This window comes from Carya illinoinensis, chromosome 4, assembly GCF_018687715.1.
Source record: "Carya illinoinensis cultivar Pawnee chromosome 4, C.illinoinensisPawnee_v1, whole genome shotgun sequence".
NCBI classification, from domain to species: Eukaryota; Viridiplantae; Streptophyta; class Magnoliopsida; order Fagales; family Juglandaceae; genus Carya; species Carya illinoinensis.
Window position 1 is genome coordinate 9796389 of NC_056755.1, and position 65548 is coordinate 9861936.

Sequence of the window (65548 nt, forward strand, 5' to 3'; positions counted from 1 at the left end):
CTTGGATAATGAAATGAAATAATAAATTTGTTAATATATCTTCTATATATATAAAATGTGTATAAAATGGAATTTGTTATTTTAGACGGAAAATCTTGTTTTCCCGTTAGTTTTGTTGCTCCCGTTAAATAGCAGTTAAGCCACCATTTTTATGACCATTTATGTTGTCCGTTTCAAATCCATTATATAGTAATTTAGAATCTTGAAGGAAAACAGTGCCAAATTATAATTATTTCCGTTAGTGACCAAATGTGTTGTCTGTTTAAATTCCATTAATATAATAACTGAATTTTTTGAAGAAAAATAGTGCCAAATTAATTAGGCAGGAATACTATTGTCTTTTCCTATGAATTATAATGACAAAACATTATAATAAGTTACAATTTTGAAAAACTAGAGTCTCATTTCTTCTTATTTTTCCCCTTCTGCACACGAGTTTTCCCCTTCTGTACGTGTGCCAGCTATTGCTTTGGAATGGAAGCTGCAACCAGAGAGAAAATATAAGTTAAAAATCTGTGGAGGCACATTTTAATCAAATGTAATAGAAATTTATAATTAAGTTTTTATAATATACAGTATAACTTATAATTTGTAATAAGTTATATTTTATGTCCATGTGTGTAGGCAGGGAGAAATTAGTAAATTTCAATCACTTAATGAGGCAGCCGAATGGCCAAATAGTGCAGCAGTCATATTCAAAGTTTGAATACCAATAGACATTTCGTAGGAACCCAGCAGCCATTGAAAGGGGTTTAAAAAACCCTTCTATTACTTTCAGTGCAATGGTGCTAACATTTGAAAAGTGACTGATCCCTTCTATTACTTTCAGTGCATTGGTGCTACGGTTTCCTTGGTTTCAAGGGAGATTGAAAAGTGAGTAACTTTCTTTTGTGTGTTTATAATAGAAGTTTATCCATGCATTACATATGTTTTTTCATATTTCTAAGAAATGAACTAACCGATACCATGAAATCATGGAATTCATAAAACTTATTAAAAATCCTATCACAAAACTGAGTTCAGAAAACTTATCCACGCTCACTCTCTCTATCAAATCAGGTGCGGTGAAATAGTGCAGTTGTGCAAAGGTTTGAAAGTACATTAAAAAGGTCAGTTTTACTGCCTTTTCTGTGTTTATATTATATATAATCTATCTATGCATTACATCAATCTGTAAGTTTTATGCTACTAGATTACTGCCTTTTAATAATCTCTAAGTTTTATGATGTAATGAAACTGACCACTAAAACATCAATTCCAATGGGCAGACCACTAAAACATCAATTGCTTGGCAACAGGAAGGTAACAAAACTGTACATTACTACACAAGCTTGATTGAATGGAATAGATGCATCTGGCACAATTTGAATCCAATATTGTACAGAACCAGATGTAGAAAAAAAAGCATGCGTCTTTATAAAACTACATCAACAACTCAAATAATGGCAAATTTAATATATTTTTTTTCCTGCAAGTAGAAAGTGTAGATTTTTATGGGTTTATAGATCCAAACCTTGTAAAAGGCACCAAAGCCCTCCTCCTCAAGCATGGTCCTCGCCCTTGGGCTGCTGATCCCTAACCCAATTGAATCCTCACCTACACAAATCCAAACACAAACAAACAAACAAAATCACAAATCTATTAACACATTTAAACGTACTACACCACTGAAGAGAGGAAAAATTTCAGGTAAAAAGACCATTGAATCATAGATCTGAAACCCCGTAAGAGAATCCAATTTACAAACAAAAAGATCATAACTTTCTGATGGATGTTAGTAAAAATAGAGAATAAAAACATGGAAACTGATCTATACAGAAAAAAAAAAAAACATGGATTTTAAAAAAATATCAGTTAAAGTTAACGAAGGGCTTCACGGAAAAAAAAAAAAAAAAAAACCATCAAACGACCAAAAAAAATCATCTATTTTAAAAAAAATGAAATGAGAACCAAAAAACATCCAGTCGTTCGAACAAAAAATGTGAAAAAAAAAAACCCGAAGACAAAACTCAAAACATGCAAACCCATGTTTAACATAAGAAGCTCTAGGATCTAAAAAATAAAATGAAAACTAAAAGATCTAAATGAACACATATAGATCTGATGTTGTTTGCAAAAAAAAAAAAAAACAGAGAGCTTCTAAGCGGGAGAGAAAGAAAGGGGTGTAAAATAAGTTAAGGTTTATGACTTGCTTCTTAGCTCCTTCTCAAAATGAAAAAAAGAGGGCTGAAAATGGGTTTAGAGAAAGAAATAGAGTCTGCCATCGAGATCATTGAAATATAGAGAGAAAGAAAGAGATCTAGACGGAAGATGAAGCTGTTTGAGAGAGAGAGAGAGAAAGAGAGAGATCGAAAGAGAGGTGGGGAGAGAGAGGAAGGGAAATCAGAATTAGACAAGGAGAGAAGTTTTTATGGGCGTAAAACTGATTTGAAAAAAAATGGTGAAATCTCTATAGATCCGTAAAACAAAAAAAAAAAAAACAAGAAATGAAGAAGATCGGAAAATGAAATCTCTATAGATCCGTGAAGGAAAAATAGACAGAGATGCAATCATTGAAACTGTGAACATATGAGGGCGAGAGATGCTGAGTTGAGAGCAATGCAGAGAGAGCGTGAGAGAGAGAGGGAGAGAGTGAAAGTAAGAAGAAGATTCGAGATGTGGGTGAAATGAGAGAAGGAAAAAAGGAAAAAAAAATATTTCGGCTAAGCTGGGATAGGCTGTCTATAGGATGTGGATCAAAGCCTGAAAAGAGAGAGAGAGAGACGGGGGGACAAATGTGGACATGCACGTCATGTGGATAAATGTGCACCAGGAAAACATATACAAGTGGGTGGACCATTAAATTGATAGAAATATAAATAGAAAATATAACTTATTTACAAAAAGACAAAAATTTAAAGACCATGAAACCGCGTTGACATCATAACAATGAGTCTTTTTAAACTAAAATATAATAAATAAAAAATTATACAATAAAATATACCCTGTTCTTTGGCAACGTCAAGGAGGAAATTGCTAAGGGAAATAGTTTACTATCATCTAACGAGTGGATTGAGAAGTCGCAGTTGGAAGCCATAACGAGGAAAAGTAAGAAAGTAATAGAAGTTGTAGTTTAAATTTATTACGTTTGAGCAGGGGATCATACATATTGAAATTGATTTAAAATTGATATCTGATTTAATTTAAAATTTAATATTATTTAAATTAAAATTGATATATTTAACGCATTTAAAATGCTAGAACATATGTTAAACTGGACAATAATACTGAAAAGCTAGCTGCTACTATGTTTGGTGAAGTAGCAGAACAGACACTTGGTTGTTCAGCAGTTGAATTGATGGAACATGCTAGAGAGGTATTTTTTAAATTTTTCTTCAAAAGTTGAGTTTTCTTATAATGAGTTAATTACAAAAATAAAAAAATTGGGTTTTTTTTATTAATTATGTAAATCTATTTAAAATTTATTTTGTAGGAAAATCAACCATATGTTTAAAGCGTTACAGAGAAATTATAAAAAAAAATTTGGAAGATTCAAGTTTATGTAGATCCAGGGAAACTGAAGGAGAAAAAATATAGGCAGTTTAATGTCTTCTCTATTGAAGCGGTACAAGATGAAAAAAATACTGGATCGTCATCTTAGAATCAAAATTATTTCAAACAGCTTTTATAAAACTATAAGTTATGTTTATTTATAAGGCCATGTTATAGATTCTATTAATGCTCTTTTTTTTAATATATCACAACGTTTAATTATTTATCAATTACATAAACATTACATCATTAGTTATTTAATTAACCAAAAATATTATATCTTTATTAATAAAAAATTAATTCTTAACCAAAAAAATTAAATATAAACTAAGCAAACGTGCATTGCACTTTAATTTTTTAATTAGTTAGTTAATACCCTCTCGCTGAACTCATTCTCAACACATGTCAATGAAGCTGGTGTTTATAATTTTTTAAGAAATAAATTATTTAATCATCTAATTAGAATAAAAATTTTATTATTGGGATTAACTATATGTACGAAACAAATTGCTTTAATATGTAATTAAAGAGTATATAATTCTATATATCTAATAAAAATAAATAAGTAAAATATATGATTTGGGCTGTTGATCTAGCAAGCTCCCTCATGATCTAAATATTACTTTTGGTTGTGTTGGTTATCAAACCATTTGATGATCGTTTAATTTTGTTAGATTTTTGTTTTCTTTTGAGGTGGTTAAAGTATAGCTAGCTAGCTAACTTTGAAGGGTGTGGAGAACTGTGTCAGATGATGAAAGCTAGCAATAAAAGCAATAATAGAAGAGATAGGAGAGAAAAATAGATCAAGATGATGGGATCGAGGATGGAATCCATACGTGTACATTTACTTGCTTGCTTTTTTGGTTGGCAACTCCTTTTCTTTCTTTCGTTCTTTCTTTCTTTAATTTATCTAGGAGCTATAGCTAGCTAGCTCTGATCTCTTTCTTTTCATTATATATCGTGGTGTGCGTGCTTGTTGGGGGGAATACTTTTAAAGATATTGATGTTAGATAGACTCGGACACGGCGTGATCGATGAACTGTTCCATCACTTCCCACTCCCTTTTTAATTGGTCAATATCCTATAATTAATATGGTTGCAAGTGACGCCGTTGATGGTCGTGGCCATGGAATGAGGGGCATTTAGATAGAATTTGTTAAGATCCATATATCAGATATTAGCAAAATCCGTAAGCGATGAAAAGATGAGCGCGCACCGATGCAGAGGAATCAAAGAGCTGGGAGACGGGAGAAAATAGTGGTTTTGGCAGTGGTTCTTACTAGGAATTTTTTGACAAAATCTATACCGAATTGACCCAAACTACCCCAAAGATGCATGATCCCAATTGGGAAATACAAGAATAAATAAAAATAAACTTCAAACAACGAATAAATTAATTTGAACTAATAATAATATTAAATTAATGTTAGATATAGTTAAATATTGTGAAAATATTGTGTGATTATTCTTAAACATTTTTTGTATGTGATATTAAAATATGCTTTTGTTAGATTCCAATTTCATTGTATTTTATCATTTGATTATTTATTTAATTGAGTGTAGGAAATAATTGTTATTTATTTGGTTCATGCTGCTTATGTAGAACTGTATATAACAGTTGAAACAATCATTTCCTTCATTAATATCTACTGAATGATTGATGCACATCTAGCTTTATTATTATTGTTATTATTATTATTATTATTATTATTTAACTAAGTTCATATATATCCATTGATGACACACTAATATATAAATCCAAACACTTAATTTATATAAATTGAAAGATACAAAATTTGAAAAGATAGTAATTAAAAATTTTAAAATTGTGTAAATTTAAATGATCTAGGTATAATAAAAAAACTAATTGATTCAAATCATATGCGCCATTAATTGATTTATTTTCTCAAGACTCAAATCATCCCTTTTTCTCTAAAAATTAACGATAAAAAACTAAAAATTCATAACATCAAAATAAAAAATCAGTAGAGAAATATTTTAAAATAATTAGTAGAGAAATAGTTGATAAATACTTAGAATAGGGAATTGAGTTTGACAAATAGCTTCTAAAATATTTTTTGTATGTGATATTGAAATATGCTTTTGTTAGATTCAAATTTCAAAATATTTTATCATTTGATTATTTATTTAATTGAGCGTAGGAAATAATTGTTATTTATTTCTTTCATCTTGTTTGTGTAGAACAATATCCAACGGTTGAAACAATCACTTCCTTCATTAACATAATGAGAAGTGGTAAGATTCTGTAAATATTTTTTTTTTAAAAATTTACAAACAAAAATATAAATTTATGTAAAATTTAAGTTTGTAAAATATTTTTTGAAGATCATGGAAAAGAACCTGCAAAAAGAATCTTGTATAGAGATTTACCAGAAGAGAAAAAGGAAGAGATCCGTAGAAAACAAAGAGAAAGATATGCTAAACAAAAAGCATTCAAAAGGAACTCGATTCGTATAAATGATTTCGATACATCTATTGGTGATCAAACGACTACGTCGATATATTCAAACAATGATATCCAATATATAGACAACATTGAAGACTTTAGTCTTGTTCAAAGAGTATCAAAGAGAAAGCGAAATTCTGATGTTCATATTGATATCGTTGAAGAGGATTCGTCTCGTCAAGTATGTGTTATTCCTGATGTTGAAGTCTGTGTCATTAATTCAGAGACAAATTCATCCATAAACAATGTCTCCGAATCTTCTAATCAACTCTTTATCCAGCAGGTTCTCCTCTAATCATTTTTCGATATTTCTTATTCAACCATCATTCTATTCTTTTCCTCTGAGATTTTGAAATATATTATACAAATAGGATCCACATGTTGTTCAAGAGGAGTCGAGCTACGATACAAATATGCTGACACCTTGTAGGGGTAAGAAACAAATATAAAATCAGTTGGTTCTTTTAATTCAGTCATTGAATCTTGCTACTGTACCAGTAATGTCCTTACTCAAATAATTTAAATAATATTACGAGCTTGTGTATGTTGCCTTATTTTCATTTTTTAACCAAATAGGTCAGTCGCATCACGGTTCTGTCAGATTTAGACAATTGTTGAAGGTAGTGCCATTTGAAGCATATTCTCTGCCATTAGTCCCCAGCTGCATACATTGTAAAGCAAAGCGATTCCACCATGAAACAACTGGCTTTTGCTGTGCTGATGGAACAATTTCTTTAGCCACAAATGATGTTCCTGATCAGCTTTATGCATTGTTTACCTCCAACACAGATGAATCAACACATTTTAAGACATACATTCGAACTTATAATAACAAGTTCGCTTTTACATCCTTTGGAGTGAAGTTTGATAAAGATCTTTGCAGGAGAAATAGAGGAATCTATACTTTCAGAACTCAATGATAGATCTATCACTATATCAACGATTTGGTTCATTCAAATCGTCGTCCTTCTTATCTCCAGTTGTATTTCTATGATACAGAACATGAATTAGAAAATCGCATTTCTGATTCAAATAGAATGGATCCATCAATTGTCACTCAACTCATTGATATTCTTCGCATCAATCCGTATTCTATTTTTTTCCGCTCTCTTGGTGATTTGCCAGATTTGGAAAATCAAATAATTCATATAAGATTAGATGCTGGCCTAGATCAACGTGTATTCAATGCCCCCACATCTTCACAAGTTGCAGCAATATGGGTAGAAAATGATGATGAAGATCAACTAAGAGGACGTGACATTTTTGTCTTTAACCATTCTGGTGGAAGTCATATAGTTCAGTACTATTTTGGGTGTTATGATCCATTGCAATATCCGTTGTTATTTCCATTTGGCGATGTTGGTTGGCATCAAGGGATTGAAAAGATTAGTAGAGGAAGGAGATCTACATACAACGAAACAAACGGATCAATAAATCCTCAACAATCAGTGACTGCAGAAGAATTACTTGCAAGAGAACAACGAGGTTAGATTGCAGTATTAATATTCAAAAATTTCATTTAGTATGTACTTCTAACTTAGTAACGTTTCATTCACATTCAACTTTTGTAGCGTCAAACAGAAAAACGAAGGATCCAGTTGTTTCATGCCGTGAATATTATTGCTATAAATTACAAATCAGAGAAAATGTCAGATCAATTTTGTTACTTTCTGGTCGACTATTGCAACAATTTGTAGTAGATATGTATGTTAAGATCGAGACGTCAAGATTAGACTATTTTAGGAAAAAGCAACAACATATTCGATCAGAGTTATATCAAGGTATTGTTGATACAATTACGCTTGGGGAAACAAACGCTTCTAATGTTGGAAAACGGATTATACTGCCTTCATCATTTATTGGAGGTCCAAGAGACATGAGAAAAAGATATATGGAAGCAATGGCTTTAGTTCAGCGTTACGGCAAACCAGACATTTTCTTAACAATGATGTGCAATCCAAATTGGAAAGAAATTACAAATGAACTACATCTGCATGAGGAGAGTCAGAATCGACCTGATTTGGTTGCTTGAGTCTTTCGTGCAAAACTAGAAGAATTAAAGGATCAATTATTCAAGAGGAAAATATTTGGTCAAGTCTCAGCATATGTCTACGTTATTGAGCATCAAAAGAGAGGTCTTCCACATGCGCATTTTTTAATTATCTTACAGAAGGATTGGAAGGTTTATGCGCCTGAATCTTTTGACGAGATCGTATCAGCAGAGATACCTAATAAAAATACAAACTTGCACTTGCATAACACTGTTGTAAAGCATATGATGCATGGGCCATGTGGAGTGTTGAACCCAACAAATGTTTGCATGAAGAAAAATGGTTGTTGCAAAAGTAATTATCCAAAAAATTACGCATCTGCTACAACTGTTGGAAATGATTGCTTCCCAATATATAGGCGTTCAAAAAATGGAGTAACTGTCAAAGTCAGAGGCCAAAATTTAGATAATCGTTGGGTTGTTCCATATAATCCATATCTGCTTGCAACATTTGACTGTCACATTAATGTCGAGATTTGTTCTACGATAAAAGCAGTCAAATATCTTTATAAATACATTTATAAAGGACATGATCGTGTTGCTTTCAACTTGATTTCTGAACAAAACAATCAACAAGTTGATGAAATCCAACAATTCCAATCGGCCCGATGGATTGCTCTCCCCGAAGCTATGTGGAGGATATATGACTTTATTATTAATGAGATGTACCCAGCAGTGTATAGTTTACATTTACATCTGGAGGATCAACACCCAGTGACTTTCCGAGCAAATGATGATATAATCAATGTTGTCAACTTAGATCGTTCTATAAAATCGATCTTAACAGAATTTTTTGCATTAAATCGAGTAGACGAGAATGCAAAGAGATTACTGTATAAAGAATTTCCAGAATATTATGTTTGGAACCAACAAAACAAAGATTGGACTCCTCGGAAAAAGAAAACTGTTATAGGCCGTATTGTTACAGCAAATCCATTTGAAGGCGAAAGGTATTATCTGCGGATATTGCTAAACCATGTAAGAGGACCTTTGTCGTTTGACGATCTCAGGACAGTTGATGGTGTTGTGGCTCCAACATTTCGTGAGGCAGCAACAATGCATGGGTTGCTACAGAGAGACAGTAGCTTAGAAGATTGCTTACAGGAAGCATCTTTATATCAAGTGCCATCCAGTTTGAGACGGTTATTTGCAACAATATTGGTTTATTGTAATCCAACCAATCCGAGGGAGCTTTGGGAACGTTTTGAGCAAGATATGTCAGCTGATTTCAAACCAACAGAAGATTCTATATCAAATGTAAGAACCCAAGTATTGAGGTCAATCTCTTTTACAATTGAATCAATGGGAAAAGACATTAGTTCCTACCATCTTCTTGATGACGACATTTGCTTTGATGAAGAAGAATTTCAATCTAGAGAAATCGATGATGAATTGGCTGTTGAAATTCTAGAAGAAGATATTGCTGCATCACAATTTCTTAACAGTGAACAACAACATGTCTATAACGCAGTGCTGGAAAAAGTATTTGCAAACCAAAATGCTGCATTCTTTGTAGATGGCCCAGGTGGGACAGGGAAAACATTCCTGTACAGAGCACTTCTCGCAACAGTACGATCAAGAAAATTAGTAGCACTTGCAACTGCTTCATCAGGCGTTGCTGCATCTATTCTTCCGGGAGGTCGAACAGCACACTCACGTTTTAAGCTTCCACTTGATACTGACGAAAGAAACACGTGCTGTGTCAGCAAACAAAGTGCACTGGCAAACCTACTACGTGCAGCAAAATTAATAATTTGGGACGAGGCTCCAATGAAAAGAAAACAACACATAGAAGCATTGGATAAGATGCTACGAGACATCAATGATTCAGATGTAACATTCGGTGCAAAGGTTGTTGTTTTCGGTGGAGATTTTCGACAGGTTTTACCCGTGGTTCGTAAAGGAACAAGACAACAACAGGTTAATTCCAGTTTGGTTTATTCCTATTTATGGCCTACATTGACCAAGTTCCGATTAACTGAAAATATGCGAGCAAGACTTGATCCAGTTTTTTCAGATTATGTGTTAGAAGTTGGAAACGGAATGCCACCAAACACAGTTGATGAAACCATAAGGATTCCAAATAGGATGCTTATTCCCTATTATGATGACAGCACTTCTTTAGATCATTTGATAGAAGATGTTTTCCACAATATTCATGAATATTCAATGAATATTTCAACTATGATGAATCGGGCAATATTAACACCGAAGAACAGTTATGTTGACGAAATAAATGCATTGTTGATTCATAGGCTCCCAGGTGAAATTCAGCGATATTACAGTTTTGATGAGACAATAGATGCATCTGAACAATCAGTTATGGAAGATTTCTTGAATACTCTAACCCCAAACGGACTTCCGCCTCATGAATGATTACTCAAGAAAAACTGTCCCATCATGTTGCTTAGAAACATTAATCCTTCAGAAGGCCTATGCAACGGAACCCGTTTGATTTGTCGGGCTTTTGATCAAAATGTCATAGATGCAGAAATTGCAGTTGGACACCATATCGGAAAAAGAGTGTTCATTCCAAGGATACCATTCTTACCAAATGTTGATGAAAATAGTGGTTTTCCATTCAAACGAACTCAATTTCCTATAAGATTGAGTTTCGCAATGACTATAAATAAGTCACAAGGACAGACATTAGATTGTGTTGGGATTTATTTACCTCAGCCAGTTTTTTCACATGGTCAATTATATGTGGCTTTATCGAGGGCAAAGACATCATCTGCAGTGAGGATTCTAATACGACCAGTATCCACTGAACAACGTGAAAAGAACTGCACAAAAAATATTGTGTTTACAGAATTACTTACATTATCATGTTTGAATTAATGTTATACAGGTAACTAGATTTAATTGTATAGTTTCGATTTATTGTGTATTATAATATTCTTCTCTATATGTCTAATATTCAGTCATTTATTTAAATGTCTTCGTCATTTATTTTACTAATTTATGAATTTAAATTAAGATCTGTTATACTTATACATCTGATATTTTTGTATATGAAAAGGGAAAAAATGTGGACGGTGTATACATCAATAAAGGATATCACTCCGAAAACAAAAAACTGGAAGATTAAGATGATCGTTGCGGAAAAGTCACCTAAACGAATAAGCCAACGTACAGCAGTGAAGTATCAAAATTTGATATTAATTGATAAAGAGGTATGATATTTGTTAGCATATACATTAAATTTATTTATTTATCTTTTTACGACATTTTTTGTTTAAAAAAATACAAAAATTATTTAAAATAATTAGTATAGTAAATTAATCCTCATAATTCTATATAATATACTACTAATCACAATTATTTTTATTATTGGTTCAGGGAAATCGAGTGCAGGCGACAATGTTTGGAACTGATATTGACCCCCGGGAGAACACTTTAAAAATTTTACAGTCCTATTATATCATCGATGCATATGTCAAACCAGTAGATCCAAAATACAAAATTGGAGAATATCAATATCAATGGACCCTGAACTCAAAAACAATAATAGAAGATGTTCCACAGAACGAAGAGCAAATAGATGCACCAAAATATGAGATCGTCCCATTCAAGGACTTGGAGGCTTATAGAGGGTCGATTGGAGAAATAGGTAATTTAATTTATATTTTATTATAAATTAATTATCAATAAATTAACATTTCATATTCAAATATTTAGATATTTTAGCTGTCGCAATTAAAATTAAGCCAACTAAAGAGATAACGACAGCATCTGGACCAACAACGATCTAGGAGATATATGTTATTGATGAAAGGTAAAAAATTCTTATAACTTCTCATCTCTTTTATAATTGAATTCCAATATTAATTTAGGAATATTTTATTAACTCTTTTAATTATTTCAATTTTGTAGCTTGAACCCCATATGTTTGACTATGTGGGGTTGATTTGTCCAAGACGAATGTAAGAAAATATCAGATATTATTGAAGATAAGCCGATAATACTTGGAACAAAAATATCCGTTGGATCATATAACGGTATTTATAATAATAAAACAACTTAGATATTTTTCCATATCGTATATACTAGCACTAATATTGATGTCAATTTCATCAAAGGATTGTCTATATCATCACGCCCATCAAGTACCTTTATAATCAATCCCCTTCTTCCTGAGGCAGCTGCAATGAAGCAATGGTAATTCTTGAAAATTAACAATTGCAAATTAATGCATTTTTATTAGAGTTATTTATGTGATTTATGTAATTTACATGTATATTTCATTTCCTTACATTATTATTCATTTCTGAATTTTAAGGGCGGAGAATAACGATTTGATAATTAGAAGTATTATTGCAAGATCCTTGACCTACCCATCTGCACCACTGTCATCTGTTGGTATTCGGGAAATTGTGAAGAATTGTGATATTGCAGGGTTGATTAAGGGTTTACAACCCATGGCGGTAAATATTATTTTATTAGTAATAATTTAAAATATTTACACAAATATTCATTCTAAAAATTGATTATAATTTAATGCAGAAAGCAAAATTCTGGATAAAGGCGAAGGTAAATGTTATTGACTTCACCCAAGTTTTTTATTACATATCATGCATTGGCTGTAATAAAGGAACTGGATATAAATACAATGAAACCTTCGTTTGTATGTATTGCAAAAACCAAGGGGTCTGCAAACCACGGTACGAATCTTACAATTTTAATTTAAAATTGATGTCTGATTTAATTCATAATTTAACACTATTCAAATTGAAATTAATATATTCAACGCATTTAAAGTGCTAGGGCATATGTTGAACTGGATGATAACACTGGAAAGCTAGCTGCTACTATGTTTGGTGAAGTAGCAGAACAGGCACTTGGTTGTTCAGCAGTTGAATTGATGGAACGTGCTGGAGAGGTATCTCTTTAATTTTCCTTCAAAAGTTGAGTTTTGTTATAATGAATTAATTAAAAAAAATTGGTTTTTTTAATTAATTATGTAAAACTATTCAAAATTTATTTTGTAGGAAAATCGACCGTATGTTAAATGCATTGCGGAGAAATTATCAAAAAAAATTTGGAAGATTCAAGTCTACGCAGATCTAGAGAAACTGAAGGAGAAAAAATATAGGCAATTTAATGTCATCTCTATTGAAGCGGTGGAAGATGAAGAAACTGCTGGATCGTCATGTTAGAATCAAAATAATCTCAAATAGCTTTCATAAAACTATGAGTGATGTTTATTTATAGGATCATGTTATAGATTCTATTAATGCTCTTCTTTTTTAATATATCACAATGTTTCATTATTTATCAATTATATAAACATTACATCATTAGTTATTTAATTAACCAAAAATATTACATCTTTAGTAATAAAAAAATAATTCTTAACCAAAAAAATTATATATAAACTAAGCAAACGTGCATTGCACGTTACTTTCACATAGTATAAGTAAAAAAAGAGAAAAATAGTAATTAAATTGATTGAATTATAAGTTTTATTAGAATTTAAAAAATGAGAGATAAAAAATTGAATAAAAATATTAGAGAAATGATATTTGCAGTTACAAATGGCCCAAGTATCGCATATTTTTTTTTAAAAAAGTGAAGAAACATAAAATCTACATGAAAAAAATTATTTTTTAATAATTAATCCCACTCTTTTTCAAGAGGAGTGCATGGCCCTTGCACAACCCATAACTATATATAGCATTATTTTAAGTATTATAAAGTTAAAATATCATTGAAATATAATTTTTTAATATTATTTTTATTTTAAGATTTGAAAAAGTTGAATTATTTTTGTATTTTATTTGAAAAAATTGTAATGATTAGGTAATAATTAGATGAAAAAATTAAAAATTGAAAAGCATTTGTATTTTAATGATGTTTAGAAATGAGATGCATGAGATAAGATGAGATGGGACCTATTCTGAAACAACCCTTAGGTGATGCTTGGAGAATGAGATGAAATGATAAATCTGTGAATAATACTGAAACAACATATAATTTTTTTAATATTAGATTTATTTTGGAATTTGAAAAAATTGAATTTTTTTTTTATATTTTATTTGAAAGTTTGAGAAAGTTATAAGGATTACTTTAAAAAAATTATAATAAAATACAAACACTTTCAAACTTATTATTACAACTTTTAAATAAAGACACTCTATGGTCATGATAGGAATGTTTGGTAATATTTGACCATAGAGTGCGTTTATTCAAATTTGTATAGCTAAAGAGATAAATGCAATATCTTGTTGGTCTCGATCACCTCATGACTACATGATTGCATGGTAGTGATGGCCATATATATATATATATATAGGACGTTGCTATGTCCACAGAAGATCTTCTGCCGATCAGTGCATTTCTCTTTTTTTCTTTTTTTTTAATTTTTCTTTTAACATTTTTTAAAACTATTTAAATATTTTTTAAAAATAAAAAAAATCACATATTCATTTAAAAACACTTACTTAATCACTAAGCAAAAAAAAAAATTCAAAAAAAAATTCAAAACAGTTTTCGGTAAAAAATTTCGGTAATCCCTTTCTGTGGGATTAGTGTTTTCCATATATATATATAATAGTTTCAACAAAATATCCAGTTCTTGACCGACCGTGGCAATAACTTGTGCTTAAATATAAATATTTACTAGTACTCCAGTATCATTAGCTATCGTTATAATTTTTTTAAAAAAAGAAAATAAACTCAAATGACCTTTTAAAATATATAATGAGTTTTGTTATATATATATAGTCACTTTTGCGTATTATTTACACATTTCAATGCTTATGTGATTAGCTAAAATAGTTATTTTATATTAAAAATAAATTAATTACATTAATGGAGTGTTTAAAAAGTACGTAAAGATGACTACACATATAATTTTTTATATAACAATATAATAAAATACTTAAATATTGCAACTAAAAATTTAACAGTAAGTCGAAAAATATATATCGATCCCAATCAAGTATATTGGATGGATGGCTAATGAAGCAACTCATAAGTTGGCTAGACATGCATGGCATCTTAAAAAGTGAATTATTGATCATGAAATTAATGCATGGCCGGGTACGTACTATAAAATAAAACTTGTTGATTCATAATCATTATTTAATGAAATTCATCTAAATCGTCTTTATCATCCATATATACCATTATATCATTCAGTCCCATGCATGCATATTGTCATCATCTTGGTATTAGTATCTTCATTTTCATGGCCGTCAGTGAAGCTGCAGTGGTACTTGACGTGATAATTCCAGCAAAAAATAATACAGAAAAGGTATAAATTCTGATGTTTGAAATGTTGAATGAAATTTAGCATTATATTAATCTTGATCATCAGTTATGTTAATAGATATTAAAATAAAAAACTTCATGTCGGTTGCATGCATGGCGTCCGATATAAATTAATATAGAATATAACGTACTCGACCTTTTCTTTTAAAAAAAAAAACAAATTCAAACCATCATCTTTGTAGTGAACAAGCTGCTCTGTCCACCGCTAATGGTAGTCACCCATTACCTCATGGGTGGTATGCCCGCAGCCCACCTGAACTGCATAGCCGCCAACATTGAGGGGGTGGATCACGGGCCTCCTTAAGGAGGTTGGGCGAACCCTTAGGCACACGTACACTATTACTATGACATCTGAGGTTAGAAGAGATGGAAAGAGTAATAAAGTGGGGAAGACAAGTAAGAGTGTCATGGCAACGCTTCTGAGAACTCATCCAATTTGGATCTCCTAATGATATATAGCCTCAGGAGTCACTTTCAAGAGTTGCTCTTTTGGGTGCCACCGGTTGATATATATGTATTTTTAATATAAGTAAGAATAATTTTATTAGAAGAATAATTTTATTAGAAACTAATGTATATACGAAGGTCATGTACACAGGTTGTATGCAAAAGAAAACACCACTCTACATTCTACGAATTAATAGAAAGTGACAAGAAAATCATGAGCAGATGTTCCATTGATCACTAAAGCAAAAAACTAAAGCTATAAGCAAAAAAGACTTCAGATTTGCTCCGAAGTATGCTCTTTATAATTAAAATACCACTTATTCTTTTACATCCAAATGCATCACATAAGGCATAAAGGAATCATCTTCTAAACTACATTCAGTTGAGAATAATTGTAAAACCTGTTCTAACATGTAAGAAAATCAACCACTCTTAAACACATCACTCAAGCCAAACCGACCCTACAAAAAATGTCATCTCACAAAGCTCTTGCCACCTCACAATACAAAAGTAAATTATCCACAATTTTTTTATGCTTGTTATACATGAAACACCAATCCATAACTATAATATCATACTTCTTTAAATTGTCCAACATCAAAATTTTTCCAAGAGAGGGAGTCCATATGAAAAAAGCAACTTTGAAAGGCATGCGAGACATCCAAATTATAAACTTTTAAGAAAAATGAGGACTGTTCTAAAAAGTCTACAATTTGTAATATAATTGAACAATGGATTTTTTACACCCCTTGGACTTCCACAACATCCTATTCACATCATTACTACCAAGCATCAAAGAGTAGAAAAAACTGAAGAAAGCTTAAACTTCATCAATTTCCTAATCCTAAACAGTTCTAGTGAAGCAAACATCCCACTAAAGAGAGCCATTGGAACAACAATCAATTAAGATACAGAAGCATACCGATCATAAGCCAACCAAAAAAAAAAAATGGTTTGAACGTAAGACCCTTGACAACTTCAAAATATAATAACACAATCCTTAATGCTTGAATCTAATCACAATCCGAATCATAGAAGATGAGAGTTGCATATACAAAAGAAGACGAGAATGTGTAATAGAGCCATTATTAGCATTACCAACCAATAAGCCTAAAAGAAATCCACCCCCCCCCCCCCCCCCACAACAAAAATCCAAAAATTAAACCCCCCCCCCCCCCAAAAAAAAGGAATGGCTCTGACCAACACCTCCATGATAATGGCGAAGAGGCCAGGCGAAAAATGATCCCCTGTTTCAATTAAAAAAAAATGAACTCTTTGATTTAATACCCTAAAGCGTGAATGTAAAATTTGAAGTATAAAAAGTTTAGTTTATACAACTGATCAAGATATGGTGCATGCGTAATTGCTACTAAGATAAGTCTCATTTATTTTCACAACTATTATTATCTTATCTAATTATTATAATTTTTTTAAATTTTCATACAAAATAAAATAAATAATTTAATTTTTATAAAATTTAATTCAAATTTTAATTTTTATCCACCTCGTCTCATCATAATATGGACAAAAGGAACAACACCAGGTGAAAATGTGTTCTTTGTTTTGTCATGTTTCATATTCCCTAATCGCGAGGGGACAGGTAAAATTACATTAACGACCAGAACCTTTTTGGTTCGTTGTACGAACAACATTAAATTCCAAATCTAGGGCTCCGAACCGTTCTCTCCCTTTCTCAGATGCACGCCAGCCACAGCTGAGACACTTATCTCAGATACATAAATTCAAAGAGATCAACTTCAAAGCTGTCAAGCCCGCCAGTTTCACTGTAAGCTAATGTGATCGGCTTTTTCTCCAACCTTCTCCCAAATATGTTATTTTAGCATTACGTTGAAGCTTCAATTTGCGTTTCATTCGATTCTTTGTGAGATTAGTATGCCCATTCCCTACAAGCTTTTGGGTTTTATTTTATGAATTTTTATTTATGTTTTGTTCTTCTGTATCAGATAAATTTCTGTTCTTTTCTTTTTCGATTAACTTATAGTTCGGCTGCTGAGAAAATATCGAAGAAACCTGAGCTTTAAGTTTCAAATCAACGGAAAACTAGAGTTGTGTCCAAAAGCATTAAAAAAATTGCACGATTTTTGTACTTTTTTCGTTCAGTTTTTCTTGGTAGCCAGTCAGGGGCTAATGCTTTTCTTATATAGTTCTGTTAGTGTCAAATTATTATTCTGTTTTCTTTACGACATCAAAATATGTTTAACAAGTTTGGTGATTTATCACAGTTATTGACTAAGATGACAGAGCCTTCAAAGGTTCTTCATGTTCGAAACGTGGGTTACGAGATAACTGAGGTACTCTCGCATTGCAAAGAAAGTTCTCTCTGCTTTTGTATTGTTTCTGTATCGTATTGTTTAGTTTCATTCGTCTATTTGTATCTTCTTTCGATTTTCCAGAATGATTTGCTTCAACTGGTTCAACCTTTTGGGGTTGTTACTAAATCAGTGATGCTTCGTGCAAAGAACCAGGTTATTACTTTTGGCTCTAATACTTCTTTGGGAAAAATTAATGCTTCAGTGGATATCTGCGTAGAAGGCTATGACAATGGAAAAACCTAATTTGTGTTAGTTTTATCTTATCATTTTAATACAGGCTCTTATCCAGATGCAGGATGTGGGATCCGCTGTCAATGTAATGCAATACTACGCAAATATTCAACCTAGTGTTCGGTAGAGTGTTTTCTGTCACAATTTCTATTTTTCTTGTATGCATACTGTGACAATAGGAGACTCCTTTTGGGGAGACCCCTTTGTCGGGTCACATGGTTGGGTGGCATGGGGATTAAACGTCAAAGTGTTTGTTATTTTTTTTTCTCATTTAATGTTATAGTGGAAAATTAAATGGGTGTTTGGTTATGTTAGGGGGAGAAATGTTTACATTCAGTTCTCTTCACATCAAGAACTGACTACAGTGGATCAGAACCCTCAAGGGCGCAACCAGGTTGGTGCTTAAATTTTGAATATCGTTCTATTTTTGTGGGTGCTCTTAGACCAATAATATTTTTCGCTGGCACATGTACTCATGCAGTAGCGAGACTTGCCTAGAAAGTCTAAATATAGACTTCTGTTTAAAGAATTATTTAATGATATAGATCTTCATCGATCTGTATGTCTTTACCTGTTTTTGTTGAGAGGATGATCAAATGCATGAGAAATTCCTTGAATGATTTTATGGACATATATACTTTGATACCATTCCATTAAAAATGGGTGTGGAAGCTGCACATAGATATATTTTTTGATAACCAAGAATGAAGTTTTATTGATTGGAAAGAGGCATAGCCCATATACACAACTTTTTCCTTTTAAATAAGACCCTGTTCATATGGTGCCTAATATTATAAAAAAAAAAGTAATGTTTTACATGCTTTATCAATATGTATGACTCTATATAAGTTTGAAATTGGAAACTAACTTCGTTATGAGTGAGCTCTCTATCTTGCTAGCTAATTGAATTGTTCTTCATAACCATCCATCTACTAAATCTGTTGCCTATTTGTTAAGATGTGAAACCACTCTAGAGGTATGTAGTAATTGATACATTGTTTGATTTACCATATATTTTTTATTACTAAGCTAGATGTCAACTCATAGCATCACATGGATCTGTTGTTTACCCGGGTAAATGAATGTTGCTTTTGCACTGTCTCTGGGTTCCTCGTCATCAAAAGATGTCAATACCTAGCAGGGGAGGGAGGGAGGGAAAATGATAGACGCCAAGCTTTCAAAGAAGAGGATGAAGTGGCTCAAGTTGGAGTTTAACCATATTGTAATATGTAACTATTTGTGTAAATATCTTACACTCAGATACTTGGCTCAATTAGTCTATGCCCTTTAGCCTGTATGACTTCATGTGAGAACCACTGGTACTTGCTCTGACAATTCTATTATTCAACCTACAACTTATATAGACAAATATGTGTTTCTGCATGTGTAATTTAGGTTGTAGGTGTTTCTCTTGCATATTACCAACATCATGTGTAGGTTAGATTATAGGTGTTTCCCTTGCATGTTACCGATGTCGCTATGTAATACCCACCTGCAATTTTAATAAAATTTTACCTGTAAAAAAGAAAGGTGTGTGGTGTGAATTTTTTATATAGAATGTTCTTTCGGTCAACTTTTTGTCCAAATGATCTTTCTAGATAATGGTTCATTGTTTCTTTTCTCCAAAAGACCACCTTCCTAGCTGTGGCAATTGTCTTGGAAACATATCCAAACATGCATAAACATATGAATTATAATATTATTTTGTTAATTTTGTAAATGCAAATCAGTAAGTAATAAAGTAACTTTTATCATCTCTTAGATCTTTTCAATTTCTATTTCTTGATATATTTAGCCCTCTCTCTCTCTTGTCTCTGCCGGTATATCACGAGGAACTTTCAGGATGCACCGCCTAATCGAATTCTCTTAGTCACTATTCATCACATGCTATATCCAATGACAGTGGAAGTGCTTCATCAAGTGTTTTCTCCTTATGGTTTTGTGGAGAAGATTGTCACATTTCAGAAGTCAGCTGGTCAGCTTCTTCAAGTCTTCTCTCTCTCTCTCTCTCTCTCTCTCTCTCTCTCTCTCTCTCTCTCTCTCTCTCTCTCTCTCTCTCTCTCATTGTATATATTTTTTGTGCTGTGGGGAAGATAGTGTTGATGTTTTGGATATAGAGTACTGGAACTTTAACACATTGACTGTATCAGCTTAGCATATTCTTGAAGATTTCTCTGACCTTATGCAAGGACTCATGACAGAAAAAGATCTTTCACAAATGTATTAAATACTGCTCCATTGGTCTGCAAATTTGTAGGTTTTCAAGCCCTTATCCAGTACCAGTCACACCAGAGTGCCCTTTCTGCAATTGATGCACTTCAGGTGAGTGGGCTGATGAGTGCTTGCTTTTCTTGAAAGTTGGTTTTGCCCTCCTCTCCCACCCCCCCGGATTGGTTGAGCAAGAGTTTATTCTGATTAAAGATTCTAAACTTGGGCAACTCCTTTGTAGGGACGAAATATATATGATGGCTGTTGTCAGCTGGATATTCAGTTTTCAAAGTAAGTGCTATCATTTTAACAATCTCTTTTCAGTTTTCTTTACAGTATTGAGTCTTATGTTTTTGTTTATTATAAAATCAGCCTTTCTGAGCTACAGGTGAACTACAATAATGAGCGCTCCAGGTGTGTGTAAAGCATCTTAGCTTCATTCTGCTTTGTATTAACCTCAAGCTGTCCTGGCTAATTAACATTTGTAGCTAAATTTTTCCTTGTTCTGATTTTATTCAATGTGCAGGGATTTCACAAACCCAGCTCTACCTTCAGAACAAAAGGGCAGATCCTCCCAAGTATATTCTTCTGTTGATATATTTGATAAAATAACTTGTAACATCATGATTGTTTTCACATTTTGGTTTCCACAACTTATCTCTTTATGTTTCTGATGATAGTCAGGGTATGGTGATGCGGGGGGCATGTATGGTCTTCAACCTCCTGCAACTAGGGCAGGTGCATTTTCGTGGTCCTTACTCTTTGTTTTGCCACCTATATATTATACAACTTTCAAATTACTGATAGATCTAATACATATTATCCGTTGCAGTAGCATTTCCACAGGTTTGTGTTGATCAAGCTTTTCTCTTGGCCTTTTCCAGGTTGTTCCGTTCATATCTGAGTGGTTTTACTAACTAATTGTTTTGTTTATGAGTACAAACGGTTACTATTTTAAGATGATAACCCTCTTTTTCCACAAGTTTGAGAGTTAAAAGATTAGTATATCATAGTAAGAAGTCGTATACATGACAAACTTGTAAAATGCCATTCCCAGTTTTATATTCATTATAGATATTTTATTTTTATTTTTTCTCATGAATTCTTAGAGGCAAGGTATGTGTAATTTCAGTATTTTGTTTTCAATGTTTTGGTCACCATTCCAATGCTCCGTCCGCCATGCATAAGTTGAACATAAGCTTGTATGTAAAAAATGTCAAACTCTCAGAGACTTGATATATTTTTTCATAAATTTAATTGTAGATATTTTGTCAAGGTTTTCAGAATATCATCGTAGGCACAGCGCCCATGCCTGTTTTTAATTACATTCAATTCCATACGAGACAAACGCACTCCCCCAGATGGCTTATTGATGCATGTTTGGGAATAAAGAAATTTTTAAAAACTTTTCAAAATTTTGTTAGCATCAATTGAAACATCTTTACACTAATACAACAACTATCAAAACATCTTGCCTCGACTTCCACGGCAAACAAAAACCTAAAACAACTTTCACAAAACTCAAAAAAACCTCTCACAAAAATTCTTTCCAAACATATTTCCAGTGGGCCCCACCACTTTTTCAATCCCCAATAAAATCATCTCTCAATAACTTTCTCAATCCAAACATATTTTTATTGGGTCTCAACTAAGAAAGCTCAAAATGGTTGTTGTTGAAATGTTTAAATTTTTGTCAACAAATTTTGAACGGACTTTGACTGGTCAACTCTGGCACACGAGTGCCCAGTAATATATAGATATAGGGACAAAAAAAATGTAGATAACCTCGCAGTTACCAATTCTAATACTTTTCTGATGACCACTTTCATTGTTTTTGCTGAACACCTTATAGATGTGATTCTATTCATTCACTTATAGTTATTTATCGATAAACCTTTTGCATTGTATCATTCTAGATGGGAGATGCTGCAGCCATCACAGCTGCCTTTAGTGGGAGCCTGCCTCCTGGAATAAGTGGCACAAATGACAGGTGCACTGTCTTGGTCTCTAACCTAAATCCTGATGTAAGTGATGTTACTTGCATTTGTTTCCCATCCATTCCTTCTTTTGTAGTTCATTAATGCTATGAAAACATTCCTTTTTCAGAAAATTGATGAGGATAAGTTGTTCAATTTATTTTCCCTTTATGGAAACATTGTGAGGATTAAGCTTCTCCGTAGTAAACCAGATCACGCCCTTATTCAAATGGGAGATGGATTCCAGGCAGAGTTGGCTGTGCACTTCTTGAAGGTTAGATTTATTTTTCCCATATGTTCATTGTAATCCAAAGCAGAATTTCAATTACAATCAAATTCAAAAAATCACAGTTTAGGTCCTGTTAGTTTGACCAACAAAATTTGATGATATGCCACATGAATTTCTTATGTGACAGCTGATATGGCAACAGCAGTCCACTTAAACATATAATCACATTTACTTAATTGTAGTTTTTCATATCTTGACATTTTTTTCAACCTAAAAATGTCAAGTACACATTTATTGATCGTGAAAATCTTTATGCTTTGCTGCCATTGCTGGCCCATCATCTATACATCTTATGTGAGTATGGTAAGTGTATAATTATGTTTTCAGCTATTTGGAATTACAATATCATTTATAAGATTTTAGATGCACCCTATTTTATATTGTTCGAGCTTTTATCAACCATATGTATACAAAGAAGAGATGTAGAAGTTGAGGAAAACTTGTAATAGGGTTTTTGGCTGGGCAAGTTGTATGCATATTTTCTCTCCGTACACACGTAACTTTTCACAGTGGTGAGGGTGTTTTCCGGTGTAGTTTTTTAGTAGTTTTCTTGGTGGTGCTATGGTAGCTTCACGTGAAGTAGTAGTTGAGTCCAAGTTGTTTACCCTCACTAAGGAAGGTAATAACCTACGTTTTTCAGAATATGGATGGAAGGAGAGGTATGATTTGCTGGTGGGTCGAAACACAACACTGTGGATAGTAAAAGTGTTGGAGGACTGCTTGAAGGGGGAAGGAAGGAGGTGTATTCAGTAATCAGAAAGGGTTATCATAGTTTTGTTGCTCAACGCTGCTCGAATAGGCGTGGGCGATATTTGTCGATTGCTGAATACGAAAAGGAAGGAAGAACCAGGTTGCTCTGTTTTCCAGAAGGTGAAGATGGATGGGGATGGAGGAAAGTGAAGAATCTGGCTATAGAGATGGTTCAGACAAGTGGAAATGGGCATGGAATAGGCAGAGGAGGGTAGAGAAATAGAGGGGAAAGGCCTTCAAAATTTCAAATACAGTGGCCAGAACCTTCAAGGAGGTCCTCACAACGGGACCGATGGCGCAGAGGGGGCCCGTCGGTGTTGCAAGCCACGTCGCTGGGGGGGGGGGGGGGGGGAGGACTTAGAGCCCCACGCCATTCCCGAAATGTAGAGTCTGGCAGGCTAGTTGGACAGGAGACGTGGGTGTCTAGTAAACGCCTGCTGGAGCTACAGGGGCAGTTGAGGAAGTTGTAGGAGGAGTTGGAGGAAGTCAGAAGGCATGTCGGGATGGTTAAGGAAAAAGGAAGGAGATGGGAGGATGAAAGGGAGAGGTCTGATACGGTAGCGTTTCAGAGTGAGGGGTTTAATGAAACCAATAAGGTCGGGCCTCACTTAGGGCTGGAGCCTTTACAAGATACGGGCCTGGGTCCCCGGAACCCAGTTCCTTCATTAACAAAAGGGAACAAGGCCTCCACGAGTGGAGGGCCTCATTTTGGGCCTGGGCCCCCTCAGCACAGGTCCTCTGCTGAAGACCCAGATCAGGGTCCACTGCCAGGTTTCCTCAACCCAGTATCCTGCGCTCCTCGTTTTGGGCCTGGGCCCCCTCAGCCCAGGTCCTTTGCTGAAGACCCAGATCCGGGTCCACTGTCGGGTTTCCTCAACCCGATATCCTGCGACTCCTCTGAGGATGCAGAGGCTTCACCGAGGCAGCTATCGGCCGTTATGGTCACGGCAATGACACAGAACTCACCGACAGTGATATCGGAGACCCTTGACGAGAGCCCGGCAGCCCAGAGTGAGAAGATGACGTCGCCGTGCCTAGCATCGAGCCAATGCTTACATCAGGACGGCTCTTTTCAAGCTCAGGAAGGACAGAGGAGCCTGATAGGGCTCAGAACCACTGTATTTGGGCTCGATGGAGGCTTCCATCACACATTTGGTGGCTGTGGAAGAAGAGGGGGAACATTTGGAGGACTTAGAGCTATCAGTGGAAGAAGAGTCTAAAGATCTCACCTTCCCAAATGGCTGTCGACAGTTAGGGCTGGATGACTTACCAGCAGAAGGAGATTTACTGGGCTTTCAGATCAGTAGGATGGAGGAACCGGTGCCTTTGAACTATTGATTACCAGCGCAACCAGAAATTTCAGATTGAGTCTTCCACAAGGTGAGGGAAATTCAAAAACTTGTGGGGATTAAATGTGAAGGTTATGAGGAGCAATTTATGGCTCTATTTACAGCAATCGAAGCGGGCCACAAACAAAAAATTAAAGGCGAAACGAAGAAGCATAGGGAGCTTAAAAGATTGAATTGGTCGATGAACACAGAGAGTGGTGCTAGTAGGGGAAGGGTGAAAGGGAAGGGGCTGTTTGTTCCTCAATGAAGCCTAAAATTGTGTCATGGAACGTCCGTAAATGAGGCAAATAAGCGTTTACGGGCTAGGAATCTGCTTCGGGAGTGGAAGGCGGATATTGTGTGCTTGCAAGAGACGAAGCTGAAGTTGATTGATAGGAAATTTGTGAGGAGCCTATGGAGGAATAGTCATGTGGATTGGTCTTTCTTGGCATCAAATGGGGCATCAGGAGGGGTCGTGGTAATGTGGGATTGACGGGTGGTAGAGAAAGTGAAGGATTGCATTGGGCAGTATTTGGTAGAATGCTCGTTTAAGTGTGTCTCCGATAATTTCTTATGGGCTTTTGCAGGTGTTTATGGCCCTAATCTAGATCCGGCAAGAAAACTTATGTGGGAGGAACTAGCAGGGATTCACTCCTGGTGGGGACTTCCATGGTGTATAGGGGGAAATTTCAACGTGGTAAGATTCCCAAGTGAAGTCTCGGGCACTAGAAGACTGAGACCAGCCATGGAGGATTTTTCGGAGTTTGTTTTTTATCTGAACTTGGTGGATTTGCCACTTGCTGGGGGCATCGCGACTTGGTCAAACAATCAGTCCTGGTCCAGATTGGATCGGTTCTTAATTTCTCCAGAATGGGGAAGTCACTTCCCGGATGTTTGGTAGAAACGATTGCCCCATATTGGCTCAGACCATTGGCCTATTCTAATCGACTGCGGAGGAGTTCATAATGGTTGTCGGCCGTTTAAATTTGAGAACATGTGGTTAAAATTGGAAGGGTTCGTGGAAAGGGTCAATCAGTGGTGGTCTTCTTATCAATTTCAAGGTACTCCTAGTTTCATTTTTGCAGGTAAATTGAAAGCCCTAAAAAGAGACCTAAAAGAATGGAACTTGGAGTCTTTTGGCAATGTTGGAGTAAACAGGAAAGCCAAGCTGTTGGAATTCCAGGAGATTGAGAGGCTAGAAGAGGTACAACCACTCACGCAGGAAGAACAAGACAGGAGATCAGAGTTGGTCACTGAGATTGAGAGGTTGATTCTGTTAGAAGAGATGTCCTGGCGGCAAAAGTCCAGGGCACTGTAGCTGCGGGAAGGAGATTGAAGCACAAGTTTCTTTCACAGAATTGCAAATTCTCATAGGAGAAATAATAATATTGAGAAGCTGATAGTGGGCGATGTGGAGTGCAGTGATGAGCAGGTACTCCACAACCATGTAGTTGATTTTTATGAGAACCTACTGACAGAGCAGGAGGGTTGGCGGCCTCCCCTAAATGGGATGGAATTTGACACTATTGGATCAAATGATGCTTCTCGCTTGGAAAGGGAGTTCGAGGAGTTGGAGGTTTTTGAGGTAGTAAGGAAGATGGCCAGGGATAAAGCTCCAGGACTGGACGGTTTCTCTATGGGCTTTTTTCAAGATCGTTGGGAAGTAATAAAGGAGGACCTTTTGAAGGTTTTTCAAGAGTTTTTCATGGCTGGAAAATTTGAGAAGAGTCTAAACACCACTTTTCTTGCACTGATACCCAAGAAGGTGGGGGCTATGGATTTAAAGGAGTTCCGACCTATCAGTCTAGTGAATGAGTTGTATAAGATAATTTCAAAAGTTCTTGCAAACAGACTGAGTGAGGTTATGGGGCAACTTATTACGAAACCCAGAATGCCTTTGTAAAAGGCAGACAAATCTTGGATGCAGTGCTAATTGCCAATGAATGCCTTGATAGTAGACTGAAGGACGGAAAGTCAAGGATCATGTGTAAACTAGACATGGAAAAGGCTTATGATCATGTGAACTGGGACTTCTTTTTACATTTGCTAAGGCGATGTGTTTTTGGGGAATGGTGGAGGGTATGGATACACTGGTGTATATCCACGGTAAAGTATTCTGTGTTGATAAATGGTGTTCCAGTTGGTTTCTTCTAGAGTTCACGTGGATTGCGACAAGGGGACCCATTGTCACCTTTACTGTTTGTGATAGTCATGGAGGCCCTAAGTAGGATGCTCTCGGTTTTGGTTGAAAATCGGCTCTTAAAAGGGTTCCAGATCGGTAATCCGGACAGGGATACTATTATCATTTCTCATCTACTATTTGCAGATGATACACTTATTTTGTGTGAAGCCAAGCAAAATCAGATGCAAGTGTTAAAGACTTTACCATTTTGCTTCGAGACCGTCTCTGGGCTAAAGGTGAATTTGGAAAAATCAGAGTTGGTGCCGATTGGGGAAGTCTCTAATATTCGCCACCTAGCGAGAATGATGGGATGTAAGATATCTTCATTCCCTATGACTTACTTGGGACTTCCTTTAGGGAGTGCCTCGAGACTGTTCGCGGTTTGGGATTCAGTAATCGAAAAAATAGAACGGAGATTGGCGGGGTGGAAGATGTTGTACTTGTCAAAAGGTGGAAGGATTACATTGATAAAGAGGACACTCTCTAACTTACCTACCTATTTCCTATCTCTTTTCCCAATTCCAGCAAGTGTGGCAACACGTATTGAGAAGCTCCAACACGATTTCTTATGGGCGGGCTTGGGGGAAGAGTTCAAGTTCCACTTGGTTAAGTAGGAGCAGGTGTGTCGTCCTTTATCAGGGGGAGGCTTAGGGGTTCGAAACCTAAGGACTTTCAATCGTGCGCTATTAGGCAAATGGATGTGGAGATTTGCCAAGGAACATGACTCTCTATGGAAATTGGTGGTTGAGAAGAAGTATGGTGGTCTATGGGAGGAGTGGTGTACTAGAGAAGTAAGGGGAGCTTATAGAGTGGGGTTATGGAAACATATAAGAAGAGGATGGTGGGTCTTTAACCGGCATGTTAAGCTTTGTATGGACACGGGATCAAGGATCAAATTCTGGAGCGATGTATGGTGTGCTAGTAGAGCTTTGAAAGACATGTACCCTCCCTTGTTCCAGTTGGCCAGAGATAAGGAAGCTTCAGTGGCAGACGTCATGGAGTTTAGAGGGGGGCCAGATTCTTTGGGACATTAATTTTAGTAGGGGCTGCACAACATTGGGAATTAAGTATTTTCGCAGAATTCTATAGCCTCTTATACTCTATAAGACCAAATAGCCAACAAGAGGATGTGTTGTGGTGGACTCTAACAGACAAAGGTAATTTTTCAGTTCGATCTTTCTATAAGGCCCTCACCAATGAGCCCACTTCTCTACGTCCTTGGGAGAAAAATCTGGAGAAATAAGGCTCCTCCTAAAGTATCATTCTTTCCCTGGAAAAGATAGTTACTACAGATAATCTGATGAAAAGGAGAATCATTATCGCCGACTGGTGTGGCATGCGCAGAAGAGGGGGAGAGTCGGTAGACCATCTCCTTTTACACTGTGATACGGTAAGGGTACTCTGGAATGAGGTATTCTCGCGACTGGATATGGCTTGGGTGATGCCTAAAACAGTGGAGGCGGCGCTGGCCAGCTGGTCAAATATAAGGGGCAGAAAACCAATCAAAGCTATCTAGAAGATGATCTCTCTATGCATTATGTGGTGTGTATGGTAGGAGCGAAATGAGAGGACCTTTGAGGACCAAGAAAGATCAGTGGAGAAGCTTAAACTGTTATTTTTTAGAACACTTTGTAGCTGGGCCATTGCTGTGGATTTTAATGGCATGGCCATGCATGATTTTCTTATCTCTAATGTGCCTACCTAGTTAGGGCGTTAAGAGTTGTAATACTGGTTTTGCCATTGATCAATACAATTTGTTTATTTATCAAAAAAAAAACAATGTCAAGTTTTCATCCATTCTATCCGATACCCTTGTTACACATACTTTTATACTTATTAAAAAAAAAGCAATGTCAAGTTGTTCACCATAGTTGTCCACGTGGTGTATGTCATAGCAATGAAAATTGTTTTCTTAATATTTCTTAAACATCTGGCTGGCAAGGGATCTGATTGTGACTTTTTATATTATTTGAGGACTTCATAGCTACTTTCTACTAAAACATAAAGGACAAATTCAGAAACTGTAGTTTTCCAAACCATTTGAACGGACAAGATTTGTAATATTATTTGTGAACATATTGAGCAGTATAATGTTCAAACTGCACCCAAAGCTAGGGCATTTCCTTTTTTTATTGGAACTTCTGTAACAGACATTGTTATCACCGACTATAGCCCCACTGATATAAAATATTGATTTTCTTTTCATCCCCTAGATTGAAATAGGTGTTTGTCCTTAATTGTTCCATCATGTCCACTTCTTTTTTAAGTTGAAAAATGATTATTTATTGGTCAATTGAAAGAATTTTCTTTGGGGATTTTTTGGGGAAAGTTTGCTCCCTATCTTGCACAAATGTTCACCTCTCCTTGATCAACCCAAAAGAATCCTTTTATTTGAAACTGGTGGCCTTCTGTTTATCTGTTTCTTTTCAAATGTTGATCAATGGCTTCTCGGAAAAGCACCATCCAATTTGTGTTAGGATTAACTCTTTAAGGTGATTATCCTTGTATTCTTTTATCATTGCAATTATGTTTGTTTTTTTCAAAAATTTGTTTAATGGTATTTACGTTTGATTATGGTGCTTTAAGGATATAAAGATAAAATCTTGCTTGATAGGTTACATTCCTGATAATTAAGGATTAAGTTGAGTTTTCTATTTTGACTTAGGGAGCATTGCTCTTTGGGAAACAGCTGGAGGTAAACTTCTCCAAGTATCCAAATATAACACCAGCCCCAGACACCCATGATTACTCCAATTCAAACCTTAACCGCTTTAACCGTAATGCTGCCAAAAACTACCGGTATTGCTGTTCACCAACCAAGATGATACACCTGTCCACCCTCCCTCAGGAAATTACGGATGATGACTTGGTGACACACCTGGAGGAGCATGGGACTATTGTTAACACCAAAATCTTTGAGGCAAATGGGAAGAAACAAGCCTTAGTTCTGTTTGAGACTGAAGAGGAAGCCGCCGAGGCACTTGTCTGCAAGCATGCCACCTCTATTGATGGATCAGTTATCCGAATCTCCTTCTCCCAATTGCAGTCTATCTAGGAATCCTGCATGAAAGCAAGAGGCAGCTTCCTTTGAGGACGGTTATGTACAATTCTATGGTCATACTGTTCTCTTTTTACCTTTCATTGCAACTGTAATGTAACCACTTGGGAAGGTTAGAATAATGTTTGTCCCTCCTTTTATTCTCTCCCATATTTTCCAAAATTTATATAATTTTATTGTTTTCTGTTCAACATTTATGTATTCATTTCTGGATTTGTTCTCTCTTTCCTCCTTTGTATTTGGGGAAAAGGGGTGATCTGGCAAGAGATTTCCTACTCTCCATTTGTGGGTAACTTGAAGATTGTTGAAATTTCCGTTTAAAACTTCTTTTACTTTGCTTAGCATGGGATTTTTATTTCCATTTCGTAGCATTGGGAGCTATACATTCTGTTCCAATGTTTTTCTATATTTTTCTTATTAGGAAATTTTATCCAAAAGAAAAAAAATCTATTTATCATCTTTTTGTACTATCATCGTATGATTCACCCACAAGTAAAACATAAACAAATAGTCTTCAATAATTAAAAATTAAAATAACATATAGAATGGTGGGGGCAATAGCATGTGATCAGGGGCAATAGCATGCCAGACCGGCTTGCCTATAGAAAGTTTTGTGCCATCGGCGGCAGACAATTTTTGTTGTTCACCAATGGCAATGGATGATATCAGCTGTCTTATAGATTTTTGGCCACTCAATGTGATGATAAATTATCAGGTATCTTATCAAAAAAAGTTTCATGGCATTAAAACTGTTTGAATACATGGTACGATTTTTAATGACAGAATTATGTAATAAGATAGGAGTACCACGTGTTCGTACCCCTAAACACAATGCATACTATTTAGAGGCCCGCCCAAAATTCAACACCCAAAACTAAATACACAAGGAAAGAAAAACAACAGCTAGATATCTAGAACTTAAAATTACAATAAAATGGCGAGTTGATGAACAGATTACATATCACCATCACTGGATAAAGATATAACTGTTATGGTACATCTGATGTAGTGTATATGAATAAAAAGGTATCATCTAAAAAATCCATCAACACATCAAAAAAGCACAAAAATTCTCTTGGAAATGCTGCTGCTTGTACGCCTTCATTCTCCACCTTTAAACATAGCTTCATATACATGGGGTTGCTGCAAAACAGTGTAAAGATTCTTTAAAATTCTAAACAATTTGGATGCAACTAATTAAACACTTAGAAAGTAGGGTAAAGACACATAAATGCAAAGTTAACTTTCACAATCCAGGGTCCATGTTTCTTTTTATTGACGAAGAATTCCTTAGATGGTGCAAACGCGCAACATGTCTTTTACCCGGTTAAACTCTGGACTTGTCTAACATCACACAGACCAGGTAAATCATCAGCTTTTTCACTGATGGGATGTGGCCATTAGAAACTGTTTGCACCCAAGGGTTCAAGCCTTAAACCTAAAGGGAGCATACCACCAAGACCAAGCCCCCGCCACTTGAGCCAAGCCTTAGGAGTTTGGAGGGGCCCTATTTCTCACAGCCTCCAGGGAAGCATTACCCTCAGGAAGAACCTCATATAATCAATAAAGCATCTTGTCGGTTGACCATTCAATTCTTCTACCAAAAACGAAATGGGAAGCAACTAATATTTACTCTCGGTACTAAAAACACTTGGTGTGGATATTGGCTCATATATATTCCAGCCGTTTTCCTTATTTAGATTTTATGTCTGTCTGCTTTCCTTCATCTGTCTAGCAAGGTGCTTCTCTTGTATACACATCTGAGGATTGACTTATCAAATAAAAAATATTTTCAATTTGCCTTAAGAAAGTTAACATTTAGCCTCGACCTACAGTGATGCATCAGACAATTTTGAATCAAATAAAAAATATTTTCAATTTGCCTTAAGAAAGTTAACATTTAGCCTCGACCTACAGTGATGCATCAGAGAATTTTGATACATTGTAGTAGCCAAATAAACAAACTAAACAACAAAATACATATGAAAATGGGGAACCAAACAGGACTGAGGGCTTGTGAGTATAGATAGATTACCATGAACAAGGCTGAAATCAACCTGCGAGCAAACCATCTCAAATGCATTGCACGTTGAGCAGCCATTGCAGCTTCCACAGTTTCAAACCGCAAATACACAAAGCCATCACTGTTTCTGTAAGCCACATAAAACAAGTTATATATGTGCGATTGAGTATGTATGTCTCTATCTCTCTCTGCAAATGTGTAAGCACGTGTGTGTGTGTGTGTGTGTGTACACACATGCATACAATATTATCTGGATGTATGGGTTACGTGTCCGTGTGGTTTACAAACTCACAGATAGGAATAGAACATTAGAATAAGTCAGCACTTAGATTTATAACATGTATAGAAGATGACAAATATTGGGTTTGGAAAAGTAGAACTCTGCAACCGACATTACTAATATATAAGGAACCCAACAAGTTTTTTATTGGTTACTAACACACTTCAGGGGGCTTGAATTTTGAATTCACCTACCACCCCATTCTTATGGGAATGGTAGTGTCACTTAGGCCTGAGGCCCTGAAAAATTGTAGCATTTAAACCTACATACACATGGATGCACGCGTATGAGGAATTTATGGTTCTCAAAAGTCTCAAAATAATATAAACAAAAATGTTACACTTATAATGGGTATGGGCATTACACATTCATATACTTACTTGTCTACATGAATATGCCTCACTCGGCCATATTTAGAGCATTCTTCTTCCACATCCTCTTTGATGTCCATATCAAAATCTGGTTCCATCTGCATAAAATAATATTCAAGGGCTGGTTTGATTACACAAAACCAAACTATCCCATCTCATCTCATATAATCTTTTTTTTTTTTTTTTTTATATCAAGGAACCTCTCCAAGGCAGGGCCCTTTGGACCCACACCTGCAAAGTAAATCCCGGTTCTATGGAAGTTTCCCTACATGGAACTGGTTAAATCGCTAACTTTTCATCAGGAGGTGTGGCCCCCAAAGGATTGTTTGCACCCAAATTCCCACACAAAATATAATAAATAATTCAATTTTTTCAAATCCCAAAACAAAACTAAAATTAAAAAATTATATTATAACAATATTTTATTCAACTTTCAACAAAACATCTCATATCATCTTATCTAAACTGTGTAACCAAAAATAAAATAATACTTTTTGTAAGATGGGCTGGAGAATAGAACAAGAAAACCACAGACCTCAGTTGCTGGATCAAACATATTCTTCAGCAGTAAGCACTCGCTGGGGGTTCCAACAGGTTCTGCAGCTGGGGTAGGGATAGCTTGCGCTGGAAGGGCTGACACAGAAACTGCAGTTTGCCCGTTGACTGGTAAACTTAGGGCTTGTGGATTTGGAGCTGACCCATTCAGCACAGGAGCTCCAAGAGAACCTGCAATACTGCAAAAAGTATTCAAATTAATTTATGATTAGGTTACATTCCATGAAATAAGGATAGATGAGATACAAACCTTGTGGCAATACCGGAGCGATCCAGCTTCTGCATGAGCAGTGCTCTTGATTGAGCATTCAAAGACTATGGAGAAAAAATTTGCATCAGCAAGGAACTCATTCTATAAAAATTTGACTCACCGATACCAGAGGCATTAAAGAAAAAAATTGAAGAGGCCCCCAGTTGGTGCTGGGGGAGAGAATCTCAGCTTTCTAATCATAACCCCCATCAACCTTCCAACAAATATATGCTTGTATGAAACAACACTTCAGTCAAGCTTCACCACAACCATAACATATTTAGTGGTGAGTTTGCTATAATGCCCCAGTGATTCTGCAGCTAAGCTGATTACAACAGACAAGACCACTGGCCACTACTACAAGGGAAATAATCTTGAAGATTTTCCCAAGTATATCGTGCAGCACACTTATAGTAAATCAGTTTTGTCCTAATCTAATAAACTAAACCACATGCCCAACTTTATGGAAAAACTAATGTCCAACATAATGACAACAATTTTACTCACCAAACCACCCCCATCATCATCATCAAAGTCTGCAGTTTTTGCTCCCGTATCTTGCGCTCCAACATGATCCGTAACAGACGAAACCTATATATACACAGACATGAGTCGCAGATACATTGACAATAATAGGTAGTTGTAGTCGAAGAAGTATATGCACAGATAACTAACAACAACAACAATGCAGCATGGTCGAGTTAATTTAACAGTATCTGCGTTAAAGCTTCATAAATACAGTCCTACCTTGATAGTTCGACCAGCGAGTTCCAATTTTCCATTCAAAGATTGAGCTGCCTTTGCATCTTCAAGCTTGGAAAACTGCAAAAGCATGAAGAACAAGTAACTACTCGATACCAATTTGTCAATCAAGAACACACTTAACATACAGTTAAGTAGGATTTATTACTGACTTGAACAAACCCAAAACCCTTGCATTGTCCAGTCTCAAGGTCAAGAGGCAGTTGCACAAGCTCCACAGGACCAAATGGTTCAAAAATCTGAATAGCATCATAAGCAATACGCATTTCATCACAATTAATAACAATGTAACATGAAATTAAGGAAAACGATTTATTTTTATCCAAGGCAAATTGAAGGAAAACCAATCAGAAGAAAAACATGTCAATGATAGAAAAATTAAACACAATTGCAGTACCGCTCTAAGTTGGCTTTCGGTCATATTGAAGTGTAAGTTGCCCACATACAGTTTTCTATCCACTGCCCCATATGGACCTGCAAGACCACCTGAACCCCCACCAGAAGCAGTAGATTGAACTAGGTTCTTTTCAGCCTCAGAAGGTTTAACCATAACAGGTTGTCCAAGAAGTAGTTGGCCAGAGAGAGCAATTGCCATTGGCACAGACATTGCATCATAGAATTCAATATACCTGCGGTATCACCGAGGCTTGCATAAGTTTTTCCAAACATATGAGACTAAAAAAATTGCCACCAAAACATACAAAGCTTATAGTTAAGAGAATTGGGAAACAAAAACTTTAGTGTAGAAAGCTCCAGCAGAGATTCTTTTGATGAATTTGATGGACTTGTAAACTAAAATGTCAGCTCATAACAGCAAAAATAAAGAAATAGAACAAAAATTACATGAAGGATCAGAAAACCATAACAGATGAGGAAAGAGGTCATCTCCCACATAACCCTAAGGGGGAGATGGATGGGAATGACAAGAACCACTCTTGTTCAATAACCATGAAAGTGCAGGTTAAGGGTTGAAAATCTAAAATAAAACCATTATAAGGGAAAGTATCAATTTAAGTTTAAACACCACCAATGAGCAATCAGTTATCAAGTAAATCCGAAACTGGTACAATATACCAGAACTAGAGCCAAGTCCAGAAAATATGCTTCCCCCCTCCTCTATTACCACAAAAGGAAAGGGGTGGAAGGGGAGAAACTTGCCAGGTTTAATTCTCATATATGGCTGTTGCCAAAAGTAAACTCTAACCAAATTAAGCCTCTTGGCCCTTTATGGTGGGGTGCACATCGGCATACAATGCATCTTAATATGGCTAGAAAATTTCAAAAGAACACAAAATATTAAAAAAGTCAGGTTCAAGTCATCTACCTTGAGTACACAGCATGAATGGATTAAACATGAGTGCATCCTCATCATTATTGCAATGCTAGTCCATTTAAGAATACCGTTGAACTTGATTATCATAAGCTGATATCCTAATAATTATTTTACAAGGTATGCATAAGAATATAATATTTTCCAACAAAAAAGGGTCATACCCAACTCCCTTGGACCGTCTTGAATTCCTGTCCATGATCAGGCGAACATCCCTCACCTGAAATGAGGAAAAAACTTTGAGGGAAAAGGGAGCCAAAGCAAATAGGAACACAATATAAATGAGCAAGGATAATGCGTGGAGGGAAAAACTAAATGACCACCCTGCACATCAAAACACCAACATCCGGGTGCTCACAAAATTGTCACATAACTCATATGTATGCTTTCACTCACCCCAAAGTATACAGAATGTTGAGACACAAGTAAGTCAATATACTACTCGTAACTGAAGGCAGAGGAGCATTTACTGCAACAGCAACCAAATGTATCTCAATAACATGCTACTTATCAAAAAAAAAAAAAAATGTATCTCAATAACATGCACTCATAATGTTTGAAGTAATGTCTCATGCAATAATAGTGTAACTATTCTCGCATAAGTAGCAAGAAATGAAAATCTGAAATTAAGACTTCCAACTAATGACAGAAAAAAAATATATCGTAAAGGGAAGTGCTCTTTTACATCCTAGATTTTGTCATCCTCAGCCACGCTAACTAGTGTGGCACATTTTAAGTGATTTAAGTGGTTAACATAAAAAGCCACTTGTACTGCACCACTACAACAAGTGTGACTGGGGATAAATAAATTTAGGATGAATAGTAACATTGCTCTATCATGAAAGAAATCTAGCAACTGTAATGGTCTGCAGAGTATGAAAAATCGAACTCCACCAACCTTGCCCGCTCTAGAGAAGAACTCATACGCATCCCTCTCAGTTGCCTTGAGAGGCATCTGCCACCATTAGATTCATATCAGCAAATCAAACAAACGAAACAGATTAAAAAAAAAAAAAAAATTTTTTGGTCTGATAGCATTTAAAGATGTAAAATACATAGTAACAGGTGTTCTACCTGGTATGCAAAGACAGTTCTCTGATCCCTTTCTGGATCAGCTTCTGGCTCCACTGCTTCTTTTTTATCTTTAAATCTCCTGCCAAAAATACAAGTTTCAGCAAAATGATAAAAATAAGGTAGACCAATCATAGAAGGAAAACAAATTGTTCCAAAAACATTTTGGAAAAAGATGCTTTTTTTTTTATATAGGTATTTGGAAAAAGATGCTGATAATAGTCAAACACACCCTTAGATTAAAGGATGCATTAGATCAAAATAGTTATTTTGCCCCTTTTTTCAGTATTGCGAGATATCCCAGGCATAACTTCCAAACAACAAAAATCAGACATTTTGGGGATTTATTTATCTCATCAGGTCAAGCACCCTTAGATGCTGATAATAGTCAAACACACCCTTTGATTAAAGGATGCATTAGATCAAAATAGTTATTTTGCCCCTTTTTTCAGTATTGCGAGATATGCTAGGCATAACTTCCAAACCACAAAAATCAGACATTTTGGGGATTTATCTATCTCATCAGGTCAAGCACCCACCCATCTTGCTGTCCTCGCCAAGTAAGGATACAGATTGAGAAGCAATTCTGCCAATGCAATATGAACATGAACCAAGAAATTCCTTTCTGCATGTAGCTAGATTGCATGGTAATGCATTTCATTATCTATACTTCATCATGATAAACTTTCAATACCCACTATACTATTTATGTTTCAACTGATCCATAAACTAGTAAACCTCCAATTCGATAACAATTATTGATGGCATGATTTTTTTTGTAAGTAGAATAAGTTTTATTAGGACAAGTAAATAAGCGTAGCCCAAGTACATAGGAAGTATATAAAAGAGAACACCTAGTTACAACTCAGGAGCTAGAAATGGATGAGAGAAAATCATACCTACTAAACCCATTGAATATAATAGCAGAAGCCCAATGGAATAAAGTATGGAAAAAGAAACATATGAGATATGCAAAGAGTTTTTACGGTTTTCAACCCAAATGCACCAAATGAGACAGAAATGGATTATTTTCCACACAACGGAAATTTGAGGGTTACCCTAAGGCCCCTCCAACAAGCAAGAAGACCCACCACCCTCCTAGGCATCACCCCCGCAAATCTGTTCCCGCTGAATACCCATCCCACAATGACTTTGCCACCTCACAGTGAAGATTTTCCGGAGAGAGGCAGTCCAACCAAAGAAAACAGCCTTGGAGGGCACCTTACCTCCTCATATGCATTTCCAAGGAAATGAATTATGATTCTAACCTACCAGAACCTTGTATGGATCATACAGTGAACTTCTTGTTCCCAGAGTGAATCCAGAGCATCCTGTCAACCTCAACAGAGCTCAAAGTGGCAGCAAGCTGAAAATTTGGAAGTGTGCAGCAAGATGACATGATATCATGAGACCACACGTACAGTCATAATACAATTTCACCTTGTACAGTGGCAAATTCTTTTTTTTTTTTTTAATTGGCACTAGATTTCCATAAACGAAGTCCTAACTAATCCCGAGGGTGTACAAGCCCTCGGCAAAAAGTTTCTTGCAAGTACACCTCGGGTAATTCAAAGGAAAATGTCCCGAGTCTGATGGCCCCTAGAAATTGTTTTCATCTAAGTGAGTCCAAACCTTAGACTAGGAGGAGGCATTCCACCAAGACCGAGGCCTTTACCACTTACGCCAACCCCAAATTCTAAATATTCAATTTACCCTCCAAAATAAAAAATAAAAATCGCTTTATATAATTCACTTGTTTGTTACATGGATGAATTTGATTTTTATTTTCAAACTCTTCTACATACAAAGCACTTGCTTCTGCAGCTAAAGGGGCAAATACCAACGAAAAAGTCCAAATGCAAGAATGGAGCAAGAAGTGCCTAGAGCTCCTAGTTTAGAATCTCTTTAGCTTTTCTCATTGCACTAACAATCGTGTTAACCATCCCTTGAGCAAGTGAAGTGACCAACGGGTACTGAGCAAGATGGATCTGACAAGGAATAAGTACTTCCACTCCATCCCTCCCTCAATCCCAAACTGACTCAATGCCATTGCACTCCTCTCTGTGTAGCCTCTATAATCTACATATTTCTGCCTTTCTGTAAAACCCCAAAGAAGGCCCAAACCACATGGCCTATAATTCAAAAGCACTAGTCAATGATACAATTGGAGCACTATTGGAACCATATAAAAAGCAAGAACTTCTCCTTCCCAAGTAATGTGGGATCTCATTCACCACCTATCATTATCCTTATCATATGGGGTATCACACTTTAACACCTCAAATTCTCCCTAACCTTCGCCTTAGTCTCTTGCAAAAAGGAAGTTCTTAAATACACACCTCCTTACCCTTCATATATTCTTTCTTTTAAACCCAAACAATCACTCAGTCGACTTCATGAATCCCAAGAACTACAAAAATAGAGGCCTTAAAAAGAAAAATAATCTTTTACAGCCTCTACATATTTCACTGCCTCAAACATCTCAAATCCTCCCTAAACCTTAGCCCCCATCTCTTTGCAAAAGTAAGCTCTTATTCATCTCCCAAACAGATATGTCTGAGGCCCTATATCATCCTCTTACAACCACGAATCATTACTCACTCAACATTGATATATCCCCCACGCCTTCATCACATCTATGGCGGAGAAGATTGACAGAGAAGAGATGAACAAATGCTAGTCGAAGGGGAGCTTAGGATGGGTCAGTATCCAAGATTGCTGTCTCCATGTTCACCCTCTTACCACTAGGCTACACCCTGATGGGTCATTGAACCATTCTTTCGGCATTTGACCTATATAATTTTGTTTCTAGTTTGGGTAAATTCTTATCCTAACTATATGATATGCCAATAATCATAGGAGTTACGATTACCAAATTTCATATACTTCTTTACAAGATACATAAAACTCTTCTTATCTTCTAAACATCTGTCGTCTTTTATTTTTCAGGAAACGACCAGTTAAAAACTAAAAGCCTTCATTTAGTTTCAAACTGCTATTTGTACAAGAAAAAAAAACACCATAACTACAATCCAAATACAAACAAACGATCTAAGTCGACTAGTCTACAAATTTGAGCACAAACTTCTATCTTCTCTCTTGAACCACCAACAAGAAGAACAGAGCTGAATCCAGAAGAAATCAAAAACGAAAAATGTAATACGTTTTAAAAGAAAAATAACCTGCTGTCTCTCATTTCTAGGTCTCTTTCCCTCTCTCGGTCGCGGTCCGATCGACTCCTGCTTCTCCGCGACCTTTCTCTCTCCTCTTTCTCCCTTCTTTCCCTTTCTTTCTCCCTCTCCCTCTCCTTCTCCTTCTCCTTCTCCCTCTCCTTCTCCTTTTCCCTCCTCTCTCTCTCCCTCTCCTTCTCCTTGTCCCTCTCCCTTCTCTCTCTCTCCTTGTCTTTCTCTCTACCACTCCGTTCTCGCTCTCGCTCGCGCTCGCGGTCCTTCTCTCTCTCCGAGTCTCTGTGATGCCGATCCTTATCTCGATGACTAGAACGCTCTCGGTCACGCCTGTCGCTGCCATTCTCATCGTCGGCTCTGGACCTCCTGGTCTTTCGGTCCTCCCCGTCGGGGAGAGCAGGATCCTCCTCGTCTACATCCCTCTTCCTGTAGGTCCTCTCGCTGCCTTCCTTGCTCCTATTCTTCCTCTTCGAGTCCCGGTCATCGTTCTCCTCCACCGTCTTCTCCAAGTACTCGTAAGCGTCGAAGTCCATGGGTTCCTCTCCTTCAAGACTTTCTCGAAACCCTAGATTAAATATTTGCAGGGGAAGTGATGGAATAGTTCGAATTTGTGCAGTGCAGCAATGGAGATTGGGGTTGTCTAGGGTTTTGGAAGGGCTTGGGCTGGGTGCTACTACTGCTACGGTTATCTATGATCTGGAGTTTGGAGTCTTTGGACTCGAGATGTGATTTTGTCAAAGAGATGCTGAACTTGTGGGGATATACCGCATTAGCTCATTGTGCGATGATCCCATCGTAAAATGAATGTCACTAGGATTAATTAATTACGCAAATATAACATTTTATGACAAAGTTTGGTGTTGCATGTCTTCGTATTTTAAAATTTATATTCTAAACTAAATTATGTCATATAAATATTTTATTAAGTATATACTAGATTAACTTGTAAATTACAAATTTACCATTAAAACAATTTAAAACAAAATGTAGAATCGAAATTTGGGACGAAATAGAATAAATATATATATAGAAGAAATATTTTAACCATAAACAGATTTAATAAAAGTAAACATATAAACTAACGTAACTTGATATAATATAATATATTATAAAATTATTTCTATTGTAAAATTTATCTAACACAATGTATGAAGTTATGTCAATTTATTTAGTAGCAGATTTAATAAAATTTAGCCAAAATTTGATTAAAAAATTCACTTTTATAAATTTAAATAATCGCTTTTCAACAATACAAAATAATAAACTTAACAAATCTATCATATTTTATTAAAATATTAATTTTGACCTTTTTATTTATTTTAAAAATTACAAAACGATACCAGAAGCAACTCCACGTAAATTTAAAGAAGCCTTAAAGGATTTGAAAATTAATTAAGTAATCTAACAAACTATAAGAAAAACCCTAGAAGAAACCACATTCATTAATGGAATACAAGGAAAATAAATATATAGGATCTATGGCCCAGCTAAGGTGGGCTTTCCATTTTCTAAGACTCATAACCCAAAAGCAAACTATTCAACACATCGTACTCTGTTCCTTGTCAAGGATTTCTCAGAAACCAAACGAAATAGAGTATTTCTCAGGAACGCGCAAAACGAATAGCACAAGAGAGGGAATTTTTTTATAGCAAAATAATATTTTAACCAGGAATTGTGACTTTAAATTTACTACTTGTTCTCCGCTTATTTATATCATCCTAACAAAATTCAAAGCTATGCATAAAACTCCGCACAATTCTTCTTTTAAAAAATAATCCATGTGATATGAGGTAATTTTTATTTCCATCAACATTAATCCAAAATGCGAGTCTAAAAAGTATTTTTCTGTACAAATTATATTTACTATTTCTTTTCAAATGAATTTGATTTTTAAGTAAAGTTCCAACCTATTTTTAGTTAATATAGGTTGACAAAAAATAAAATAAAAAAGGACTTCGTGGAGTCACACTCACACTTGCTCATCGACATCCTCTCCGAATTTGGGTAATCTGATCACAAATTAGTCCGCCTATGAGCAAGCGTTATGATGACTTTCAGTGAACCAAACAAATTTCCAAGACTGCTGTCAAACTGGAGAAAACCCCAAGAAAGACTCTTCGTTTCAAATCTCAAAATCATAGAACCATTTCACTTAGATTTGGCAAAACCATGATTGCATTTGCCGATGTCGTAGAATTAGCATTGCCATTGCTCTTTATGTTCGTCGTTTTATTAAAATCATACACGCTAAATCGATGTCCTCCACAGGATTTTGAGGATTTTAATAAATTTGGTTAATGCTGCTAATAATTATCACCTACACCTTGCTTGGTAAGATTAGGTTTAGATAATGAGTTGAGATGATGAGATAAATTGAGATGCAAATCGAATAAAATATTATTAAAAATTAGAATATTATTTTTTAATGTTATTATTTTGGGATATATAAAAAAATTAAATTATTTATTATATTTTCTATAGAAATTTGTAAAAATTATAATGATAAAATGAAATGAATTAAGATGAACTCCCAATTCAAACCAAGCCTAAATGCTCCTTTTCCATAGCTTCAGGCTACGTTAGATATTGAGCTAAGCTAAACTAAGTTTGTTATAAATAGTAATGAATTAAATTCGTAAAATGAGTTATATGAAACTCATTTAAAACAAATTTAGATGTGTTTAAATGTTAAAATAAATTTAGAGATATTTATGAAAAATTAAAAAAGATTGTAGATCAAACATATAAAAATATGTTAATTTGAAAAAAGTTGTACATCACACATATAAAAAGGTGTAAAGAGGTTTTGAGTTAAGATACGTTTAGTAATTTGAGAGTTGGGTATTTGAATGTTAGACTCAACTTAAAATTAAACTAAACTAAGTTATTCTCAGCTGAATCTAACAACCAAACTAGCCTGGACATCTTCAGGCTCCAGATACCAAACTCGATTCAAGTTCTGTTCCAGTTTTCTGTAATCAGGCAGGCTTCTCTTTTTGTAAACAGAACCGAATGCGATGATACTGGAAGGACCAGCAACTTTATTTGTGATTATCTAGACTGTCCCAGTTAAGTTCCAAGGAGTTGGAAACACATCACTATTACTTAAAAAATGTAAAATGCAACAAGTTATATTGTCGGGTTTTCCACACTCTCTTGGGGACCAAAGACATAATAGAACAGACAATATGATCAGGGTATACACATACACATTCCCTCCAGACGCCTAAAATGACTTTTTGCTACAACGTATGAACTCTGACCTAAAAGAAATACAAAACAAAGTGTGCATAATAAGGATTTATCCTGAAGCCTGCTGCTATAGAACCCAGGTAATGTCATCATTCTTGTCATCAAGCGATACTTTTTATGCTCACAAATAGTTTCGGGTTGTGAAGGTAATTACAATGTTACCAGGCATGCCTCTTTCTTCATTTCCATCAGGCCATTCTGTTCAGAGGGATTCTCTCATTCGGTCGAGCAACCCTTTCCAAAGGCGAAATTGTTTGCGGCATTGTCATACCCCCAGAAACAATGATCTCTGTAGCATTGCCCAAAAAGGTGAGAAAAGCAGATAAATATCTATACTGAAAGCTTAACAGAGAAAAGCTCAGCACTCATGTATCCCCTTTTGTTAACATTTGTATTTTTTAGTTCCGTGTAGGGAAACTTCTGAGGGTGCAGTGCACAGGACCTGGGTTTACTCTGCAAGAATGAGTCCAAAGAGCCCTGCCATGGAGAGCTTCCCCGTCCAAAAAAGAAACTATATGTATTTTTTATATTTAAGCCAGGCACTCCTTTCACAGAGCTGAATCCATTGAGATTTGAACACCCCCATCAATTAGATTTGGCCTGACAGACTACTCTACCATTACCCAGGCTTTTTGAGGTATCCAAGTGAGCTATCAAAATGGGACTATCATAGAAATTTGCCTTCAACAATAATGAAGAAAATGACCAAGATTTGTTGTCATCAAACACTAAACAGTGCAGTAAAACAGAAGACATACCTATGCCTTCTCGGATAGAAAGATTTGGTCTTATGATCTCATTGGTGTTGACTAGAAAAATATCACCAATGTATAGATGGTTTGTTGGAACAAAAACACTACATAACTCTTCGTCTTCGTTATCTCTCTGCAATAAAAACCAACCAACAAAAGAAAAGAGACATAATTCAAAAAACACTAAACAGCGAGACAATATGATTCGTGTAAATAGCCACAGGATCCCACAAAAATCATTAGAACTCTTTGATCAGACTATTTCTATAAAGGAATAGAAACATTCACATCAGCATGAGCTGTCATATGAACTTCTTTTTAATGTATCGTCAAGTGAACTTTACAGAAACAGCCTACATTGTTATAAAACAAAAACAATAACAATTTTTCTGAAGGTCACTCAAACATTAAGGTTACCATTTTCAAGAAAATATCTGTTTTTTTGGGACCAGTTTTGAAAGACAAAAGGGAACAGGAAGAGTACCTGAAGGGTGACACTTGATGTGATAAAACCAAAGGCATATTCCCCAACACGTGGGTGACGGATAATTGCTACCTCCTTAAAGGCTGTCGTATTTTGGTCTGTAGAAATGTCATCATGCCGATTTAAAGTACATAAATAGAATTGCCATGATTGGGCTAACAAAATTGATCAAAAATAAAATTTAGGGCCAGACAAGTAGCTTCTATAATACCGTTTAAACACCTGGTGGAAGGCACCATATGCAAAATGCATTTAAGTCACCAGTTGCATTACTAAGAAGAACAAAACAAACTGATCTCACCCCCCCCCCCCCCCCCCCCACCTTCCTCCTCTCTCTGAACTCCATAATTTTGAGCAATATGATATTATGAATGGAATTTTTATAATTGGTTACCTGGAGAAATTGCAGCACTAATTTGTTTGGAGGCTGAGTATATATGTCTAATGAAAGGCATTCGCTTTATGAACCATTCTCCAAGTGAGAAAAGAGTGCCACCAATCCAAGACGAAACAAAAACACCAACAAAGAATACAAAAAGTAAAGATGTAATAAAACCGAGTCCTGCATCAAAAACCAAGTGTCATGAGACACAATCAAAGATGTAGAACACAAAAGCATGTTGGAAGAATAATCGCCTAAAACATAATAACAAAATAAGACAGAATAAAAATTGGGGGAAGCAGAAAAATGCCATCATATCATGCACAAGATTTTACACCAACAAAATGAATATAAGGGAATCATACCCAAGAGTGAACATTATTTGAGACATGGTAAAGGCATTATGGGCACGTCCAGCCATCTACAATATAAATCAATATGATCCACATCATCATTGATCCTCTAATGCCCACAAGACCAATGTTACTAAACAACTTGGCATTCCAACCCAACCTTGTCACGTTCTAGACAACTTCAATCATCCCCCCCACACTAAATACTCAGTTCATAATCCATGAGACAAAACTACTTGCATTATTTTTTTTAGTGGCATTTAGCGTCCATGACAAAACCCAAATTAATCCCAAGGGTGCACAGATCTAAATTCCCCAGTCTGATGACCCCAGGAGTGTGAATGCAAAGTTTTAAACTTGGGACATCCGGTTTATACAACTTGCCTGAGGACCACTACGCCATCCCTTTGGGTTACTTACCAATAAAGATAAGAATAACTTGAACCTAGTTATCCAGCAGATAAAGCAATGTTGAGTAACTTAGCATGGTTTACAGTATCAACAATATTATAAGGCAGAAGTGGATCTATACTTGCTCCCCATACTATTCATAAGGCAGCATTCATCAAAAGAACTAATAGTCCATCCAAAACTTACCGAATATGTCAATGCCAAGCTGGGCATACATTGGACTGAAGAAACCATCAACAAATTGAATAAACCACCAAGTAATGAAAAATGTGACTGCAACTGGGAAAAGAACTACACTGCAGTTTCACAATTCAACATAAAATCATTATTGGAGATAAGAAACTGATAAGCAATAAGTGCATCAAGAGCAACAGTTGAATTTATTACCATCCAGTCATAAACTTCTTAGAGACCCAACTCTGAAGAACAAAACAGCAAGCCTGAACAAGTGAATGGAACAAGAAATTAGAAGCTAAAACATTTTAGGTTCTTTTTAAACCTATCCAAACAGGAACATGTAAATCCAAACATATTCGATTCAAAGAGTGCCAATATACTTAAGCAAGAGTACACGGTAAATGTTTAATATGCCAATATCCTAGTTGTAAAAGGACTCGATTCAGTACTGGTAATTTGTTATTCAATACCATAAATAGGACGATCCCAATAATCTTCTTAAACCATATAACCTACCTCCGGGATTGAGACAGATTTTGAGGCTAAATAGGCCGGAAATAAATAATTATTTATTAAAAAAAAAAAACTCAAACCCTTCCTTCTCTCAATAGCTTCCTATTAGCATTCCAATTTTTTTTTTTTTTTGAGAGAGAGAGAGCATCTGTCTCGCAAGCCCTAAGTGCGTGGTGGCGCAACCCAAACCATCGACAGCTCTGTTGGTAGTGTCGTTGACGGTGGCTGGCGACTCTTCTGGGAGTACTCTGGCGTCAAGATCTTCTCCGGTGATGGAAGAGAGTGTTCTCATCTCTCCACGTTGCCGGAAAATCAGTCTAGCTCCATCACCATCTCACACAGAATCTGCCGATCAACCACTCTTGAGCCACCAAGTTGTAGTTGGGCTCTGTTTTGCCGATAAATCACGCAGATCCCCTCTAGGTTCAAAGCGACATCACCCAGCATTGTATCCTTCTTCTTCAGCCGTGTACCTATCGGATCCGTATCCTTCTTCTTCAGATCTGAATCAAATCTGCGAATCCCCCACAAATCTGCACCGAAGGCTCGTGCTTGTATATTTTGCATAAACATTCGAGAGGAATGGAGCTAGGGAAGCCTATGCATATGAAATCGAAGGTTGGATTGAGATTTGTATGTGTCAATTGGTGCGCTTTTGGGCGGAATCAAAGGCTTTTGTGATTTCACCAAAAGCATGGAGGTTCTCAATAAAAAGTGTGTAGAAGCACATAAGGATTTGGAGGTCTGTAGCTATGGATCGTAGTGGTATAGCGTGGCTGGTGGCTACAATGGAAGCAGTGTTACAGGTAGAGAAAAATTTGGAATTCACAAAACACTTACACGAAGGAAACAGAGCCTTCATGGCTCAACAAGGCTCCAACATGCATGGTAGATATTTAAATGTTACCAAATATGGTGGAGGAGGTCGGCGGAGTGATGTAGTCATTCCGGAAGGGTATGATGGTTTGGGCTGGGAGAAATTTGCTGCCGAATTACACAAAGCCACTGCTTTGTTTTTCTCCATTCATGTTGATGGGTCAAGGAAGGAAAGCCAGAAGAGGACATCGGGTCATGAGAACATCAACTTGGAGTTGAAACAAAAAGATCCAAGCACAACCACGGTGGCAAGGCGATCATATGCCGCAACTCTGAAGACGGGTCATGCTTCAGTGACTCAGATCACGCAAGCTCAAATCCAGCAAAAGGAGTCTAACTCCTCTAAAAAAGAGGAGTAAGGAAGTATGGCTAAAAGAGACACACAGTACACTACAGGTGATGGAAACCCAACTTGTCGAGATGAAGGCAGCGGTAACTTTTTTTCTACAAAAATATACTTGCTATCAACTGGAGCCTAAAGCCAACAGGGATGTAAGAAATGAGCCCAAGATAGGCCCGAATCCTTTAAAATCAAATAAGGGAAAACGGATAATCGATTTCTTCCCAATCCCCATAACCAAATCTAGAAGTGTGACGGGCCAAAAGGAAAACCAGGTCATTCAGAGTGGGTTCTACATCGGATATCGCTAGGGGTGTAGCCGATCCGGTCCAATCCAGTTTTGTACAATTTTTGGAACCGAGCTGGTTATACCAGTTTTGCATATTCAAAAACCGATTTCACACCTATTACCTTCCTAAACCGGTACTTTCGGTTTTACCCGTTCCAGTCCGGTTTTCCAATTTTAGTATAATTATATTATTATAAGTTATAGTGATTTAATATAGTATTAGTATTAATATTTTTAATATAGTACTAGTATTAATATTAAATCACTAAGTACTAGTATAGTATAGTACTACTACAGTATTAATATTAATATAGTACTAGCATTAATATTATTCTAAAAAAGTGATTTAATATTAATAAATTATAGTGATTTAATATAGTATTATGATTAATATACATTAGTATACTAATGTATACCAATTAATTAAAGCGAAATGTAATTACTATACTAATTTTATTAGCATTACTAATGTATTATGTATTTATCAAAAGAATTCAAAGGAATATGTTGAGAATTATTAGGCCTAAAAATGTAATTAATATATATATTTTATATTAATAACATATGATCAAACAAATGTTCATGTTTAATATTATAATTTTATGTTATAAATTATAATATAAAATTATTTCATATATAATTATATATATATATAAATTATATATAATATTTTATATAATATTAAAATTTAATCATATATATAAACACGAACCGGTCCGGTCCTGAAAATCCTAGAACCAGAACTGGACCAATTCTATCCAGTTTGTGGAATCATGGAACCAGTTGGACCGGTTTTCCGGTTTAAACTTTCACCCCTAGGTATCGGCGTATAGACGGCTGAAATAGAATGCCCTCTGCCACAGGTGACACAAAAAAGGCACCCTTGGTCAGTGTTCTACCCAAAGAAACTATGGCACGCACGCCGGCTTTGAAGGAAAAGGGTGTAACGTCGAGGTCTAAGGGAGATGTAGGGTCCGTTGAAGTTGCAAAGAAAGGGTTGCCGGGGGGTTGGTGCACCTCCAATCAATGTTCTCGTCGACGAAACAATGGTACCCAAGCCAAAGGTGAAGGAACTTGATGTATTGTCGAGACTTGCCACCAGGCCCCAGTGGTGAACATGGCCTCACCAATCATGACGGAGAGAACCAATTTGTCGGTATCTACTCAAACAACATGTGACAGCAACAATGGAGCTGTTGAGGAGGTAATGGATTTGAAGGCAAATATGGGTTTGACGTTGGTGCCTTGCAAGGAGGAATGTTTAGAGCTTGGTGTACAGTTGGGAGCTGTGTTTGGGGAAGATGTTGCCCCTTGGTATCCCTTCCTCCAATAAACAATAGAGCTGGTTCATCATCGGATTGGGTTTTGTAAAAGGTTAATGAGATACAACAGTGTGTGGAGATTACATGTGGAGGATTTGACGCACTACTCACTCCAACTGAGGCGGGTCACTCGCTTGGAATAAAATCAAGATTTAAGAAGATAAATGAGTTAAGCGTCTTACTTGGGCAATCAACTACAACGCAAAGATAGTACAAGTCGAGGGAGGGCAAGAGTATGAAGCCTTACTCCGTCCTCATAGGATCATTTGGGTGGAGTATTAGTCTTATGGGGAACAAGGGGTTGGGGTAGTTACAGTACTTTGCTTTGCTTTGGGGAGTGTGTTCATTAGGGGCACTTTATTATGGGCTAGGTGTTTTTTCTTGTATATACCCAGTGTACTTGGTTACGCCTAGTGATATTATTACATTTTTACTTACAAAAAAAAGTATTCCAATTATTGGAAAAAGCCATTGAAGCCTTATTTTCACTTGATATTTATTATCATCGAGTTAAAAAGATATGATCCTGGCATGTTGCTATTGTATGGTGCAAGTACTTTGTACTTCATTGAGATTGAGATGGTCATTTTGCAATAAGGGAAGAGGATACAATTTTTTTTTTTTTTTGTTTTGGGGGGGGGGAACAAGCCATGAGAAATGACTATATATTTGGAGGCACTAGGGAGGTTCCCTCTCATTCATATGTGATATCTGTATCGGTGGTGGAACATTTCTTCCCTTAATAATGTGATTTCCTCTAGTTCCACTTAGCATTATTTTCAATCACCAAAACCTCTTGAAGAACTATGAATGATGTTTCTATCTTCACATCAGTAGACTCAACGCCACCTAGAAAAACTGTCATGTTCCAACAGAAACAAGTTCATATGCATGTTGTTGGTGAAACTTTTTCTTCCCCCCTTAAATTAGGGGATGTCCTCTAGTTCCACCTACTATATATCCTTTTATTAACAGCACCCCTTGAGATAACTGAGATGATGTTCCTATCCTGAGGAGCTTATTGCCACTAATAAGTGCTTTGTTCAAAGTCATATTCGCAAGCTGGTGAAATAATCGGCAATCATTAATCTACCCCACATTCATTTATAACGTCCAATTGGTCTCTCAGTTATTACAATAGGTCTATCACACAAGAGAGAATATAAAAAGCCTCGTCCCTATTGACAACAACAATAGTGATCAAGATAACGAAAAAGGGATTTTCAATGAACAGAAACGATTCTGTCACATGAACGAAGACCCATTCCAATCCAGAACCTTCAAAATAGAACATGATAGAACTTCTATAGCAGATCATTAACGACTCAATATCCTAAGAGTTTATGTTTAAATAGTAAATGAAAGCACATCTCGAATCTTATTACAATATAATATGGGTTTTTTCTATCATCAAGAATGATCATTCCATGAATATCATGGATCTTGCATACGCACAGGCACAGCCAACAAAAAACACATTTAAACATTAGAAAATATAGATATCGCACTTGAAGCCAAGTAACGTAAAGCTTTCGTAACCCTTTTTCTTTCTGGGACAAGTTTAGGGCCAAGTCTCTAACTATCATCCAATATTTCCTTACATTTACGGTACGAAAGTGGTTACAAAAAACTGGTAAATAAATTCCAAAGAGAACCGGGATCCAGTAGATCCGTGCAGTTGGAAGTCAAAACAAGTACTTGGGAGGGTGGAGAGTAAAGAATAGAGAGGGAGAGAGGAAGCCGGACCTTGCGAGTGGAGGAGTTAGGGGAGCTAGGGGGAGACTTGGGAGGATCCTCACCGCCATTCTCAGCTTGACTGAGAGGAATGGAAGTCGATTCCTTTTCGTCCGCCATTTTTCTTGCACTTTTCAGCCGGTGAAAGACTCCCTGCGACTTTGAGCGAGGATTTCTGCTGTTATTGCGTGAGGGACCAAGAGAACGGGATCGAATCGATCGATGAGACTTGAGGGTTTTGCCAAATTAATAAATAAAATAATTGATAATACAGACTTTAGACTTTGAAATGAAGCAATTAAATTGAAGTGACTGTCTCAGAAAAATTGTACCCCAAGCGATCCCATAACAACTAATATATATATATATATATATATATTTATTTATTTGTACTGAACACGACCTTTATTCATAGTAAAAGAGATTATATAAGTTTGTCGGTCCAAATAACTGGCAATATAAAATATGGAATTGAATCCCACCAGGCTACAATATCAGTTACATGCACAGCATGTCGAACCAACTTATGAGCAACTATATTTCCTGACTTCCCTATATATTGAATATTACAATTCTGAAAATACTTCATCAAGCTAACAGTTTCCTTCAAGGAAAAATATAGTTACAAGCATAATTGTGCATTAATTTGTGTACCAATGTGATGTAATTGGTTAAAAAATAGATTTTATTGAAAATAATATTAATTTAAATTTTAAGTATGAATAAATCAGTATTGGTACACAGATTAGTGCGCAACTGTACTTGTATGTAGCAAAACTCTTCCTTCAAAAGATTATCTAGCAAAGACAAGGAACTCTTACCAGATTGGAGAGCTTGCACCGTCAAAAAATAATCACTTTCTAGGATAAGATTAGTAATTCCCATATGCATGCATAATTGTAATTCTCAAAAAATTACAATAAATTCAATCTCAATTGAGTCATTTAGCTCGTGTTCTTTTCTACTATCAGTCATTATAATCTCCCATTTTCATCTCAAATGACCACCCTAACCCTTGCAAAATGCTGATCTTCAAAAATGACACCATTTACATTAAACTTCAGGCATCATTTAGATTGAGAAATGAGTTGAGATGGTTTGTGACTATTAGTGAGATTGTTGAGTTGAGATGAAATAAAATGATTTTTAAAAATTTTGTGTGTTTGGATTAGGAAGTAAGATGGAAGGGTTTTAACTTTCTAAAGATTTGATAGATGTGGGTTCTACCAATTATTGCATAGTATTTGTAATGATTTTATTTTATTTACAATAATAATATTAATTTATAAATTACCTACTAAAATATAATTTTTTATCATTCGTTTCATAATAATATTATAAGATGATAATATTTTTATTAAGATATATTAATTTAATAAAATTAAATTTGTTTTTTTTTGTCAATAAAATAATAAAATAATTAATTATATATTTATAAAATAATTTTTATCAAAATATTGAGCAGAGCTAAGTTGGCTGGAAAGGGCTTAGGACCCTTTCCAGGAGCGGCGGTCTTCCCTAGCCCCAAGTGATCTACACCTTGTACAACACTTCTCAAAGCTGGAGGAAACAGAGTTATCTATAGACGAAGGAAATGGAGGCCTGGCAATGAAGTTCTCTCGAGTGGCATTGGAGTATGCCGATGGTGAAGGAGATGAATGGTGATTGTGTTCTCTCGAGTTGCCGATTGCGGTGGACTGTGAGGTTAATGTTTGAAATTCTTGACATAAAGGAGATGGGTTTACAAACGGATGGCTGAGAAGAATAACAAGGGTAGACGGAGAGCTCGGGCGTCAAAATAGGAACATAAAATTTGTTCTCCTTTTTCCTTCGAGTTTCATGTGCTTTTCTGAAAATGTGTGTTATTTTGTCGTTTTCTGAACAACCATTCAAACACGTTTTACATTTTCAGAAACGCTTCAGACCGGTCAGGCTGTTAATCACACAAAAACAGCCCGCCAATCATCTTATGCCATGTAGGAAAAAGAACTAAAATGTTAGTAGACCGTGAAGCAGGGAATCAGAACGTAGCAGCTTGAGTTTTCCGTCTGCCCTTCCCACGATCGCGAGTACTAGCTGTTCTCCCTTCTGCCATTTGTCTCAGCCCGACGCCGACGGAAGCAACCATTGCAGCCCAATGCCGACGAGAAACGCTTCCCAACGGTCCAGCTGAAAAACCCACAAAAACAGCTCTCTATTCAACTAACTGCACGTAAGTAAATACACTGTAAGAGAAATCACAATTGCATGCTAGCCCATTTGCACCGTCCTCCTGTCACCATCCAACAGAAACGAAAAACTTAGAAAAAGTCCCCCAACGGAAAGATGGAAAATCACTGCCTAGCATAATGAAAAAATAAATAAAAACTATGAAAAAAAAAACTACCTAAGTAGCTGCCACCATCCAACGAAAACTCAAGGAAAAAAAAATAATGAAGAAGAAGACCCAGCCACGTCCCATAGAAAACAAATAGAACTAAAAGAAAAGTCTAAGAAAGAAAAACGTTGTCCTCAAATGAAAAATATCCAAACTAAAACCCAGAAAATGAAAACGAAGCCGAACGAACGCAATCTAGCAAAAAATAAAGAAAACTAAAGCAAGCCAAAAAAAAAAAGTTCATTTGAAAAAAAAAAATGAACGGAAATGGAAATAAAAACTGTCCCAAAAAAAAAGAAAGAAAAAGAAAACAAGTAGAAAGCCAGCGATGAAGTCCTTTGCCCAGAAAATAAGGGTTCCTTTTGGTGTGATTCGTGGGGGAGTTCCTTCTGGTTGAGCATCAATGAAGGGGAGTTCCTTTGATCCTAAGGATTCGTGGAGGAGTTCCTTGGGTTGAGTTTCGATGAAAGGGGTGCGATTCAGCTAATTGCCGACACAGTTGGGGGTTCCTTTAGGTGTCTTAGTTGTGGGGTTGAAATCAGCTGGGGTTTCCTTTGGGTGACAGGGATAAGGGGCTGAAATTGCGTAGAAAGGATTTGGATTTTCCTTTTCTGGTGTAGCGTTGCTTCAGGAGAATTATGGTGGAAGGCTTACGTGTTATTATGTGATTGGCAGGCTGTTTTTTAGATATAACCAACCCGACCAGTTGTAAGGATTTCTCTTACATTTTTATATGAGTATTTGACCGTTTGGATTAGAGATGACTTCTCTGTACCGAGTGAGATAAGATGATTCCATCTGATCTCCAAATTCAAACCATGCCTTAGAGTACTTGCTTAAGGAGAAAACAAACAATAATGTAACTGGATCAGATTTTTGGTATGACTCCTGATCTCTTGAAACTCCTTTTGCATAGATAGAGCATGCAACACAATTTGTTCAGATTGTATTTCATTCCCTTCATATATCTGTGTTACATCCTTTATCACAAGCCCAACTAGCAAGGTCAGAGAAACTGTCTACTCTACTTGCAGATTGTAGACTTGGGACATGTTGACTCCAGCAGTTAGCAACAGAGAGACAATATAAAAGGGCATGAACCAAATCCTCCATCTCAGCTCAAAATAAACACATCTCATCATCTAATATGTGTCTCCTTTTCAAATTTTGCAAAGTAGGTAGGCTATTTCAACATGGTTTCCAACCAAAACTTTGACTTTGTTGGGAACTTTTAACTTCCATATTTCTTTCCAAATCCATTTATGATTGGTTGCTCTTGAACCTTCCCCCTCTTGATTACCCTTCTTCATATCACAAAGTAGTTTGTAGGCACTTTGGACACTGTATTCACCATCTTTTTCCTTCTCCCATATTAACTTATCCTCATTATCTCCAGGTATGATTAGGATCTTCAAAGCCTTTGCTACAGTTCTAGGTTGGAGAGTAGTTGTTACTTTCTCAAGATCCCACCAACTTGTTCTACCATCAATGAGACTATCCGCTATTATGTCACTAGTCTGGTATGCATCCTTAACCACAGTCTGAATCACAGGTCTATGCCCAGGTAACCAATAATCTTTACAAAGCCTTACTATCTTCTCATTCTCCATTCTCCATCTACATCCTTCTTTCAATAACTGCATAGATTCTCATATACATCTCCAAACATACGAAGGAGATTTGCCTAGCTTAGCATCAAAGAAATCTGTTTGAGGGAAATATTTTGCTTTAAAGATTTTGTGTAGCAAGTAGAATCATCAGTCATAATTCCCCATCCTACTTAGCCAGTAATGCCCTATTAAAATTCTTAAGATCTTTGAAGTTCATGCCACTCTCACTTTTTGGTTCACACATTGTCTTCCAGCTAAACCAATGTATCTTGTTCTCTTTCTCTTTCTGCCCTCACCAAAATTTAGCAACCATTTTTTACAACTCATCACATAAGATTTTAGGAAGCTTAAAATAACTCATGGTATATGTTGGGATGGACATAGCTACAGTCTTTATTAGAATTTTCCCTTCTCCCTTGAGACAACAATCTCTCATTCCATGCTTGAAGTTTCTACCACACATTATGTCTCAGATCAAAGAATACTTTATGTTTAGCACAACCAATCATATGAGGTAAAAATCAAGGTACTTGTCATACTAATGAAAGCTACTAACCCCCCATACAGACATGAGCTCATCTCAAAGACCACGATCAACATTCCAACTAAAAACCATAGAGGTTTTACCTTTGTTAACTTGTTGACATGATGTTTTCTTATATTTCTCCAACATTTTCTATACCTGCAAATTATCATCCTTATTAGCTCTACAAAAAATAATACTATCATTTGTAAACAATAGATAATTTACTCTTGGGGCTCCCCTGCAAACTTGAATGCCTTTGAGATCTCTTGCTTCTTTTGAGTGATGCAAAAGCGAAACCAAGACTTTAGTGCACAGTAAGAAAAGGTAGGGTGACCCTGCCTCAATTCTCTTGAAGGAAATATTAGACCATGGGGCTCTCTATTGATTAAAATAGAAAAATAAACAGATTTTACATACAACATGATCAGATCTATCCATTTTGAAATAAAAGCCTAATTTCAACATGATATTTTCTAGAAACCTCCTCAACTATTCACTTTATTCATGTCTAATTTGATAGACATATACCCTACTTTTCCTTTCCTTTTATAATTCAGAAAATGAACAAGCTCATAAGTAATTAAAATATTGTAAGTAATCAAACGCCCTAGTATAAAAGCACTCTGTGAACATGAAATTATAAGAGGTAGAACAACCTTAAGCCTATTTGTTAACACTTTGGAGATTAATTTGTAGCTCACATTCCAAAAACTAATGGGTTTATAATCAGCAACAATCTCATACTTCTTCTTCTTAGAAATGAGTCTATAATAGCCAAAATATTTTATAGCTAATTTGACTCAAAAATTACATTTTATATATCTATTTTTCAAATCGTTTTTATGCTACTTTGATTTCAATCCACTTTTTTAAAATCATACTGATAATTATGGTGCATGTATAACAATAGTTAGTCTTAAATATATTAAAGAAAATTATAATATGTCTCGTGAGTTTGTCTCCTTATTTTGACCATTCATGTATTTATTTATTTTTTAATTTTTTTAATGATTAAGGAAGTGACTTTTAATGTATTGATATATTTTTTTATTTTTAAAACTTCGTTAAAAATATTTAAAGATATTTTAAAAAAAAAATATACAATTTGTATTAGTGGACACGCGATCAAAGCTAGGCAGCAGACTAACAACACCCATATATAATTAATAGCATATGCAAAAATTGTATGACTCTAAAAAATGGAAGAATTGTTCATTAACAAAACAATGTAAAAGAACAAAATATGACTATTGAAAATCTTCATAATAAAAATACAATGAGATGGAATGACAAATATAACCTCAGCTAGATTCTAAAAAATAAGCCTACGAAAGAATATAGTACATAAGAATATATAATCGTTAGATAAAAGAATATAAAATAGTAAATATTTATCATTTAGAGTTAAATCATTAATCCAATGTGTGGTCCTATAAATTTTGAGTGGAATAGTAAAAGTATAAAAAGTGAAATATTAGCAAAAGAGTGTCGTTTTGACTACACCAATGTGAATACTCTTTACCGTCGAAAATTCGTATAAAGTTTTTGAAAAAATAAGCTCAGAATAAAAATGTGGGTTTTTTAACAAATTTAATTTTTTTAAAATTATTTAAAATGTTTTCTTTTTCCTCTACCGAAGTATATTTGGACAGTGACAAAGTTTACGAGAGCCTTAACTCAATTCGTATAAACTTTGGTTACTTTTAATTAATGTGTTAAGTTATTTTAAAGTTTTAGTTTTATATACTAACGAGTTGAGTTTGTGTAAACTCAATTAAAGTTGTATAATCTTATAAAATATTGCATGATTCAATTTTTTATGGTGTTATTTTTACCTTTAGAATGATAACATCTTAAGTGTCTTTTAAAAAAATTAAAGAATAATTCACATTTCTAATTCAATACATATTAGTTTTAAACTTATGATAAATATTTACAGACATGTGTATGTGAGTATATATTATATAAATATTGTATAAAGATATTTGTAAGTTTTATGGACGTGTTTCACCACCACTCACACACGATCACCTAAAACTAAATAATAGAGTGACTTGAGGGTTTTGGAGAACACCTCAAATGCCTAAATCAGTAATCACAATGAAAAGCTCTCGTTTTAATATTAATGAATCAAATCCCTTTTATGTATATGGGTTGTCTATATATATATAGAGCCCATGAGACTTTTTGTTATTATATGATAGAGAGCTTATTTACTATTCAAAATTCAAGTCATAGGATGGAGAGCTTATCTATATTCAAACATTCAGATAGCTTTCTTTATTCGGAGAATTATCAGATGATTATTCTCTTGATAGTCACGATGGATTAAGCTCTAAAAATAGACCAAGTCCTCAAGGCCCAACTTGTCGCTTAGACCCATCGGTCATCCCAATAAGCCTAGTAGCGGTATCGAGCCGCTTCCAATAAATATATTTATATAAGTCTATTGTAATCTTGTAAGATGATATTAAATGATTTGTTTTACTATCTTTCACTCGTATATTAATTATTAAAGAATACTGAGTGGGCAATCATTAAAATGATAATGACTATTATTTTCTTTAAATATTAATCTTAAATATTTGTCATTCATGTCCAACGATATATATTCCATCTATTAATTTATCATGTTGAAATATAAATTAATCATCCTTAGATACTAAGTTTAAATATTTTAAAATTGTATATAATATTGTTAAAAAAAAATAGTTTTATTTTATGACAAAGCCTAAAGATTGTTCATCGGGGGGAGTTTAACGATGTTACACATGCAAGAAGGCCTATTACAAACTCGATTGCTTAAATCATTGGAACTTAGACGAAGTTTGGCCCAATTTGGCCCATCATTTTTAAAAAATCAAAAATTTTATATGCAGTAATTTTTATATACTCTTTTACACACTTTAATGATATGATTAGTTATAGATTAAAATGATTCAACCAATTATATTAGTAGAGTGTATATAGAGTACGCAAAAATAATTATAGGTAGTATTTTTTTTTTAAATTTATACTGCAACCGGCCCGTTTGAATATAAGAATTGTTTCATCTCTTCTTATCTTATTTTATCATTATAAATTTTTCAAATTTTCATATAAAATATAATAAACAATTCAACTTTTTACAATTTTATAATAATAATATTAAAATATAATATTTTAACAATATTTTAATCAACTTTCAACTCACTATCTAAACCGCATCTTAAACAAATTAGGAAATTCCTATTTCAAAAATAATTTAATTATTATATTTTTAAAAGTTATTAGAATGAGTTGTGATATTCTCGAAATGATCCACATTTATATCTAAAGCTTCATTTGGTTACGCAGTTCAAATGAGATGAGATGATATATTTTAATTAGTAGTGAGATTTTTTAATTAAGATGAGATGAGATTGTTTGTAAAAAAGTATGTATTTGGATAGTGAGATGAGATAGGATAGTTTTTACTTTTTAAGATTTGATAAATGGGTGGATCCTACTGCATGAATAGCAACTGTTCACTTACTGTTTTTTTACTATTCCTTTATTATTTTTCATTGTTCATTTATTATTTCTATCAGTTTTGCACTATTTATTTAAAATTTTATGTCATTTGTACACTGTTTACTTCACTTTTTAGTGTTTATGCCAGTTATTAATTTCGAAACCTAAATACAAACAATTTTTGCCATTTGGATAGGCAGACTAAATTGCTATACAACATCATCTGAGCATCTAAACTGACCCTAAATGATAAAGCCTGCTTCAAAAAGAGTTTAGTGAAGTCATGAAGGAACCAATTCATGGAAAAGTTTGTAAAAAATAAAAGTAATGTTTTTTTTAAAGGAAACTGTCATAATTCATTTATCAGAAAAACTTATATCTAGGACCAGATACATTCTAGGATGTCCACTGTAACAGCCCGCTAGAAATTCAATTAAGGAATTTCTATTGACTTTAGGAACCTCGTGAAAACTCTGTAAGTTTACACGAATCGACTAATCGCATAAATTTTAGCCTGTCAACATAGTTAGTGTTATCACTCACTATGGTGCCAGAAATGCGATTTTAATTATTTGAAATAGTTAAAAGTGTCAGAATACATTATAGCCTACACCACTAGGCTTAATTGAATATTTAGGATTTTTCAGTACTAAGTTTATTACGTTTATTTTTGGAGTGAATAGTAACCTTGGTAAATGTACTAAGCGCAGTGTTTTCAAAATCACAATGTGAAATGTCCAAATTAGGTTAGCGATATTTTATTTGGACACTTGGCAAGATCTTAACCACACATAATGAATAGTATTAGATACTTGGTACAAAGAGAAACCATTAGATGGAATTGTGAAGGAAATCAATGTGTGAGATCATGACACCTAAGCAAAATACACATTTGGAAAATATCTTAAGAATAGAGATTTAAAATACACATGGAAATATTTTAGCCACCTTACTCTTCCAAGTCTACTCCACATTTGGAAAATATATTGAGCTGATTTTTATAGATATTATTGGATAGAATATTTTGAGATAATCTTTTATAGATATTTTGGGTAGGAGAAAACCACACTCAACTCTCAACTCCAGCCTTATCATCTCCCTTATCTCGTCCATTAGCATCTCCAGCCATCACCCACGAACTTATCTTCATTTACACGTTCCTTTAAAAGAATATCAAACACTTTCTCTCGGACAGCTTTTAGGAGTTCTTTTGCACGCCCATTTCGAAGCTGTTGTAAGTGTTTTATCATAAAGTCTCCTTCATATAAGTTGTTCCTTTTTTAGTCTAGTTTACATGGATATATTATTTTCCCCATTTGAAGATCATTTGGTCAATCAAATATTGTGTAAACTATAAAAAGGTCATTCTGGGAGATAAACTGGAGAATATGTTATAGTTTGGAGTTTTTGACCAAGCTAATGGATAGATATTGGTCCGAAATTTTTATGGAGTATTGTTAACATGTATATATGACTATTGGTTGAGGATTTTTGCATGATTAAAGGTTTTGATGAAAGATTTTCTTAGATTTAGAAACTTAGAAACTGGAAGAGGAAAAACAGTTTCTGTTTTGAGAAAGTTTAACTCTTTGGTGGTCTAAACCTATTCTAATGACTTTGATAATTTTATTGGAGGATCCTAAGCATCTTATATACATGTTATATTATTATTTTGAAGATATTTGATGTTAGTTTCAAATATATGAAATTTTATGTAAAGAGATATTCAGATAAGCCAAAGTGTGGATGTTCTTGGCTAAATTTATGTTTTGGTTAATTTTTAACCATGTGATCTTGAATTAGAAGCTTATATAGGTTTTAAGACATCTTTTTAAACCATGTGATGGTTTGGTTTGAAGATCACATATTTATAAGTCATAGATCAAAAGGTTGATCAAAACAAGTTGGAAACAAAAATCAATAGAAATAGAATATGGGAATTTCGGCCCTATGGAGTTTTAATAGTTGTGATTAATTTTAAATTTTTCTAAATTGATATTTGAGTTGAGGATAAAATTTACATGAGGCATGTAAATTTTGGTAACTTTTGGAGTTAGTATGCAAAATCCTTAAGTTATGGGTAAAACGGTCATTTTCCTACATGTAGAAAGTAAAATGGAAATTTTACTCTTTAAGTTATTATTTTTCCATATTTCAAATTATTAGTGATTTACTGCTAACTTTTAAAATCACTAATTACAGTTCCTCGTGATCGCACTTGAGGTTTTATAAGAAACGCGGAGATCGAGGTAAGTTAGCTTTTAACTTACTAGCAGTCTACTGTGTATGTGTGCTAAGTAAAGGAACTACAGTGTATGTATGTGTATTATCATATATGTCATGCCATGCCAAGTTAGCATGTAATTGTCTATTATACAGAATTTATTCTGTCATCAATTTTTATCTGTTACATAATACATTCTGTCATGTATTACTGTACATTACAAGTATGTCATGTTAAATATGTGGTCTATTATATGTTATGCCATGTTACGAAATGTTTTTATCTCAAGTTGGTCATGTATTTCAAGTTATGTTAAGTCAAGTTTATGTAGAATACATGGGGCCACAACAACTGTGGAGTATGTATTTAACTGCATTGTGATGTGTAGAATGCATGGGGCCACAACAACTATGAAGTATGTATTTACACGTAGAATACATGGGGCCACAACAACTGTGGAGTATGTATTTTTTATGTTAAGTCAAGTTTACGTAGAATACATGGGGCCACAACAACTGTGGAGTATGTATTTTTCATGTTAAGTCAAGTTTATGTAGAATACATGGGGCCACAACAACTGTGGAATATGTATTTAACTGCATTGTGATGTATAGAATGCATGGGGCCACAACAACTGTGGAGTATGTATTTTTCATGTTAAGTCAAGTTTATGTAGAATACATGGAGCCACAATAACTGTGGAGTATGTATTTAACTGCATTGTGATGTGTAGAATGCATGGGGCCACAACAACTGTGAAGTATGTATTTACACGTAGAATACATAGGGCCACAACAACTGTGGAGTATGTATTTTTCATGTTAAGTCAAGTTTGTGTAAAATACATGGGGCCACAACAACTGTGGAGTATGTATTTACACGTAGAATACATGGGGCCACAACAACTGTGGAGTATGTATTTTTCATATTAAGTCAAGTTTCAGAACAAGTTCATGATAAGTCAAGTTTCAGATCAAGTTCATGTCAAGTCAAGTTCAGTTCATGTTTCAATTTAAGTTATGTCAATTATGCTATGTTGTATGCCAAGTTATGCTTTAATTACTTATGAATTTGATTATGCATTTATGCTTTTACTGTCATCCATGCATTATTAGCCTGTGTGGAAGTTTTTTTGTTAACTTGCTGAGATTTGTAATCAAATCTCACTGTGGTAGTCCCAACTACCATTCCCCCCGAATAGTAGATCTTGTTGCAGGACCTGAAGGAAAATCAGGAGCTGACCAACTACACACAGTTGACTGTGCGACGATGCGACGTCAATGTTAATATAGTAGTTAATGTAAATTACTACTTGTACGATGGAGTTACATCTCCAGTACTTTTTGGATCATAATCATTTTGGACTAGTGTTATGATCTTAGTTGTTCAATGAGTCTTTATATATCAAGTATGTTTTAAGCATTTGGGATATTTTCAATTTGGTGCATAGTATTGCTATAGAAATAATTTATCCGCTGCGAATATTGCATAATGTTAGATGCATGTTAGGAACATTGCATCTTATATGTCATGAACGGGGGCAGGTAACCTTGTGTTACATGTCTCAACGCTTCTAATATCCGTCCAATCCCAAACGGAATTTGGGGGCGTCACATCCACATATCAAACATGACATCATAAATCAAAATAATGTATTTGCAACTCTACCAGTACACTATTTCCTTTTGTAATTGGTCTAATTTTCACAATTGCTTATACTTTCTATAGACAAATGTCTAAGAGGTAACACTTTATATTTAAACAGAGACTCAAATTCACCATTATTAGAAATATAGGACTTAATATATGCAGACAAAACTTCGAGAGACAAACCTTTTTTTTTAAATAAAATAAAATTTTAATTAACAATAAGGAAATCAAAAAGGAAAGCAGTAAGATAAATGCAAAAAATGATGAATTACGATTTGAATCAACTCTAGTAGTGTTATAAAATAACTCTCTTTGTAGTTACAAAAGGTTTAATGTTATTATGATAAAATAATCAATAGTTTTATTTTATAAAACTATTCTGTTTGCACTAAAGATAAACACTCTGTTATATAACAAACAGAAATGTAGTAATTATAATAACCACAGTTTGATGTCAATCAAAACCCTAGAAACAATAGTATACCAATAGATGACCAGATTACCAATATACACCACGATATTAAACAATGTGTTATACAGATCAACAAACTGATGAATATCTATCAAGAATATCGCAAGAAAGCCACAAGAATCAAATATGAACAATAAAGAACAATAAAGAATATGAAAGCAAGGAAAGAACACACCAATATACGTGGTTCGACCTTAATGGTCTACGTCCATGGTAGGAATGGGCCTCAGAGCTTTTTATTGATGAACAATACTTCACAGAGAAGCCTCAGTACACTTAGAATCCCTCACAGAAACTGCAAGAAATCACTCTGATTTCTTCTCTCTACAAGGAAACCCCCGAAACCTTAATTCCCCTCTCTGTTCTCTCTCTCATACGCTCTGCCTCTCAAACGGCCGATATGTACAGAATGAAGCAATTAGGGTTTACACCGTATAGCATATATATATATATATGTTACAAGAGATGCCAACACGTGTAGCCAATCCAGCGGCTCAACTCATAAACCTCCTGAAGGAAGCACGGGCTTCTCACGTGATTTAAGCTCAGCATTAATCAACTTCAAAAGGTTCAGATTTTGCCACTTGTTCATCATCCTTTAATCAAACACTTCAAGAGAGCACATTAGTAAATTAAATAAAACGTAACAGATAAATGTATTGACATACATATTACAAATCTCCACCTTGGCAAAACATTTATTTGCCAAAAGATTTAAAAAATAATAATCCTCATCATTGGCTCATTCCTGCATTGTCCCCCTAAAAGGGACTAACTCTAGACTCCATACCTACTAAGTCCAGTGTCTGAACTTAGACCAAGGGACTGACTTGATCATCATATCTAAGGGGTTATCCTCAGTTGAGACCTTTTCCACACCTACTATTTTAGATTCTATAACATCTCTTACAAAGTGAAGCCTCACATCAATATGTTTTGATCTTTCATGAAAAACTTGGTTTTTAGCTAAGTGCAGTGTGCTTTGATTATCACAGTGAACTGTAATATTACCATTGAAAATATTTAACTCACTAGCAATACTTTTAGCCATATGACATCTTTAATGGCTTCTGTCAATGCTATATATTCAACTTCTGTGGTGGACAAAGCCACCACAGATTGTAGGTGTGATTTCCAGCTAATAGCTCCCTCAAAAGCAGTAAAGACATAACCAGGCAGTGACTTCTTAGTGTCTATGCTTCCTGTGAAATCAGAGTCTACAAATCCAGCCAATTCACAAACCTTTACAACATTTTTTAAAAAATTGAGACCCAAATTAGTAGTGCCTCCTAGGTACCTTAACACCCATTTGATAGCTTGCCAATGAGGTTTTCTAAGGTTACCCATAAACCTACTAACTATACTAACTGCATAGGTTAGATCAGGCTTGGAACAAACCATCACATACATTATACTTTCAACCATGCTAGGATAAGGGATTTGTTGCATAAAACTGATATCTAAGTCTGTTTTAGGGGTCTGATCTGAGGACAATTTGAAATGCTATCCTAAGGGTGTAATTACAAGTTTTACATGTTCCATACCAAATCTATTTAGAATTTTAAAAATGTAATTTTTCTGAGATAAATATAGCATTCTAGCACTTCTATTTCTTTCAATTTCCATTCCTAAAATTTTCTTAGCAGGGTCCAATTCTTTCATTTCAAATTTTTATTTCAGCATGCTTTTGACTTGATTAATCAAAACACTGTCTTTACAAGCTATTAACATGTCATCAACATACAAAAGGAGATAAACACATATTCCTTTTTCTTCCTTGTAATAGACACAACTATCATAGCAGCTTCTTTTGAAATTATTATTAATCATGTGTGTATCAAATCTTTTATACCACTGCCTAGGTGATTGTTTAAGACTATATAAAGATTTTTTAAGTAGACACACTTGATTACTTTTAATTTTATTAGTAAAACCTTCAGGAGGCTGCATATAAATTTCTTCTTCAAGTTCTCCATGCAGAAAAGCAGTTTTAACATCTAATTATTCTAAATGCAGATTTTCAAAAACTGTATAAGCTAACAGTAGCCTAATTGAGTTATGTTTAACCACTGGAAAAAAGATTTCATTGAAATCAATTCATTCTCTCTGTGAAAACCCTTTGGCTACAAGTCTAGCCTTATACCTGGTCATTTCTACACCTGGTATGCCTTCCTTTTTCTTATAGATCCATTTGGATCCTATAAGTTTTACCCCATTAGGTTTAGGTACTAAAACCCAGGTTTTATTTTTATTAAGAGATTCCATTTCCTCCTGCATAGCAAGAATCCATTTTGAGGAATCCTTACTAGTTACTACCTCTTTATAGGTTCTAGGTTCCTGGTAGACAACTTTATCAACTA

General features: G+C 35.1%; 4 protein-coding genes and 1 long non-coding RNA gene across 8 annotated transcripts; 2 read left to right on the plus strand and 3 right to left on the minus strand.

Moving 5' to 3' along the window:
• Positions 1-254: 254 nt before the first annotated feature.
• On the minus strand, positions 255-2180 carry LOC122307031. Its single transcript, XR_006241618.1, has 2 exons — positions 1514-2180; positions 255-481 (listed from the first exon to the last, which is right to left on the minus strand). It is a non-coding gene; the product is annotated as an uncharacterized LOC122307031 (long non-coding RNA).
• A 4855-nt stretch (positions 2181-7035) lies between these two features.
• LOC122306229 lies at positions 7036-10424 on the plus strand. The gene is made up of 3 exons (XM_043118664.1): positions 7036-7483; positions 7570-8021; positions 8169-10424. Exons 1-3 carry the CDS (start codon positions 7036-7038, stop codon positions 10422-10424), a joined length of 3156 nt encoding a protein of 1051 aa, XP_042974598.1.
• A 6954-nt stretch (positions 10425-17378) lies between these two features.
• Positions 17379-30466, plus strand: LOC122307171 (polypyrimidine tract-binding protein homolog 3-like). Of its 4 annotated transcripts, none has more exons than XM_043119857.1 (15): positions 17379-17556; positions 18014-18082; positions 18185-18256; positions 18381-18457; positions 18650-18728; positions 20156-20309; positions 20592-20656; positions 20784-20833; positions 20915-20956; positions 21069-21120; positions 21223-21276; positions 21371-21388; positions 22459-22566; positions 22649-22792; positions 29733-30466. In XM_043119857.1, exons 2-15 carry the CDS (start codon positions 18026-18028, stop codon positions 30120-30122), a joined length of 1362 nt encoding a protein of 453 aa, XP_042975791.1. In that variant the 5' UTR covers positions 17379-17556; positions 18014-18025; the 3' UTR covers positions 30123-30466. The 4 variants fall into 4 exon arrangements, with proteins under 4 accessions (XP_042975791.1, XP_042975789.1, XP_042975788.1 ...); XM_043119855.1 differs by having other exon boundaries at positions 17380-17661; positions 21223-21280; positions 21375-21388; XM_043119854.1 differs by having other exon boundaries at positions 17381-17556; positions 21223-21280; positions 21375-21388.
• Positions 30467-31033: 567 nt separating this feature from the next.
• Positions 31034-40746, minus strand: LOC122307170 (RNA-binding protein 39-like). The gene is made up of 13 exons (XM_043119853.1): positions 39950-40746; positions 36771-36849; positions 36595-36651; positions 35861-35916; positions 34764-34995; positions 34519-34605; positions 34352-34426; positions 34112-34195; positions 33605-33669; positions 33335-33533; positions 32809-32897; positions 32161-32275; positions 31034-31268 (listed from the first exon to the last, which is right to left on the minus strand). Exons 1-13 carry the CDS (start codon positions 40483-40485, stop codon positions 31227-31229), a joined length of 1716 nt encoding a protein of 571 aa, XP_042975787.1. The 5' UTR covers positions 40486-40746; the 3' UTR covers positions 31034-31226.
• A 2275-nt stretch (positions 40747-43021) lies between these two features.
• On the minus strand, positions 43022-51144 carry LOC122307172 (protein LIKE COV 2-like). The gene is made up of 7 exons (XM_043119859.1): positions 50850-51144; positions 45974-46026; positions 45773-45882; positions 44835-45002; positions 44441-44538; positions 43963-44089; positions 43022-43493 (listed from the first exon to the last, which is right to left on the minus strand). Exons 1-7 carry the CDS (start codon positions 50955-50957, stop codon positions 43393-43395), a joined length of 765 nt encoding a protein of 254 aa, XP_042975793.1. The 5' UTR covers positions 50958-51144; the 3' UTR covers positions 43022-43392.
• Between the last annotated feature and the right edge of the window lie 14404 nt (positions 51145-65548).

Coding starts and splice junctions, on each gene's coding strand:
- LOC122306229 (XM_043118664.1), top strand. CDS start 7,036: ATGGATCCATCAATTGTCACTCAACTCATTGATATTCTTCGCATCAAT. Junction 7,484..7,569: donor ACTTGCAAGAGAACAACGAG/GTTAGATTGCAG, acceptor CAACTTTTGTAG/CGTCAAACAGAAAAACGAAG. Junction 8,022..8,168: donor GTCAGAATCGACCTGATTTG/GTTGCTTGAGTC, acceptor ATTATCTTACAG/AAGGATTGGAAGGTTTATGC.
- LOC122307172 (XM_043119859.1), bottom strand. CDS start 50,957: ATGGCGGACGAAAAGGAATCGACTTCCATTCCTCTCAGTCAAGCTGAG. Junction 46,027..50,849: donor CTAACTCCTCCACTCGCAAG/GTCCGGCTTCCT, acceptor TCACTTGTTCAG/GCTTGCTGTTTTGTTCTTCA. Junction 45,883..45,973: donor AAGAAGTTTATGACTGGATG/GTAATAAATTCA, acceptor GTGAAACTGCAG/TGTAGTTCTTTTCCCAGTTG.
- LOC122307170 (XM_043119853.1), bottom strand. CDS start 40,485: ATGGACTTCGACGCTTACGAGTACTTGGAGAAGACGGTGGAGGAGAAC. Junction 34,196..34,351: donor TCGCTGGTCGAACTATCAAG/GTAGGACTGTAT, acceptor GTGTATATATAG/GTTTCGTCTGTTACGGATCA. Junction 31,269..32,160: donor TGATTTCAGCCTTGTTCATG/GTAATCTATCTA, acceptor ACTGTTTTGCAG/CAACCCCATGTATATGAAGC.
- LOC122307171 (XM_043119857.1), top strand. CDS start 18,026: ATGACAGAGCCTTCAAAGGTTCTTCATGTTCGAAACGTGGGTTACGAG. Junction 20,834..20,914: donor CTGGATATTCAGTTTTCAAA/GTAAGTGCTATC, acceptor TTATAAAATCAG/CCTTTCTGAGCTACAGGTGA. Junction 21,121..21,222: donor AAAAGGGCAGATCCTCCCAA/GTATATTCTTCT, acceptor TTCTGATGATAG/TCAGGGTATGGTGATGCGGG.